This window comes from Lycium barbarum, chromosome 9, assembly GCF_019175385.1.
Source record: "Lycium barbarum isolate Lr01 chromosome 9, ASM1917538v2, whole genome shotgun sequence".
Classification (NCBI taxonomy): domain Eukaryota; kingdom Viridiplantae; phylum Streptophyta; class Magnoliopsida; order Solanales; family Solanaceae; genus Lycium; species Lycium barbarum.
The window spans coordinates 80952054-81024142 of NC_083345.1; the positions used below are offsets into that span (position 1 = coordinate 80952054).

Consider the following 72089-nt stretch of genomic DNA (forward strand, 5'->3'; position numbering starts at 1 on the left):
CATGAACGCAGCGTCCACAAGAAGGGACGTCAGTACGAATAATGTACCGAGTATGTAAGGCATGGAAAACAATGCAAGCAGTAACATAAAGTACGATCAATAATAATATCACGGAGCCATAGGGCGTATCACGAGGCAAGAACGTAACCTGTACATAAGAAGGCCCCTCTTTAGGACGGCTGTCATGTAGGCTTGTCTTTTCATCTTTGAAATGTTTCTTTTCATAGGCATAGGAATCAACATTTTTATATTACTTATTCTCGTGTACAGAAAATAGTACATTTCAGTATCGGTATCTTTTGCTCACATTTACAGACACCGAATACAATCGGCTCTCCCAACCCCCTCGGTGTCCCTTATTCATGTATATAGAAAACAGTACAATTCAGTAGACAGTATCTTTCATTTACATTTACAGACGCTGAATACAATCGGCTCTCCCAACCCCCTCCCCAACGATGACCCAACATATTACATCACATATGTATCACACAATATATATATATATATATATACAGACGCCGCGTACGGCTCATCCCATATCCCGCGTCCGGGCATCCCGCGTCCAGGATGGAATCCAGCTGATCAGGTGGTGATATCACAGTGGCCCTTCCCTTTTCCCCATATACACATATATATATTTACCCATCTTTTATACATATACCTATCTCATATACAATTACTTTATCTTATATATGTACATATCCATACACGTATACCCGTTTTATATACATATATCATATAGGCACACAAGAGAGCCAAGGAAAATCATATATCCATCGGAGTGACATAAGGTCGGTGATCTCCGATTACTTTACGGAATGCTAGTGATAGCTTTGTCTCACCTTGAAGGAACAAGTATTTTAAGGTGAGACTATCAACGGAGAGTAATGTTACAGTAACCAAAAATGAAATCGTAGGCATTTTAGATGACAGTCATAGGTTTTGGGAGTATTAGAAAATAAAGTTATAACTAGGAAATATAAATACGATTTAGAAATTAGTTTATCAATTTCATATAACATTAGATCCTTAGCTTAGAGATTTCGGACGTAGGATCATTCCGGTCGTACTTATCATAGCTACCTTCTCTTATCTGACATTACCGTTATCATTATCGTCATAGAAACACTCTCGTTGGAGTAGCCATAGTACTTATCACTTGGTGACGAAATCGGGATCAGAGGCCCCCTTTGGATTCACTTCAAGTACGTCAACCAAGGCTATAGAAAGATTCGAGAGTAACGGGCCCACCTCGGGCCGGATGAGGTAGCGTATACAATTTACCCATATTACGTGTCATAATGTTACTTGTATGAGTCTTAGGGTAATCGGGTCCCACTTAGGCAAGTTATAGGGGTCTAGAAGGTCTTTTCATCATTTTGCACACTTTTTACTTCAATTCAATTGAACGAAAAGTTGAAAACTTTAGGTGCGGATTCTGGGGATTAGGGTTGTCCCCGAGACTCATACCCGACTTCGTTTAGTTAAGACATGCCATAGAAAGAAAGGTGAAGCCTTACATACCTCTTTCCGCTCCTTTAGCTACTCCAAATTCGAGTCACAATCTGGTCAAAATCTGCGATTTGGTCATTTTTACCAAAACTCTCATTAGCATACTTAGAGTTAACACCTTAAGGAAACAATTTTTGCTACCGAAATTTCGGCAGCATTTCCTCTGTAAATATACCATCCTCGACATTCAATTTAGTCAAATTCTCATCAAACACAATCCGGGAATTCAAACCCGGCCAAACTATTATCATAGCTCAATAATCACACTAGTGATTCACACATTTAATTCAAGACACGTGATATCAATTTGCTACTTTCTTCAAAACTTTCCAACTTCAATAAACACGATAGCAACCTTGTAATATATATTTCCTCAACATCATACTAATACCATTACTTACTATCCATGCAAGAACATTGTCCTCCCATATACATAATCTCCCACTTACCAATACTTCACCAAGGTCACCAAACCTTTATTTGCGATATGGAATCTACGACACAACAACTACAACATCGAATATAACTTGCTCATTATTCTTCATTCTTCAACACATATACATTGCCATACATACAATATACACGGCTATGTACACATAATAAAATTAATATACCTCACGGCCATACACAACATCAATATTCTCCAACTCATTCAACTTTCATTTTCTACATATCATTTACAAACATAACAACCAAATACTAGTTAAAACAATTGAAGCATGGCTTCTACACATACATATAGGTACACGGCCACATATCATATTTCTCTCCTTCATGAATTTCATCCATTGTTTTGCATACTACAACACATATAAACCATGTATAACACATAAAACAAGGTTAGAATTTTACCTTTATCCTTCAACTTCTCACTTGCTTATCTCTTGGAAACTTATATGATTTTGAATCTTTCTTGCTCCAACAACAACTCTACCTTGATAAGCACCCTTTTCTTGGTAGGAAATGATTTTTGGAAAAAATTTATCAATTTTTCCTTGGAATTTCTACTATGGCCGAATGGCCTTGGGGTTTTTCCCTTCTTTCTTTTGTTCTTGCTTCTCCTTGAATTCTCTAGAAGTTAATAAGATAAAGATGACTAAGTCATCTTATTTATTGACCAAGTTGAATCCCTTATGGGCTTGGACCCTATATGGCCGGTTGGGCCCTTAATTTTTGTCCAAAAAGGACTTTCAAGCCCACTTATATTTTTGGCTAGTTTATGTAATTCATGAAATATTTTTCCAACTTCCAAATTTGCCCTTCGTCTCCCTCCATCTTTCCACGAGTCATATTGCGAATTTCCTTTTATGCCCTTGACCTTTCTCATTATTTTCACTTCTAAATTTTTATAAACAACTTGTACACCAAACAAAATCAAAATTATAATCTTGCTCTTAATCTCCCGCAATTACCTTAAATTATCCAAATGCAAAAAATGCGGGATATAACAGATAGTATACCTGTAACCACATCAGGGGAGAACTCAAGATCCTATCATCCGGCTAAAGCATAAGTACGGGGCTGGGACCTACCTGAACTGGATGCTACCCCCCTGCCTATACCACGGCCTGCTGAAGCCTGAGAAGTCCGCCCTACAGGGCGCATGGACAAAGAAGAGCCTGCTACTAATCCTGTAGGATGAGCCCCAACTCTACCACCCATGGAGGGGCAATCACGCATCATATGCCCAACTTGACCACAGGCATAGCAAGTATTTGAGCCTTGGTGACACGGACCCGAATGTAATCTCCTACACTGACTGCATCGTGGGACCGGTGGTATCCTCTGACTAGGATCTCCTCCAAACTGGGAACCTGAAATTCTCGAGCTCTGACCCTGTCCTGAATAAATGAGGCGATCAAATCTCCTACCCGCAAATCGAGGAGGTGCACTAGTCGCAGACTGGCCTGAATATCTGGAATATGGCTGCCTCTAACCCCCTCTATACTCGCTACTAGCACCAACAGATCTGACCCTCTTACTCTACCCTCTGTCAACATCACGCTCACCTCGATACGGTTACTGCTGCTCTTCTAAATTCTGGGCATAGGCCTGGATACGGGAGATGTCCATCCCCTCCTACAATGAAGTTGTCAAGCAATCTTTGAACAAATGTGGCCCTAAGCCACTCACAAATCGATATACTTTGTCTCCCATATCGGCTACCATAGTTGGAGCATACCGAGCCAATGAATTAAAATGGAGACTATACTCCCGAGCACTCATATTTCTTTACTTTAGATTCAAAAACCTGTCAGCTCAGGCCCTTCGAACCTCGAGTGGCAAATAGTGACGAAGGAAAGCATCTATGAATTCCTGCCAGATCGGGGGAGGAGCATTTTCCTTCCTCGAAGATATCCAGTTATTATACCATAGAACGGCCACATCCCGCAGTCTATAGGACGCTAACTCCACTAACTTAGTATCAGAAGCATATATAATCCTCAGCGTCCTTAACATCTCGTCTATAAAACCCTGCGGGTCTTCATCCGGCTTGGACCCGAAAAATTCTAGCGGGTTCGAACTCATAAAATCACGTGCTCTGGCACTAGTGGCTCTATCACCCGGACCTGCACTCTGCCGCTAGCCTGAGCAGCAACTAGCTGAGTCAATAGCTGAATAGCCTCGGTCATCTGCTAACCCGAAGCGCCCGGTGGAGGAACTGGAGGCACTGGAGCTGGAGTTAAGGCCCCTTTATGCTCCTCCGAAACAGGCGGAGTGTCAGAGGTATGAGATGGAGCCTCATTATGGGACTCACCCTCTTCTATATTTGCCGGTGGCTCCTGTTCAACCCGCCTTCCTGCCGCAGTTTTGCCCTTCTAGGTGGCTGTTGCTTTTCTCTTTACTGGCATCGCTGAAATCATAACATTCAATTAGGGAAAAGGAAATCTTATAACATAGCTCTACCGCACGATCTATAAAGAAGAAAGACGACCATTATTCCTAAATTCCCCGCAACCTCTTGTTTATAAGTGTGGCGCGCTTCACACCCATAAACAAGACGCTACTGGACACGGCTCATAGGGACACCGTAGGACGGAACTGCTCTGATACCATTTTTGTCACGACCCAACTAGGGGCCATAACGGGTACCCGGAGCTGATTACCGAGCACTACTTATTATGATGACTATCATACTCAACCTGGGCATATATAATTCTCAGTACAAACTTATCATGAAACAATCTCCAAACATCTCCCAAAACACATATAAGCATAAGCCCATAAGGCTACAAAAATGATGTACAAAATCTACAATGAAAGGGTCACATAGCATCTACAACCCACACGTATTCATCTACGAGCCTCTAACTGGAATACTGGAATCATAGTGACGGGACAAGACCCCGCCATGCCCCATATCTGTACCCAAAAGAATATACCAATGGGCTGCACCTCCGGATTAGTGGGGTGCTCTTGTGATCTGCTGAATAAGCTCCTAAGTGTCTGCACCTAATCTAGTAGGGTCGGACGGCTTTCTTTGCCCCAGCTTGGCGAATCGTCTCCCTGTCTAAATCGTCTCCATGTCTACCTGTGGGCATGAACACAGCGTTCATAAAAGAAAAGGACGTCAGTACGAACAATGTACTGAGTATGCAAGGCATATATGATAACATAACAAGGAAATATAGAAAGCACGGGAAGAACAGATAATTATAACTGCTTGCCTCTTACGGCGGAATCATACATCCTCACTTTTACCTTTAAAATATCTCACATATACATGCATAAACTGTCTGAATCAAATACATCATTAGCCCGCTTCCGGGGTAATCATGTCACGCCGCCCACTAGTGGTGTCTGCCTATGCCATATAGACATGGTGTAGTAAGCTGCCCGCCTTAGCGGTGCTGTCCGGCCATCTAGGCCCGGTGTAATCATCATAATATACCTAACATGAAGCATGTATAGGAGCTTAAGTAAAAATTGTAACTCTATCGGAGTGAGGTCGGTAACCTCCGATTGTATTTTGGAACATCATGATCGTCATGTCTCACCTTGAAGGAACTAGCATTATGAGGTGAGACTATCAATAATGAATAACATCAAGGGAAAACATAGAATAAGATCATAAATCTCATAAAGTGTCAATTCATAAACCTTGGAATATTTAGAAATAGAGTCATCATCATTATTATTATCATAAAACACATCTCATTTCTATCTCATACGGAGCTCTTAATAATCTTGAGCTTTCAACTCTTGGGACGTAAGAAGGTCATGGAAATATAAGGAAGACAATAATATAAGAATCATGCCTTTAAAGGAAAGGGGACTAGCCTTACATAACTTTACGTCTCTCTAATTTTTCCGACTAAACGCTTCCCTCGAAGTTCATGATTCTACATTCAAGAGAATTCGTACTAAGATTAGATAACCGGAAACATACTTGGAGCTAAGCTAAGGCGACTAAGGGCTAACGAAAATTGGGCAGCACTTCCTTTGTTTCTACAACTCTCTCCATATAATATAACAACTCCCAAACATCCATAACAACATCCATAATATCATAATCAATAAACTTTGTTAAGCTAGACATTATTAAATTCTCCTAATTCCCTCTGAAAGTCATCCATCGCCATAGTTACCACCTAACGCTGTATTCATTCACATATAATGCATCTTTAACATCCCTAATATCATTCATGACAAGATTATACCCATAAGATGTCAAGAACTATCATTCAAGTCAAGTCACTATTCAAGGGTACCACTATTTCATATTTGAACTCCATATTCTACCTTCTTCCTCAATCCAAGTCATTCAACCATTCAATACTCTTATTAGCATAAAATAAATACAAAACTCACCTTTGATTATGTAGGAATGGGCTTTGGATGAAAACACTTCACTTGGAGAAAACCCAACTTCAACACCAAAGAGATTCTTAGCTTCCCTTAACCCTAGTTAGCATCCTTGCACTTGATTCCGTTAATTTTTGGTATTTGATCTTTGATCCCTCTTGAATTTATGTTGGTAGAGGTGTGGAGAAGATGGCAAATGAAAAATATGAACTAGGGACTTATATTTATAAAAAGTACAAAGCTGCCCATCAAGAATCAGACGGACACTTATACGGTCCGTATAATTTTATATGGTCCGAATAAGTGACTGTATAATGCTTCCAACGATCACCCCTCACTGTGACTATTATACGGACCATTATACGGACCGTATAAAGTTATACAGACCGTATAAATGGTCGTATAACTCACCTTTTTTCGAAGTCATTCTAGTTGATTCGTTTGATCTCCAATCCTTATGGAACCTTCTTAACATTTGTGTAACACTTCATTAACAATCTAAGGAGCATTATAACTCTTCCTCAAGACATTATAAAATCAACATTAGCTCGGTACTCTGCAAAACCTTTCCAAAACACGACTTATACTTCGCCTTCCTCAACGAACTTTCTTCTCTTGCCTCAAATGTCTTTGGAATCTTAATTAGAATCCTTAAGTACCCCTTCTTACTTGTAAGGACACCATATGAATCTTACCCTGCGTTAATCTATTTACCGCACAATGACATGGAATTTTTCGAGGTGTAACAAAAGTAATAACGGGTATGCACAATATTAGTATACTACTCAACATATCTAAGAACTAAAATAATTACAAAACCAAAAAATTAATTACATTGACTTGGGCCAAGCCATATTAATAACCAAAGCTGTGAACAATACTATAAAAGAACAGCCCAAGGTAGAGCCCAAAACTGAGTGCAGAAACACATACGGAGGTCTAGAGGACCAAAAGAGATGAGGCCCAGAATCAGAGGCCCAAATTACAACTTTCCCAAATTTCCAATTAAGTGTAAGACCCATGTTATACACCAGATATACCTCAAATATACACACTTAGGAGAGAAAACCAGTGTTGCATACCCTTCATATACTTGATATACACTTCATTTATCTAACCAAGTTTTATTCCCAAGGCTGTAACTACACCAAAGCTTCCAAACACTTCAATTTTAAGCTTGATCCTAGATTTTTAGTTGGTTTTAAAGATAAACAAGTCTTCAGAATCTCATTAATGCTACTGAGTGATATAGTCAATAATTGTAAGGACTTCAAAGAATCCTTTAACTCAAACTAAAACTCGAAAGCCATCCTTAAGAACAAGTTGCTAAAGATTTGACTCAAATAATTCAGAGAAAGAAGAAAACAATAGTTAAATGTTATAGATATCCCAATAGGGCTAAAGAATGTGACTTAAGCTATATGGTCATATGAGTGTCAAGATGGCATACAAGCAAGTAGCAGTAATGAATAGGTAGGAAATGCATAGCAATCTGGTTATTCAGGGCAAAGGTGATGTACAAGTGATCAACAACGCACAACACTAGGTCCTACTTAGCTTCCAACAGAATCTATGGCCAACACCAGGCAAGATAAGGGATTGGCCTGGCTAACGAATTAATTTTTAAACCAAGAGGGAGCCAAATCAGTTTCTTGAGGTCATTTTTTAGCCATATTTCTCACTTAGGCAGGTTACAGAATCAATCAACAAGGTTCTAAGTCATTTCAGTCTAGTTTCAGCTTCAAGCAAGTTCAAATATCCAAAGGATAAGTATGCAGGTTCATCAACCCTAGTTGAGCCTAAACATGGTCAAAGGGAAAGGTTCAGACAAAGGCACTTAGTAGTTCAGGAATTCCAAAGATATTAAAGAAGGGACATGATGCTACCTTAGGTCTTTCAACAATGTATCAGTCATGGTTCAGTTTCAAAACAAGTAAATAGGGGATAAGAATACATATGAAGCAATCTCAGACTACATAAGCAAATGACAGGAGGGAGGTATATCACAAAACAAATAGGGAACAAGAACACATATGTGGCAATCTCAGACTACTCAAGCAAATGACAGGCGGGAGGTATATCACAAAATAAATATCAGACTCAATGCTTTACAACAGCTTTAGCATTAGGTTAAAATCCCCATACTTAGACCATTATGTGATCATATTAGGTAAAGAGAACCAAGCAAACTGTAAGCAACACAAGTATCAAATTCAAGTTGCTAATGACACACCAACGTGAACATTACAAACAAGCAGCCAATGTGAGACAGGGCAGTGATCCACAAGTCACAAGCAAGGTTAAACCAACATGCTAGCCACCCCCAGACCCCATTATTCCAGTTTCAAGTCAAGAAAACAAACTCTCTCACACCTCCTATTCTTTATTCCTCTTAACAAGTTCCCATAAAAAAAATAGATCAGCAATCACACAATGTTCAGCCATCTAGACTCTTTAAAATAAACTAACAAGACCATTTACAAGTATTTTAGACCCTTACTTTAAACAAGTATTTGACTTAACAATCTCATAATACAACTATGCAAGTTCAAGGGAGTCAACCTTAGGTTTCAAATAGCTAACAGGGTTCAAAAGGAAAATCACAGTGTAAGTCAAGCAAATAGTAGCCATAAAACAATAAGTTCCTCTTTCAAATCTTTTAAAGTCACAGAGTCAGGAACAAGGACGTTAAAGTCTATTTTAGAGATTCTCAGAACTAGCAAAGTTCTCATATCAACACCTAAAGTTCAAACAAACAGCTTTTAGGAAAAGAGAAGTCTTCAACATACCAGTTAAAAAAGCCATTTTTACAAGTTCATATGACAAATATTGAGAGCAACAACTTTAGATTATGAAGATGGGTGCAAGATGAACATGACAAACAAAGTTTTAGATCTCCTCTAGTTCAAAATGGACAAGTCAACACAGAATCACACAAGACATATTTCCAGGTTTTAAAATCCTTTTCAAGTTTTCAACAGTCTTTAAAGGGATACTTGAAGATAAAGAATACATCAAGCTCCAAGCCTAGTCTTAAAACCAACAAGAGATTCACAGGAATACACAAACAGCACAGGAAACAGCCTACCAACATTTTTTACCCACCTTCTTTCTAAAGACTCCCAAATCTTTTCAAGACATCTCATGCCATTTTAAGACAACTTTAACCATCAGTAATAAGTAGAAAATAAAACCACTCTTCTTTTAAACCCTAAAATAGTTTTAAGCTAAGATGATCACCCTTTAGTTACAAAACAGTCTCAGTCCAGACCAAAGGTCTTCATAACTCAATAAAACCATGACAACATAACAAAAATCAAAGAAAAGTAACTCCATAATCTTTAACACAACACTAAACTCCACAAAAATCACATGGCAGGCCTAATGATCAAGTCAAACATCTTAAGCCAAGATAAAATCAATGGAACAGTAGATTCAGGACACAAGCAGACCCTTCTATTCATGTCTCAAACTTTTCAAGGCCTCACATCCTTCAAATAACATCAGGATATCACTTATTGAATATCTTAAGACTCGGGACCAAACTTGAGCACCTCAAAATCAAAGGAAAAGTCCAATGAAACAGTAACCATAGACACAAAATAGATCACTTTTCAATCAAACAAACATATTAGGGCTTCAACACACTTATTAAGCAAGATTAAGATACATCTAAACAGCTCTATTCCATATATCAAAACAGTTTTACAAGCCAAATAGCATATTATGATTCAAGCAACATAAATAGCAATATAAACCAAAATAACAGAATAAAATAGGCTTATAATAGTGATATTACCTTTTTAGAGGGCAACCTAATGATCAAATGAGGGGGATTAGATCAACACTTCTACAAGCACTTGCAAACCCTTTAAAAGATGATCTTTTGTTTTCAAATTCTTCTTGTATATTGTAGTATATGCTATAGTTTTTTTGGTTTTTTTAGTAGATAATAGTGTGTTGTAGTATCTAGGTCGTATATTGTAGGGTATATTTCATGTATATAAGCTAGAAGGCTTTTGATATTTTCAAACTTTAGGAGATTTTTTCATAAAAACGAGAGAGCCTCCAATGGCCAAGTGACCCCCTACTTATAGCAACTCAAATAGCGTTTTAAGGACAGAAATCGAAATAATCCAATTCCCCCCCCCCCCCCCCCCCCCCATTCTTACCCTAATTTTAAAATTCTACCAATTCAAATTCAGTAAAAGCCAATAGGATTTCTCACCATTTCCCCCTCATTCGTACTATATGCAATCACAATTAAACACTAAATCACATAATACAACAAACTGTACCCTAAATTCTAATAAATCAGCCAAAAAATAGAATAATACACCTAGTCACATAACAAAACAAAAATGCAATGTTTTAATGGTACAAATTGTACCCAAACAGATAAAAACCCCCAAACCTAGTACCAGATTTTGGAAGGGACCTATGGGAAATTACCCTAGGTCCTTCACACTTCGTGAGTAGTGCACAAGTTGGCTAGAAGCTCAAGGCCTCGCCCATGGCTACTACACACGTGAAGGACCTGAGCCACATCTCAACCCCTATTCGGGTAAAATCAAAGATCTAAACAGGCAAAATATGCTAAAATAAATTCAACCCCCCCCCCTTTTATTTTAATAGATTCTCTCCCCCCCCCCCCCCCCTAATTTTTTAAAAATTAAATTCAACCCCCCCCCATAATATAAATCAAATAATAACGAAGTGATATAAACAAAATAAAATAATTATTTTAGGCTAACTTATATTATAAAACTCGCAAATTTAGAAAATTAGTTTCAAAACGAGCCTAATATTGATATAGCTCCGGATAATTTTTAAGGAGGGAAAAAATGCGGTAAAAAATGAAACCGTAATTCGTACGTCATTTCAATTGTTCAATTTCCCAAATTTAGACAGAGCGAGATACGCATTTTCTTTTTAACTTACATTTATGAAAATAAATAACTTGTAATTTATTGTAATTGTCAATTTTCATAGAATAATAATTAAACATCAATTTTTACAATTTTCTCGGGATTTTTTAAAATTTTTAAAATTTTTAAAGACATCCTTACTCCGTCTTGGACTTGGAAAATTTGAAAATATGAATACGCATTTTATGAGGTGAAAATTAAGTGCCAACAGATGCCTTGTTGACTGACTATTTTCCCAGATTTGAGACCATCTTCTATGGCCTCTCCCATTTTGACCAACTCAGCAAATGACCTCCCAGCCATGGATAATATTCTATCGTAGAAGTGAGGCTCCTGGGATCTAATGAACACGGAGACTAGTTCTCCCTCACAGATTCACCCGGGCTGCCTCGGCCCTCCACTTACTGGCAAACTCTCTATAGTTTTCTGTTGACTTCTGTTTAACCTTTTCAAGGTAGTAGCGGTCGGGTATTGTTTTGATATTAAAGCGAAATCTCTCCATGAAGGATTCTGCCATGTCCTCCCAAGTGAACCGCTGGCGCATGTCATGAGTTGCGAACCACTCAACGGCTTCCCCAGTCAAACTACGACTGAATAGTCGCATAATCAGAGGTTCATTTTTTTAACTCCGTCCAATTGGTCACAATAGGACCCGAAATGTGCCATGGGATTCCCTGTTCCATTAAACTTTTTGAATTTTGAGATTTTAATCCCTTCTGGTAAGTCCAAATCTGGATGCATGCACAGGTCATCATATCTTAGGCCCATAGCCTTTCTTGCGGACCTGTTGGATCTCTCTAGTAACTCCTCATTCTTCCATATATCTCTCACGCTTATTCTGTTCGACCCTTCAGGCCTTCTCCATTTCTTCGTAATGATCTTACTCTTTATGCCCTGGGGAGAATTCATTTGGGAAGTTCGGAGTGAAGAAAGATACTTGGTGGGTGGTATGGTTGAGCGGGGCAGCAGTGGTCTGCCCAGTTGGTGGGGCTGGAACACGTACTTGGTTTGCCGGATTGATGAAAATCTCTTGAGGAACTTGATAAGAAGGGACCGAGTGCGTTGTCCCTGGGATTTGAGTGCATTTTATTGGTAGTGGGGTACGGTAAAAGGACCATCATGGTTTGGGTTAGTGGAGGTGGGATGGTCCCTGGTGGGTATATAGGAAAGTGATCAGGCATTGGGGAGCTTAGTGAAGGGAAGGGAGGAGGAGGCCTCCTTTCCTCGGCCAAGGCATCCTTGTCTGCATTGGTTGCCTCATTCCTAGCCACCTTTTCTTGGAGGGTCGTGAAGGCAGTTAGTAATGCTGCGATCACATCTTCTTGAGACGATACTTTTTGTGGGTCTTGGGTATCTCCATCGTGGAGAATGAGCTCATTTCCATTATCAGGTGTACCAGTCATCTTTTCTTTTCTTTTGTCTGATAGGGATGCTAACGCGACTTTGGATCTTGGTAAGTATGCCAGCTTTTGGTACGATGCTAATCGGTCTCGTGCCAGCTTTTGGTACTATGCTAATCGGTCTCGTTCTATAAGATAATAATAACTCAATGGTAGACAAAGTTAGTTGCTTGGATATAAATGTAAAAACAAGATATCACACATTGGTATTTAAAGCACACGTATCATATAGAATCATATATTAATAGCTTGAATATTTTTTGATCCTTTGCTCCAAAGTTTTTGACATCATGGGCCTTTTATGTTTGGGTGGATCTTGGTCTGATGGGCTTTATGGCTTACTTACTTTGGAAAATCCTTTCCCGTTGAAAAAAAAAACACAAATATGGGGGGATAGGGGGATTATAATTTATATTATATAGGGGCCGAGTCTTACATAGACTGCCTATCGTAGTTCATTTATAAAGGAAGTATATACACTTTCCCTAAATATCCTTTAGGCTAAACCTAGCTAAACATATCCTAGACCAGCCCCGGCTAGGGTTTCCTGCGTATCCCTCCATAGGGACGTCAGGTCGGCACGGTTCCTTACAATATTTATGGGGGTAGGGGGAACCTTTTATATGCAAAAATAGGGGATACCTAATTCTATCCAAAAATATAGTTTCACGAGTCGTTGTCCTTACGGACTCGCTCTCTCATTTTCCCTTCTCCTCAGTACTATGGTGGGAGGATGACTAAGATCTCTCCTGTACTGATCTTGTGCTCGAGCTCGAGCTTGAATGTGTAACACTCTTCTATGTCATGCCCTATGGCTCCAGTATGATACAAGAAAATTTTGTTCGTGTTGGGCCCTAATGGCGTTGGCTCATGGGCAGGTTCCATGGGTCTGATTTTTCTTAAAGTAGAAAAAACTGAGAAGATGCGGGCGTACGATTCCTCGAAGACTGTGAAATCATATTGCTAGATCTGAGTACTCGCCGTGACCCTTTCGCCAGAAATAATAGGGTTATGGACTAATAGGGTGTGTGGTCCCCATAAAGTCCCAATGATCTTATCATCAATCAAGCTGCAAATCCTCTTCCTTAATCCTAGGCACTCATTCAAGGTATGACCCGCCTGGTTGCGGTGAAACTAGCACCTTTTGTAGGCACACACCAACTCGGGCGGTGGCCACCTAGCCCAAGTGGTGCAATACACTCTTGTGGAAACCATCGTTTCAAATACTTCCTTACAGGTGACAGGCCATGGGGCCACTCTAAATGGGAATAAATGGGCTTTGAAGGCTATGCCCCATCAGTCGGATTCAGAAGGGCCTGCCCTCCCAAAATTCTCTGACGCCATAGTAGAGGCCACATGTACCAGCATGGGTGAGGGTGCATAGAAGTCAGATCCTTCGTTGGTTGGTGCATAAGTAGCTAGATTCATCATTCATATCATTCTCTTCTTCTTGAAACTCTGGAAACATCTCAAATGGTTCCTCTTCGCCCGCAACCTCTATGTCGACAGGCTCCAATTCTTCTTCCTCTATATCTTGGGGCTCCTCTTCTTCCTCTTCTAGTTCTTCTTTCTCAATAGGTTCGGAGGCTTCCTGTTGAGGCTCCGACTCCTCTTACGGGTCTGATTCGATCACCCATGGGTCTAACCTAGCTCCTTGGTTTTCATTCACTCCTTCTGGAGTCCCTTCTCTAGGTGTCACAAGCCTTCTCTCTAAGGGTATATAATTCAGCACTAATTCTCTCACTTCTTCCGGGACATTCCCATAATATTGCTCTTGGGGTATGCCTTCTGGCGGGTTCCCAGCCATTTCCAGTAATCTGTCTACCTCTTCAATTTTCTTTCCTATTTCCTGGAGGTGCTTTTCTATTTATGGCACCTGATCCGTCAGTATCTTGGTTGTCTCTCCCAAAGTCCATGCTTCCTGCTCTCCTTGATTCACCATTTGTAAGTCAACCTTTAGTGGAAATAAATTCGAGTAAGTTTTAAGCTTTGTGGTTTTTCTTTTGGGTATGTGGTTTAGATCATCGGACCAATTGTACTCAAGCTTTAATATATGACAACACACACAGTAAGTAAGCATGTGAAGCACGTAGCAATTAACCATGTAATTTGTAGATATTTATACTACTCGCGTTCCTAAGGCCTTTTTGAGTTAAGGCTCCCTTAATCGATCGAAACATGTAAGTGCCATTTGTAAAGACGAACCACTGCCCCGAAAAATCATCATTAGTTAATAAATAATAAAAATATCTTCCCCGAAGGGATTACAAAGATGATGAAGCCGAAATGGGGCTTGATATAAAGCAGTAAATCAGCAGGGTCCTCCTCCAGCGGCTGACGTCGAGGATTGGCTTGTCTTCGCCTTCTTGACCCTCCAAATGGTGGTCTGAATTTGAAGTCACACTTGATACATCTCCATCCTGACTATCACCGGGTCTGTCTCTTCTAAAATCTTGGCCAAATGCTCACCGGTGCTTTCCAAACATTCCTTCAAACGTTCTTCTTCTCGGGCATCATAAGAAAGTGTGGGCCCTGGGATGGATGCACGGACCAAGTGCCCCTGTACCCACTCATGATACCCTGGTTCGCACACTGCCTCGAATCTGTCTGGAGCTAAAGTGTCTGGACCCCAACTCATACGACCATTCTATTCCCAGAGAATTACACCGGCGTTCTTGATTTTCTGCTCAGTATGCTCTATAATAAATTGCTCGAGGTTCCCCATGTAGGGTATCACTTGTCTTCTACCGAATTCCCTTAAAACTCGAGCTAAATAATAAGGATGGGTTCTTCGAATCCCAACTAATGGCACAAATGGGCAATTTTTGCCCCGAACTACTTTGATTTCAGAAATGAAGTCAGGGAACATCCACTGGATTCTATCTTCAGTCAACTCTACAAAGAAACGGGACCACACCCCTTTGGACATGTAACCAAGGTTCAGACAGTAATTTGTAAGGCGGCCTATCTTGTTGTTGTTGCTCAAATACTGGACCCCTTCAGCCATGTTGATGTGTTTGATAATCCACCATTGTAGAAACATGTTACACCGTTGGAAGTATCGAAAATGATTTTGGCATTTGTCTAAAGCCCAAAAAATGTCCGCCGGGATGATGGGTGCCAGGTTGAAGTACTTGGCTTCCTGATCCTTGGTTATACCATAGAAGATAGCATAGGCCAAGTAGATAACTCGGGTGTCTACGGCTAGTGACTCATTCTTCGAGATTACTATAATGTCTAGTAGGGCTATGGCAAATGCCAAAGGTCTGACAGCTTCCCATTCTTCTCTACTCTTGAATTCCCTCTGATATAGATTATACCCGGTGACATCCCCGAACCTCCGGTACATATCCCTAAAGGCTACAGTAGGTCCTTGTGCCCAGGGTGCCTCAGATAATGCAAGAAACTTCATGATTTGGCCGACAGTAGGCTTTTGTGGGAATAATATATTGTGGTCTGGCTTGTGTCGCCTCCTTATATAGGTTCCATTGCTGTCTATGGCATCCCTAATTTCTTCTAGGGTCGAAGTCATCTCGATATCACCAAAATGAAACAACATTTCCTCGTCGTCCCAATGCCTGGCTAATACCTCTATTAGTTTCGGATGACCCTTCATTGTCATGATAGAGGGTAGATGACCTAGAGTGCAGCTAACTGTCCTTCGATGAGCATCACCCAACCATTCCCACCAATCTCTCAATAAATATGGAGCCTCGGTAACTACGTCAAAATGGATTCTGCATTCCATCTACAAAACAAAACACGGTTAAGATTCCCCTATCCCCATAGGATTAATGGTTCATCACATAGGCACAAACATGCTTCCACATAACACATAAATGAAATGCGGTGTTCTTCGGGTCATAGACCGTCCGAATACAAGGTAGTCTCTCCTAATGAGCTTTATGTAGGTCTGAGATACCCAAAGCTCGTATAAGTATGAATGCTCTAGTTCTGTAGGGATTTAGCTTAGCTCTATCCGAGTTTTTACTAGAGTGGGCTTTTCACAAAAGACCGGGAATTCGATCGGACAATTGAGGTTGAACTGTTAGAGCTGTTAGACGACCGCAAACCAACCCCGCCACATAATGGTTCCAAAAGAAATATTTTGGTTTTATACTGAAGGAACGACCGCGTGCTCCACGAAATCTCCTTTGGAACAAAGTGTAAAATATATGCCAGGAGTGGCGGAATTATGATATGCATGCAATGACAGTTAATAATTGTGGGAAAGTAAACACATAAACAGCTAAAGCAAATATACTCATATTATATTGGAATCCTTATGGTCAGAACCTTTAAGTCCTCAGCAGAGTCTCCATCTGTAAAGGTTCGCATTTCACAGGCGGGTTTAGCGCTCGGAAAGCTACTTCGAACTCGTTGGTTCTCTTTCGGACTTTGTTTTAAAAGAGTCGCCACCTATTTTTTAGAAAATTAGGAAAACCAACTTTGAAGGGTTTATTCATTCATTGTGAAACATCTTTCGTAATTGAAAGTTTTAGGTAAGGGTTCTGGTGATCCCCTAGGGAAGGTGTTAGGCACACTATTATTAAGGATCCGTACTATACGGTTGACCTTCGAATTCTAACGTATGAGTATTTGCATGAACTTTTTATTTGGTGTTTATTCTCCATATTATAATGTCTGTCATTTTTTACATATCATTTTTTGAAATAAATTGAGTATATCCCCTTTACATATAGGGTATTTAGGTTCAGATTGATAATATCCGGATACAACTAGTTCCTTTTATATACAAGGATAGTGGTAATTTGGTAAAAATAAAAAGTTTTGTTCATGCCTAACTCATACATGGTCTGAGTTTATTCGTTTAACACATTTTCAGAATGTCCTTATCTAAAACTTTTATGTCTACAAATGACTTATACGAATTTCAATTTATATATAAAAAGTTTTGCTTTTATATAACAAAAAATAACTTTTCTTGGTCCTTGAATTTAAACTTAAGGCCCAATATTTGTAATAAAAAGGTTGTATTTTCACGTGGGCTTGGCCCAAATTTATTTCTGAAAATTGATTAAGTGTCTAGATGTATTGATTTTTTGTTGGGTTTTAGCCCAAAATTTCCGTTTCTTTTCCGCTACTGGGCTCAGCCCAAAAAACAGCCATTCCCTTTTTCTGAAAAACGTTTTGTTAAGTGTGGTTCCAAAAAATGTGATTTCAATTGGACCGTAGCCTCGAAATTCTTATCTTTTCCAACTGGGTTTGGTAAAAAAATCTTTCTATTTTTTTTTGAAAAAACTGAGTTTTTGAAAAATGGAAAAACTGAGTTTTTAAAAAATGGTTCTTGTGATTTAAAACATCTATTTGGTTTTTTATTTTTAAGAAGACAGTGGCCATATTCCTTAATAACGCAATTCCTTTTTATCCTCTTTATCGATTTATTTGCTTAACCATTTTTTCTTTCAACATCATTTATTAAGTTCGGGTTTGAAAAGATCGTGTGGGGACCTAAAGTCAAACTAAACGGCGTAGGCACCATTGTCCTAAGACGACTAGTTCATAATAATAATGATTCCAATAATATACATGAGTTTTACAACTTTACAAATACAGGATACAATCAACTTCATACAAAGGAAATATGAATAATGCATGAGTAAAGAGGAAGGGAAGAGTAGGGGCGTACGAAGCCCCTAGTTGGCCATTTTCACCCATGGCTGGGCCTTCTTGGTGTCTTTAACAATATTAGCTTCCATTTCTCTTCTTGAATTCAATAATCTTCGAAAGAATTCTTCTACTGGGCCATAAGGTGGCTGGACTCAGCCCAAGTGGCCATGCAGTGAAGGAGAGGAAAAGAAAAAGGACCCGGTTAGTTTATATTTACTGAACTTATCACATGTATAACTATGCACATATATATCAAATTTTTACCAGTTACACATTTAAGGTATTCAATTATGTGCAATGGACCTTATTGGTCGAGACTTATACAACAAAAAGGGGAAAAGTCGTCACCATCCATATTCCTAACGGCGCACAAGATCCAAGGGGTGTCATGAACCCCAAGCATGGCTGGACATCAGGGAATGGCTATGACCAGACCCCAAATCACGTCAAGCTCCCCAAAGCAGTAAAGCCATAGGACAAATTAGAATCCCATAATGGTGCAAAAATATGGTATAAATCAACATATGTGGAAATAATTTAATTACAAGCAACACTGGAAAAAAAAACTCAATGTCACAGTTGTTATACCCCATTTTAACCGGGTTGAAGCGAAGTACAACATATTGGTGATTCCTATTTGTTTTATTTTTAGGAGTCGCCACCTAATTGATTTTAAGGTGAATTAGGGCACCTAATTACTAACTAAGGTAAAGCTAACTGAACCTCCATTAATAGTCTGCTTAATCAGTATGATTCTAGGTAAGGGTTTTATATTATCCTAAAGGGAAGGGGTTAGGCATCCTTTAGAATCCGTTAACTACGGTTATCCAGCCAATCTTAGGTTAATTAATTGAGGTTTAAATTTAAGAAAATAGCTTTGAGAAAAGAAAAAAGAAAAAGAAAAAAAAAAGATAACTTATATCTAACAAAGTTTAAAATATTATCATATGAATGATGCACTCTATACGGTGAAAAGAAGTACTTAATGTTCAGAGTCATAATCCTAAATGATAGAAGCTACCCCTTTCTAATCCTATATGAATCATAGGCTCTCCACCTAATTTTAAAACACACACAATCCAAAACGCAGACAAATCGGCAATCATAAAATGGATGAAAGAAAAAGAATGATAAGAAAAAAAAAGAATAAAATGCTACAGGCGGCCTCTAACGAGTTTCGCCTGCCCGATGTGATCTAAGAATTGCGGCACGAGATGACTCTATGGATGGGTGTGCTGAGTCTCCTCTTGAGACTTTGTTTTGATAAAGTCCCAAATTAAGACTCCGTTTGCTCCGATGTGTACATGTAAAAGAAACGGGAAAAGAGATAAAGATTAGCATCCAACTGTGACAAAACTATTATTGTTCTGAGAAAAGGTAACAGATTAATTAGTTCCTTCTTTACTTTAACCCAAGTATAGAAAACAACAAAAAGAAGCTAAAAACATGAGCGACATTATTTTCAAAGCGAACCACATAGAAGAACAGGATTGTAAAATGAAAAGGAAGAAGCAAAATCACTTAAACAGATTCTGAAAGAAAAGGGGAAACTAATTAATTGAAAACACCACAGTGAGGGAAAGCTAAGGCGGAACCAAACTTGAAATTAACAAAATATTCATAACTAGTGACTCTGTTCCGTTGGCAAACCGCTAACATTTAGTTACGTTTGGCATGGTATGATTATTCTTGGATCATGAACAAAATTAGCTCAATGTTTAATCGAAATCCAGAGCCAGAAAAGGTAACGTATTGGTTATGCTTAGTTCTATCTCCGTTAAAAATAACAAGTTGTTGAGTTTTAACTAGTTGCTCTTAACATTGACCTTCACCATATACTAAGGGAGAAAACGCAAAGAAAACATAGTAAAACTTCATATTTTCATACAGTAGCAAGGAAAACTAATTTTCTTAGCTAGATAAAACAAACTTAAACTAATCTTATACGAAACAGACACATAGAGTTAAAAGTAGAAGAATTCTAAAATAAAGAAGGAAATTACTGACACTACTAATCTAATCTACTTCTAATAAAGCTAATAAATCAACTAATCTCTAAACTAATATAAAATTATAATCGGCAGAATTAAAATAGAAATGCTAAGATAATGAGAGAATTACCTTCTTCGGGTGCAGCGAAGTGGGTACGGGGTTTCGATATCCGCTCGAACACTTTTAACACTCAATATCCAGAAGTAAACAAGACTGCTAAAATTAAAATTTTTGCTTAAGGGATTTTTAGTGACAAAACGAAAGCTTTCAATTTCTATGGAATTCAGGCTAAAGGACTCAATTTTTTAGGGGATTTTGTGCGGCTGAGAACTTAGTTCTTGGGGAATTTCATGAAAAAATCTCCAGGTTTTTGGGGGGGTTTCACTTATCCGAAAAAATCCTCCCCTTAAACGGGCTTGAACAGGTACTTATAGGAGGTGGGAACTGCTAGGGTTTCGCTTGCAGCAAAGGGAGAGGGGAGCGGGGAGCAGGATGTGGTGGAGAGGAGATGACGATGACGATGAAAGAGACAGGGAACAAGAGAGGATGGGGGATGGCAGCGAGCGTGGGGGGGACAAGAGGGAGTGGAAGAGACAGAGGAGACCAGAGAAGATGGGGGAGATAAGGGAGAGAGAGAGAACAACGAGCGGGGGGAGGCGGCGATGAAGAGGAAAAGGGAAAAAAAAGAAAAGGGGGAGGGGTTTAGGTTTAGGAAGGGAATGGGTCGGGTAATATTTTAGGCAATGGGCTGGTTGGGTAGAAAAAATATGGGTTGAGTTGAATTAAAATGTTGGGCTGGTCCGTTTGGGCCGGTGATTAAAATGTGGATTAGGCATTAAAATGGGCTGGGATGAATTAAAATGGCTGGTAAATTAAAATGTGGATTGGGCATTAAAATGGGCTGGGATGAATTAAAATGGCTGGTAAATTAAAATGTGGACTGGTTTTGTGAATTGATCCGAAAATAGTGTGAGTTGGTTGGGCTACTACATTTTAAATAAAAGACCTATTTAAATAACTTGTGTTAAAATATTACTCGATATAAAATACGCAATTATTAGTACTCAGATAATAAAAAATGACGTTGTAATAGCCGTGCAATAATATTTCGAAAATCCACAGTAAATAAAAATTATTATTTAATTAGGCGAAGATAAATGCGATGTGAGTGCGTAAACCGGTAAAATGTGCTAAATGATAGAAAATTGTGAATTATAATAATAGTAATAAATAATAGTAATAAATAATAATAATAATAATAATAATAATAATAATAATAATAATAATAAGTGATAAATGATAAATGATGATGAGGATAGCTAGTAACTGTAATAGAATAATGCAATGCCGATATTGATAAAAGGCTAATAATTATAGTAAAACATAATGTATATTTTTTTATTTTCCAAAAATATTAGAAGCATGAATAGGTATTTCGGAGGAGATGCGGGACAAAATTGGGTGTCAACAACTTGTCCCTCTTTGCCCGGTAATGATGAAAAGAGTTGGCGGGCAAAGACGTTGACTGATTAGCCTATTTTGTCCCGGCTAGAGGAAACTTGAGAGGATTATGACCGAACTCCGGTCTCTGAGTTGCCTACATATCTCGGGTAGCACGAGAATCAGGTCGAGTGTAGTTCTGGGATGACTACGACACCTATGACCGACAAATCACGATTGGTGCGAATCTTTGCAAAAATATTGTCCTAGTGTCGAGTTATGATGACACTGGGTATTGTGATAGAACCCTGAAAATTGAGTGTGTTGGAACGCGAGTGGGATATTTGGAATTGGAGCCGAGTGTTCGAGGTAGATCTTTGACCCTTGTCGGGAAGTCTGCTTATCCTTCCCGACGTATTGCCCCAGTTCGCTGCCGAAGAAAAAGTTCCACGATGCGCTAAAGCTCCTGCGAAACTTTAAACTAGATAAAAATGGTCAGTAAAAAATAAATATTGAAGTAAAGCGATGCAAGTGTGGTGCAATGCGGCTACGAGCGCACGCAGGGGCATTTGAAAATAATAATAAAACAAGGCAGGTGCGGTGCGACGTCTTATCCAGAAATTTTTCAAAGGGCGGTGCGCAGCCCATGCGACATGAAAGGCGATGCACAGCCTTATGCAGAAAATTTAAAGGGCGGTGCATGGCCCAGGCAGTATATGATAGCGATGCAAAGGGCGGTGCGCAGCCTTATGCGGAAATTTAAAAGGGCGGTGCATGGCCCAGGCAATATATGAAAGCGATGCAAAGGGCGGTGCGCAGTCCATGCATCATATGAAAGGCGGTGCGCAGCCTTATGCGAAAATTTTAAAGGGCGGTGCATGGCCCAAGCAATATATGAAAGCGATGCAAAGGGCCGGTGCCCAGCCCATGCATCATATGAAAGGCGGTGCACAGCCTTATGCAGAAATTTAAAAGGGCGGTGCATGGCCCAGGCAATATATGAAAGCGATGAAAAGGGTGGTGCGCAGCCCATGCCTCATATGAAAGGCGGTGCGCAGCCTTATGCGAAAATTTTAAAGGGCGGTGCATGGCCCAAGCAATATATGAAAGCGATGCAAAGGGCGGTGCGCAGCCCATGCATCATATGAAAGGCGGTGCACAGCCTTATGCAGAAATTTAAAAGGGCGGTGCATGGCCCAGGCAATATATGAAAGCGATGGAAAGGGCGGTGCGCAGCCCATGCCTCATATGAAAGGCGGTACACAGCTTTATGCAGAAATTTAAAAGGGCGGTTGAGCACGAAATGTCCTATTAAAGGCGGACTAGCCTAAAAAATGTTCAATTGAAGGCGAACAAGCCTATATGTTCAATTAAAGGCGAACAAGCCTAAAATGTCCTATTAAAGGCGGACAAGCCTAAAATGTCCTATTAAAGGCGGACGAGCCTAAATGTCCTATTAAAGGCGGACGGGCCTAAAATGTCCTATTAAACGCGGACGAGCCTAAATGTCCTATTAAAGGCGGACGGGCCTAAAATGTCCTATTAAAGGCGGACGAGCCTAAAATGTCCTATTAAAGGCGGACGAGCCTAAATGTCCTATTAAAGGCGGACGGGCCTAAATGCGGTGCTTTTGCGAACAATGATGATGTGCCTTTGCAGGGCATTTGAAAGTAATAATGTAATGCAGGTGCGGTTGCTTTTGCAGTGCGGGGCATTTGAAAACAGTAGTGCAGTGCGGGGCATTTAAAGCAATAGTGCATGCGCATTGTATTTGAAAGCATTTATGCAAGGCATTTGAAAGCAATAGGAAATGTTTGTGCATCGACACGTTTGAAAAATCATTTGCAAGACTCAGGCATTAATTCGTTGCGAATCTCGTAAATTATTGATACTCGAGAGGCATAATTGTTATAAGCAAGATCAAACCGTTCGACGTGCAATCCTTGCAAGGCTGCGAACATTATATATTTCAGCCGAATTTGGAACTGTGACATATTGCGAAACAAAACGAGCGTCCTTTCCCCAAAGTCTTCCCTTTGCCTGATGACTTTGTTGGCCATATGCTCTTTCATGTTTCTCGATATCGCCCTTAAAATTTTGTCCCAGTTTCTAGCATAGGAGGACATTGAGTTTTACGATGACGCCCTTAAAATCTGCCCCAGTTTCTGGCATAGCGGAAGGTTGAGCTTTTACAAATGACGAAACCGAGCCTGACATAGGCTTATGCAGAACATCAAGAAGGCGGTGCTCAGCCTTTTGCGGAAATTACAAAGGGGCGGTGCACAGCCCATGCAACATATAAAAGGCGGTCAAGCCCAAAATGTCCTATTAAAGGCGGACGAGCCTAAAATGTCCTATTAAAGGCGGACGAGCCTAAAATGTCCTATTAAAGCCGGACGAGCCTAAATGTAGTGCTTGATTTATGTTTAATAAAATTAGTGCGGTGAGATGAGTTTGACGCAGTACGTAATTTGCAGCAGTAAATATTCATGATGTAGTGCCGAAGATTTGGGGACCTTCTACCCTGCCAAGATTTACATCTAAAACGTTCCTGCACTCAAAGAAAATTTGTGAGTTTCAAGTTTAATTAGTATTAAGTTGGCTTTGCCCTTTGCTTTATCTGAATCTTGCAATGGTCGACTTGATACTGTGCGATATCCTTCAAGAATAGCTAAAATATGCCCCTGCGTTACTCAAAGAAAATTTGTTAGTGTAAAATAGCATGGTTGCCTTGCATTGAACACCAAAGCTTTGGCGTTGAACCTGCATTTCTCGTGGTGATGGCATTGCAACAATCTGGTGACGCTAATATATTGCTCGAGATTTCGATTCATGTTTTTTGTCGAATAATGATAGGCCATTTGCAAAGCTGCCCCAGTGTTGCTTCGTGGGAAAAATGGAATTTTCCACTATATTAAAACCGAACCCAACATGGGCGCCTACGTATCCCGCTACTAACAGGAATCAGGTCGAACGTAGTTCACGTTACAAAGCTTTAGCAAAAATTACAAGAAGGAAAGCTGATTACGAGGCAAGTGGGTGGAGAATGCTAGTGACGGTAGATCCTTTCAATCATCTTACTTAGTTCCACGCTTCCTTTTCAAATGTCTCGGTGCCAATTTTGATGGATCACCGGTAACAATAATTGCATTTGCAACTGGAGGGTCATCATTGTCGCACAATTTATTTTGTTGCACGCTTATCTTATCCTTTTCGATCATGTTCTGAATCTTATGCTTAAGTGCTGGGCAGTTTTCTGTGTCATGACCTGGAACATTAGAGTGGTAAGCACAACTCTTGGACTAATCAAAATCTGGCGGTAGGCTTTTAGGGATCCATCCTTTCTTTGGTTTCAGGAGTCCCTTGACTTTTATTCTCTCAAATATGCTGGTTAATGACTCTTCAAGAGGAGTAAAAGTGCGGAATTTTACGTGCTCTGACTGTCGTAAGCTAGACTGTGCTTGATCGGGTTGATATTGGAAGCCTCATTGGTGAAGAGATATATGATCACGCGAAACTTGATAGTTCTGTCGTGATTGCGGCTGATATGTAGACCTGACAGCTGAGTCGGTTTCTCTCTTTTTGCCTTGCAAGTTGTTGAAGATTTCAGCTTGAAAAGTTTCTTGTACTGATGAAGGGTCAATGATTCTTCCTGCTCGAACGCCCGCTTCTACTTGCTTTCCAACTTGAATTAGATCAGAAAAGTCACGTAACCGCGCACATAACAACTTTTCATAATATATGCCCTTTTGTATTTGGATGAAAGTTGAAATCAACTCATTCTCGGGCAATGGAGGGCGTATTTTTGAAGCTTCCAATCTCCATCGGATGGCGTATTCCTGAAAAGACTCATGTGGCATTCTTTCTACCTCAAGCATATCATAAAGATTTGGACTAACCCCGATGTTAAACTTGAATTGTTCTACAAAGTCGCGGGCCATGTCCTCCCACGTGTACCATTTGCGAAAGTCTTGTTCTGTGTACCATCTAATGCCAACCCTGATAGGCTCTGAATGAACAATTTCATTCGTATGGCTTCATTTTGTCCAATTCCCATTAATCTGCTACAATAGTCCTTCAAGTGCGTAACAGGATTTCCTCTGCCATTGAAAGTGTTGAATTTTGGCACTTTGACTCCCGGCGGCAACTCAACATTTGGAAGCATGCACAAGCTTTCATATCTTAAACTTTGGACATTTCTTGCCCGCATCTCTTCTTCGACAATTCTCCTTAAATTGTGAAGCTCTCTATCCGAGTCATCCCAATTGATTGCATTCGTTTCATTTCTCAATCTCTTGTATTGGCATACCGCTAGCTGATTTTGCTGGTTTTCTGTGAAGGGTGCTGCAAGTGCAGGCTTTTGGACATTAGGTATCAACGTGACTTGCAAAGCTTCTGGTTTAGTAGAGAATCTTGGTGGTATATATGTAGGAGCTGGGTGGGGAGAAATAGTGAAAGAAATGTTTTGGGTCGAGCTGGAAGCTGAACTTGTGTTAGGAAGAAGGCTGAAGGTATTTCCCAAATTGACCAACACGCTTCTTTGTACTACATTCTCCTCACTATCCTCATTTTGCGCTTGCACCAATCCCACACCGATATTGAATGATTCATATCTTTTTGCCATTGTATCTTGTCCTTAATGCAGATTCGCAGCCAACGCAATGTTCAATGCTAGGCAACCTCTAAAGGATTAAAACTTAACAAGTAGAAAATAAATTCAAATAATTCTCTTATCATCAAGTAATCACAAATAAATTCAAGAGCGAGCATATTACAAATAAATTCCAGTAAATCACTTAGCAAGTAAGCAAGCAAATGACTTACAAAGTTTATAACACAAACATTAATAACACGTCCTAATATGCAGGGACCTCTTTATGCCAGAGGTAAGCCTAACGCCACATATTCGAGAATATGATAGAGGGATCCAAGCCATTTAATTGAGACACTTGAGTTTGGAAATAAAAGGCCAAGTTCCGTTGAAATAACAAAAGCGAGTACATTGATGAGACAGTAAACCAAAATACATCAAAGATGGTATAATGTAAGACAATCCTAAAACTTGGCTTAAATCTTTCGCACTTGATCATGCCGAAAGCACTTTTCCTTCGCAAGAATTTCAATCCGAAAGCACTTTGTTTTCTCCATTAATTCTCACTGGATTGGGAATTTGAATCGAAACGTCAATCGAACACGCAACACAACTTTCTGATTTGGAGCCAAACGTGCTACTATTACGCCACGAAACCTTATGGTGTCTTTATAGAATTGAAAGTGTATATATATATATATATATATATATATATATATATATATATATATATATATATATATATATATATATATATATATATGGACGAAATCAGTATTTAGTTAGCAATGTGTCCCGCTGAGGATAACCGAGTAAAGGGATTTTCTTCTAAGGGTGGTTGCTCCTCTCGGTTGTGCCAATGATTTTCTTTAGCTACTAAACCAGCAATGTTTTTTATTTTTTTTTTACCGGAAGCTATATATCTTAGTGTGTGCGTGTGTTTTGGTCCGGAATGTTCATTTTCATGGTCTCTTTAAAGACGAGGATTACAATCACAAACAGTTCGATCGGACTTTTGACCGCGAAGCATATAAGAGTGAGAGTAGAAGCAACGATTCTGATGGAATTGGAAAATAACAGGAAAAGAAGGCTCGCAGCAAATGCTCTGAATAACAGCGAAGGTCCGGACATAAACGTAGGCTTTTTTTTTTTTTCCTTTTTTTTTCAGAATTAAGACCATATATGAAGCTCCTGAATTTTCTAATTTTGAGAAGGTTTATCATACGAAGATCAATCTATCTTGTTGCCTTCCTGCTATGCTGGTACATACATGCTTATATATATATATATATATATATATATATATATATATATATTCATTCTCCTTTTCTATGTAAATGAATTTGAAGTCTATTTTCGAGCATGCTAAAGAGTGATATCGTGAAATGTAGCTCTTTTTATACAAAAGTGAAATTCATTAACAATCCTAACCATCTTTTTTTTTTTCATCAGATGCAACATCTATTCTCTAAGGGAAGCGACTGAATTTCAGCAAATTGCAACAAGCTGCTTAGTAGCTAAGAACATAAAAAACGCAACAGCTAGGAGGTCTATAATACAGTGCAAATGTTTGGCCAGATACGCCAGGCATTTGCCTTAAAGAACTGGAACATTTCCTCCCAAAATGTAACAGAAAACTCAGCTCAAACATATAGCAAAAACTCAGCCTTTTATGTGTGGCAATTACAGGTCAAATACATGGCATCAGGGACTTTAAAATAACAGCAACAAACCAAGCAACAGCCATTCTTGTAACAAATGGGGGAACTGCACTACTGTGGCGAGCCACAACTGCTATCACTGCTCATGGAGCGTCCAAGCTTGTGACATCCAGATGTCATATATTCTTGGTGTTTCACTCCATTGGCCTCAGACCACACAAAGAAAGAAAGTGAGTGAAGAATGAGTATCGAGAAGTAAAGACATAGGCTGGATACTTACAAGAGATTATAAAGTGTTTCAACTGTTGAAGCATTACCACAACTTAGTCATCAAATAAACACTAAAGTTTAGATTTTAAGCGTGGCCGAGCACATACACACATACTTATTCAGATAACAGAATCTTAAGCAACAGGTTTAGTTATTGAAACTTTCTTGTCATTCAAAGTTGGGTCCTACTCTTAAATTAACCAATCAGCTCACAAACAAACACTTGAAGTTACAAACATTGTCCAAGAACCGGCACAAAAGAGAACATTAAATCTTTAAAAGGCAAAACCATTACATGAGTTAGGATTGTCCTGAGGTTAAACCAAACATCTCAGAATACATAATTTGCTGCAGAAATTTATACTAATTACTTGGGAGGATATGGGGCTGCTCAAACTTGGCATTCACAGTCAAATTTCCTTTACTCTATCATTAACTTGGTTCAATTCAAACAAACAGTAAGGGATCGGCAAAGACAACTTATACATATTCAAAGAGTTGAAAGAGATGATCATGCAGAGTTCCAAGTTAAAATCCTTTTCTTCATTCTCTTTTTATAGTGTTGTATTCCTACTTATTCCTTTTATCTTCTCCACGAAACTGAACAAATAGTTGAGCTTAATATCTGTGATCCATTCACATAAACATAGGGCTTATTTATAAAATGCACAGCAAACAACCTTCTCAAGCCATGAAACAGAATTGAACACAGAGCTACATTTCCCAAAGTTCAAATCACACACACCCATATTAGGACTGCAGGATGTACAGATACAATCTGTGTATCTTAAGCTAACAAAATGATTTTAATGATACACATATTGTACTTCTAATGCAAACACATCATCAATAGTATTCTACTCCATTTTTACCTAAGCTAATCCTAATTGAAGGAACCTAGGCAGAGAATTACAAACACATCTACCAACACTTTCCTCATGGAAAATCAACTTGTAAAATGACACGGCTACCTACAGCACCACAAAGACTCAGGATAGCATATTGAATTGAATTTCATACTCACAAAGTAAAGGATTTAATCATCTAAGCTTTCAGAACTAAAAGGACTCACATACTCAACACTCAGTCTAACAGCCCAGAAGAAACAACAAGAGGCAGTGTGTCTCAAGCCATACCAACATTTGAATCCAACCCACATAAAACAGAGCTATCGAGAACTCAAGTATACAGCCAGATTAACAATGTTGATATTTAAAGCAATGGTTACTTTCAAAGAGAAAAGAGACTAATTCTGAGAACAGTTTCAAGATGGAGATATGAACTGCATCATTTTCATCAGGATATTGGCTTAAATTAAGCTACTCCCAGAGCAGCGATCAGCAATAAAAGCACCTTAAAACCGTTTGAGATTTGAAACTCCCCCAAGTCATGCATAGAAGAAAAGTGTGAAGGATGAGTATTTGTGCATAGAGAAACTGTAACAAGATAATATCACATCTTGGTTTAAAATGTTTGAAGAAGGATCCATGCAACAACTTCCATATTCGATGTTGTACAAGATCCGAAGGCTATCGAAGAGACTAAACCAAACCCAAACTTGCCTTAGCTTACAACCAACCAGATGACAATAGTAGCAGAGGAATCACTTAATAGAGATTTTTACACCTTTTTGAAACTGCAGCTTTTCATCCAAGAAACCAATAAATTAGCCTAAAGAGTTGCAACAATTCCCACCCTTATTTAGGATACTAAGGAAACATCAATAGGCTAGATGTTTAATATCTCAACAAGATAACCATTAGTTTATTCAAGGTGCAACACTTCAAACCTCAAATTATCCAAGATGCAACAACAAGCAGTCAAGTTTTCTCAGAAAATACAACTTATGTAAACAGTTTCAACCCCATATGTAGTAGGGTAATCAAGTGTAGTGATCTGTTCTGCTTGTTTTTTTGTATGACAAGAACAATAATTCTTAAGGGCAGGGATCGATAGGATGTGGCAGTAATTGATTAATAGCAGCACCAAGGCATTACATTGAAGCATAGCAGGGAATTTAACAACCAAACAACCTTTAAGAAGGAACCATATTTGCCTCAAAGATGTAGGGTTAACCTAATCAATTTGCAGCATAGCAGTAGCAGTTCAATCACTTTTTGGCCTCATTACAATCAAGAGTTCATGCCAGGACATGGTAACAAATAGCCTTACAACGGATGATTCTTATACCTCACAATACCATTTCAAGGAGTGAAGCAGAGTGCTGAAAAGCAACCTCTTGACACAGCAGACAGTTTATGGACTTGCAACAAGAATCATGGTGTATTTATTCACATGAGTAGCAGTGATAGCAGAAACTTGCCTCTCAATAAGTCATGATAGCAATCAATATAAAGGACTAAAGGGATTAGCAAACTTATCTGATAGTACAACAAGCTCCAAGGAACTCTAGTATAGGCTCAATAAAATGCAGCAAAGCCCCAGATGTGCAGCAGCTTACGAGCAGTTGGGGATTTGCAAATTTCCCCAAGTCATGCAAAGAAAACAAAAGGGGGAAAGGAGAGTATCCAACAACAGTTTTCACAACGAACGATAGCCAAATGAAATAAATATTCTTCTCTTAGTTTAATAAATATCACCACTTAATCTAGGTTTGAAAAAAAAACAGCTCAAGGAGACAAAGGATTCAAGTTTTAAGGCTTTTTAAAATAGTTTCATCAACACAATCTCATAACTTAATCAAGAGTTTACATGAATCGTCACATGCTAGTCCTTAAGGTAGATTTCTTATTGAAATGAGATACATGCTATTGAGAGGGCACATACTCAAACTTAATTGTTTGCAAAGCACATAATGAGATAACCTTGAAACATATCCTAACCTCAGAAGGCCAAAACAAAACCTAAACAGCGATGAACTTTTTATGACTTCAAACACCTAAACTTGACTCAAAATATTAGCTGAGGGAGGGAACTCATGTAACAAATATTCGAGCTGCTTTGCCCTCAAAACTAGTAGGCTAAAATTTGAATCTAAATACAGCACACAAGTCAATAAGATTAGTGAATCCTTATCCAATGTGAAAGATCATTTACCATACACCAGATTTATGCTTAGCATGGTCAAGCCCTTAATTCATTTAAAGAAAATGTTTAATAATTGATTAAGCCTAGGATAGCCTCCTAATCATCTTGATTTAACTAAATCAATCTTTGGTTTCAAGTGAGAATACACAAACATGATATACATCAAATAATGATCCATTTTGTAAGCTAATTCTTAACTAAATAGCCAGACAACTTCAAAAGTCTAGACGTGGTGAACACTCAAAACTTCATAGATAGACACTTAAACTAAGGCACTCAAACGAAATGCAAACGGAATGAACAGACGTTTACTGGACTGAACAGCTGAACTAAGCATATATGTGACAAAAACTGACATAGACTGACTGACAAAGCCAATGAGCACACCAATTCGAGTCTGGTTTATACTAGACAGGTCTGTTACGATTGGAAAAAATGAACTAAACAATCCCTATCAGCTGAGTACTCATCTAGACAGATCAAATGTTTCAATTGTAACAGCTGAGTACTCATTAAGATATTGCTAATCTTCACAGCTTTAAAACTAAAGAAGCCTCGATACTATGTTGAATATTGTTTCAGACATATAAATCTAATCTAATCAAAAATATTTTAAACAAAGCACATAAAGAACACATAATGCAACATTATGGTAGAACTATCCTACAAAAAGAAATGATTCCCAAATTTGGCATGTCGTGGTTAGACTTGGATCCTTCTATCATTATCACGTTACATATAATATGCTTGTTGGTCGTTGGGTTATGAAACCCGTCGACAATTTGGTAGGTTTCCTAATTGTGGAGTCAATACCTAGGATCGACCCACCTAAGGTTTATGCATGCATGACTTAATAAAATTGGTGGCAAAGCTCTATCTTAAGTTTTGTAAGTTTTGGTTTACTAGACACAAGGTTCCCGAGCGGACTACTCGAGTGAGAAGGCTACGCGGTCCCCGTTATTCGGGCACCCCGCGCATATGCCAACTCTCCTAAAATTTGGATTCTACGAAGAAATTTGCGGGTGCGCAAAACACACCTCGCGTGTACGTGTGATAGTGTGAGTTCTCCAGGAGTGGAGGAAATATGACCGGAATGCCAATTTAAGGAAAGCAGTAACATATTATTACATAGAAAATTTCACATAATAAAGCAATCACTTAAAAGAACATAAAAGAAAAACAAATGAAGCAACAATAAAGGCAAAAATAAAGAAAAACAACCAAACATCCAACAAATTAATTATTAACCTAAGTTGTTATGGTCAAGAACCTAAAAATCCCCAGCGAAGTCGCCAAGCTATTATACCCCATTTTAACCGGGTTGAAGCGGAGTACAACATATTGGTGATTCCTATTTGTTTTATTTTTAGGAGTCGCCACCTAATTGATTTTAAGGTGAATTAGGGCACCTAATTACTAACTAAGGTAAAGCTAACTGAACCTCCGTTAATAGTCTGCTTAATCAGTATGATTCTAGGTAAGGGTTCTATATTATCCTAAAGGGAAGGGGTTAGGCATCCTTTAGAATCCGTTAACTACGGTTATCCGGCCAATCTTAGGTTAATTAATTGAGGTTTAAATTTAAGAAAATAGCTTTGAGAAAAGAAAAAAGAAAAAGAAAAAGAAAGAAGAAAAAAAAAAGATAACTTATATCTAACAAAGTTTAAAATATTATCATATGAATGATGCACTCTATACGGTGAAAATAAGTACTTAATGTTCAGAGTCATAATCCTAAATGATAGAAGCTACCCCTTTCTAATCCTATATGAATCATAGGCTCTCCACCTAATTTTAAAACACACACAATCCAAAACGCAGACAAATCGGCAATCATAAAATGGATGAAAGAAAAAGAATGATAAGAAAAAAAAAGAATAAAATGCTACAGGCGGCCTCTAACGAGTTTCGCCTACCCGATGTGATCTACGAATTGCGGCACGAGATGACTCTATGGATGGGTGTGCTGAGTCTCCTCTTGAGACTTTGTTTTGATAAAGTCCCAAATTAAGACTCCGTTTGCTCCGATGTGTACATGTAAAAGAAACGGGAAAAGAGATAAAGATTAGCATCCAACTGTGACAAAGCTATTATTGTTCTGAGAAAAGGTAACAGATTAATTAGTTCCTTCTTTACTTTAACCCAAGTATAGAAAACAACAAAAAGAAGCTAAAAACATGAGCGACATTATTTTCAAAGCGAACCACATAGAAGAACAGGATTGTAAAATGAAAAGGAAGAAGGAAAATCACTTAAACAGATTCTGAAAGAAAAGGGGAAACTAATTAATTGAAAACACCACAGTGAGGGAAAGCTAAGGCGGAACCAAACTTGAAATTAACAAAATATTCATAACTAGTGACTCTGTTCCGTTGGCAAACCGCTAACATTTAGTTACGTTTGGCATGGTATGATTATTCTTGGATCATGAACAAAATTAGCTCAATGTTTAATCGAAATCCAGAGCCAGAAAAGGTAACGTATTGGTTATGCTTAGTTCTATCTCCGTTAAAAATAACAAGTTGTTGAGTTTTAACTAGTTGCTCTTAACATTGACCTTCACCATATACTAAGGGAGAAAACGCAAAGAAAACACAGTAAAACTTCATATTTTCATACAGTAGCAAGGAAAACTAATTTTCTTAGCTAGATAAAACAAACTTAAACTAATCTTATACGAAACAGACACATAGAGTTAAAAGTAGAAGAATTCTAAAATAAAGAAGGAAATTACTGACACTACTAATCTAATCTACTTCTAATAAAGCTAATAAATCAACTAATCTCTAAACTAATATAAAATTATAATCGGCAGAATTAAAATAGAAATGCTAAGATAATGAGAGAATTACCTTCTTCGGGTGCAGCGAAGTGGGTACGGGGTTTCGATATCCGCTCGAACACTTTTAACACTCAATATCCAGAAGTAAACAAGACTGCTAAAATTAAAATTTTTGCTTAAGGGATTTTTAGTGACAAAACGAAAGCTTTCAATTTCTATGGAATTCAGGCTAAAGGACTCAATTTTTTAGGGGATTTTGTGCGGCTGAGAACTTAGTTCTTGGGGAATTTCATGAAAAAATCTCCAGGTTTTTGGGGGGGTTTCACTTATCCGAAAAAATCCTCCCCTTAAACGGGCTTGAACAGGTACTTATAGGAGGTGGGAACTGCTAGGGTTTCGCTTGCAGCAAAGGGAGAGGGGAGCGGGGAGCAGGATGTGGTGGAGAGGAGATGACGATGACGATGAAAGAGACAGGGAACAAGAGAGGATGGGGGATGGCAGCGAGCGTGGGGGGGACAAGAGGGAGTGGAAGAGACAGAGGAGACCAGAGAAGATGGGGGAGATGAGGGAGAGAGAGAGAACAACGAGCGGGGGGAGGCGGCGATGAAGAGGAAAAGGGAAAAAAAAGAAAAGGGGGAGGGGTTTAGGTTTAGGAAGGGAATGGGTCGGGTAATATTTTAGGCAATGGGCTGGTTGGGTAGAAAAAATATGGGTTGAGTTGAATTAAAATGTTGGGCTGGTCCGTTTGGGCCGGTGATTAAAATGTGGATTAGGCATTAAAATGGGCTGGGATGAATTAAAATGGCTGGTAAATTAAAATGTGGATTGGGCATTAAAATGGGCTGGGATGAATTAAAATGGCTGGTAAATTAAAATGTGGACTGGTTTTGTGAATTGATCCGAAAATAGGGTGAGTTGGTTGGGCTACTACATTTTAAATAAAAGACCTATTTAAATAACTTGTGTTAAAATATTACTCGATATAAAATACGCAATTATTAGTACTCAGATAATAAAAAATGACGTTGTAATAGCCGTGCAATAATATTTCGAAAATCCACAGTAAATAAAAATTATTATTTAATTAGGCGAAGATAAATGCGATGTGAGTGCGTAAACCGGTAAAATGTGCTAAATGATAGAAAATTGTGAATTATAATAATAGTAATAAATAATAGTAATAAATAATAATAATAATAATAATAATAATAATAATAATAATAATATTAATAATAAGTGATAAATGATAAATGATGATGAGGATAGCTAGTAACTGTAATAGAATAATGCAATGCCGATATTGATAAAAGGCTAATAATTATAGTAAAACATAATGTATATTTTTTTATTTTCCAAAAATATTAGAAGCATGAATAGGTATTTCGGAGGAGATGCGGGACAAAATTGGGTGTCAACAAGAGTAATGGAGCCAAAACAGATACTGCAATATGATGATATAAAAATAACATAGGAACTCCAAAACACTTAATCAATAGATGAACCAAACAAAATCATCCTCTTTTTCTCTTACCTGTGGGGCTTAATGAAATCTGGTCCATTTTTAATTAAGTCGGAATTGGGCTTGGCCCACCTGCTTTCTAAAGGGAGATTCATTTGAAAGTTTAAGGTTTAAATGAGGTTTCTATCCCCTTTACTCATTTATATACACCCTATTTATGACTAACTTATTCATTTATATACACATAGTACACTATGGTATACACATATGATGTGTATATCAAGTGTATACTATATATATACGTCTACCTCTTTTCACTAACCTGTACATGCTTTGTGTATCTCTAGTCTCTAAGTCCTATCCGTAAGGTCTATAGCGCAATAAATCACTTAGTTCAACCATGTATTTTTTAGCGAAAATCTATCCTAGACTAAGGCCAGGGTGCACTTAATTCAAGTAGACATCTATTAGGCAGAATTTTCTTCTACTCAACCCTTACAATCTCTACTAGTCAATAACTCTTATGGCTCTCATGTAGGATCAGACCAAACAAATGTGCATATTTCATGGAACTAGACAATAACAGCACACAGTAGAACTTCACAAGCTTGGAAGGTTGAGTATTTTGCAATCATGATCATAAAGAAGATTTGAGCACCAAGAATCAACACATAAGACAGTTCTAATCTTTCTTAGCTCAAATGGATAAAAAAAACACATATGGAGATTGAGTTTAATAGATTCAGACTGCTAGAATGATGCAGGAGTGCTAACAGAAATAAGGACATGTACAAAGAAAAAGGTGCAGGACTCCTATGCATCATAGTTTAGATGAGGTAGAATATATGCCTCTCTGAACTTCTGTATAGGTCTAAAGGAAAGACACTGACACAAAGGACCCAAATAACTCTTTGTGATTTAGCCTTTCTTCATTTTGTAAATGAACACTTATTACTAATAGCTTCAAATTAATCCACCTCCCTCAGAAAGAAAAAATAGTCAACTTATTTAAACAACCAGTTTATTTTCTTAGTTTCCGAAGTTCCTTTAGACATACATCCAGGCAAGTTAATTTCCCCCTTTCTATTTCAAAACATTTATAAAATGGTGAAGTTTAAGGAGATCAATGCACTCTCAGGACAGGGATGCCCCCCATGGGTTCATAGAATGTGCCATGACACCCCTCATTAGGAGGGGAGGTACTATGAACCAAGCTAAGCTTGGCTCTTCCCTACCCTTTCTTTGAGGTATCTTTGAAAAGTCCATTCTATGCCAAGTGGTTCATAAGCTGCTTAAGAACACTCACAACATCCTTAAATAACAACGTTAGACCAACTCTAATTTATCACTTATTCACCATTTGACACAGAATCAGTGTTTAGCTATTTCATAATACAGTTCTAATCATGATAAGCCTTTAAATACACCAACATTATAGAGAAAAACCTCATTAAACAGAGTACACCCTCATCTTCCCAATCCAAGTTATACAACAGTGCATAGTAAGGTCTAAATGTAACAATTCAAGTTCGAAGGCAAGAATTCCTACCAATCTTACCTTAACTAAAATTTTCTCTTCCCAGATTCAAGTTATGGCCATGATAATAACACAGACAACTCATCATAGAAGACTTTCACAAATAAAACCACAGATTTACCATTTTTTATTTCCCATCTTACCCTTTTTATCTCTCAGAATTAAGGAACTACTCTCATGAAGCAGTTAAGACAAGGTAGAGGTCCCTAGTTTTAATGTTTACATCAAATAAAGGACAGATTAGACCAAACCTTCCCTCTATGAGAATTGCACACCATGATTTTACCACATTATTCAATATACAAATAGCCTACAGGAACAAGGATCAAACCTCTCATTTATGTACCAGTTCAGTACCATCAGACATAAAGAAACAGACAACACATTTCATGGGTAGACTTTCACACTCAGACTTCATATGTTTTTTCTAAATAAGGGTATAACTTAAGATATCACAACATGGCAATTCAAAGGAAAGAAATAACACAAGCCAAATAGATGGATCTGCAAGCATACCCAGAATCTAGAATAAGTTCATTGCAACTAACACTCAGAGATTTGTATAAGTTTTCAGACAATTCAAGCAGATCGAGAGGGTAGTTGATTAAGCAGTGTTCTCATAATGTGCCATACTAGTACTTGGAACTTAATAATCTCATTAATAGATCCTATTATTCAAAACTGGTGTTTAAACAGTCATGTAAAGACCTCTGATAGATCCCATGGTTATAGAAAATAAGATTTAGAAGGGAGAGTTTCCAGGTCCTGAAGAAAAGACAGTGCAGGGTGAGGCCATTACCCCTCACCCTTTCCTGATCCTTCCTTTCAGTAAAAAGGGAACAAAGACTTCACTGGTCATCACTTCCAGTTCATAGCATAGCTCACCCTTTACTCCCCAGAAGCAAATTCCCCCTCTCCGCCCCATCCTAAACCAAGTGACACACCATCAAGGGTTCCCCTAAAGATTTGGTAGTTAATCCTTTGTTTTATGCAGCATCCCAACATGTGACTCTTCATTTTTATGGACTACGTGATGTACAAACAAACAGAAGATAGAAGAAACAATACACGTGTGCTTTAAACATCAAAGGGCCAAAACAGCTCCTCTTTTATACCTATTTTTAGTCATGGCCACTTGTTTGTCTAAGATTGTACTCATCACACTTTCTAAAAAAAGAAGACTCAAAAGAAGGAACATAATAGACTCAATACCCAACTATCCCTTCTCATGATCTTCATCATCTTACAACTACAACATGGATTTGACTCAAACGTAGCTCATTAATCCAAGTCAATTCACTAGGGTCACACACTCAAGACAGAGAAAGAAAGCAACATTACTGCACACTTCAGAATTTCAAACTAACTGAATGAACCTCTGTTTTAAGTAGCAAGCATCTTAGTTTGAAGATACCTACGTATCTAGATTGTCTAACCTAGTTTCTCTCTTGACTAGGTGATACTTAGCGAATTTCTTATTTGAAAAAATTGAGTCATCTTATTTTCAGACTTACTTTCAGGAAGAAGAAACAAAAGAATCCCAAAAAAAAAAAAAAACAGTCGACCAGGTCACTTTAAACCATATTCAATCAATAAAAACCAAGCTTAAATTCAAAATCATTTTGGTTTTCCTTTCTTTTTTATATCATCTCTATATAATCAACCCCTCAGAGATTAGCCTAAATAAAAAACAAGTTGATTGCCCCATATTTTACCTAATCTCAGTCTTCAGGGCTAAAACACCACATACATATAAGTCAAGCTGATCAATCTAAGCAGTTCACAACTAGCAGCGCATTACAAGCACATAAATTAGTTTAAGCACATTACTAATGAACACTTAAGCCTAAAACAGCTTGTCCCTCATCATAATACTTAAGCAATAAGTAGAACATCATTAACCATGATTTAAGTTAAACAATATTAAAAAAAAAAACAATAACAAGAATAGTGGTTACCTTTTTAATGCGCAGCCGAGAAAAGAATAGACTTGAAGCCTATGTGCTTCCAAATCTTCAACTCAAATCACACAGAAAATAAAGAACAAACACAAATGTTTTAGAACTAAGGACGGCTCGAACCCTAGAAAAGGCTAAATCTATAAAAAAAAAAAAATACTGTAAGCCTAAATTTTGAGTTTAAATACTCAAATTAAGGCTCTGGGGTTGTCCAAACTTATTAAACTTTGAGGGTTGGGGTTCTATTTATAGAACCCCAAAACTATGAGAAATCCTAAGACTAACGATGTGGGACAAACATATTTTCAGATGCAAAATACTCAATTTGTGAAATTAACGACTAGGATTCAAAGCAAACATGCGTATATGGTCAGATTTGTCTTGTTTTAGGTCGATCCGAGCCACTATTCAAGAACCAATAGGAATAAAGCTTTTAAAATTCGAAATCAACAATATCGACGTTATAATTTGCAAGTTTTGACTAAGAAAAGTTAAAAAGGAGGTGTATTATACCTTGTAGGCGTAGTTTGCCAGAAATGAGAAGAAAGAGACAATGAAACTTTAAGTGTTGCACCGATTTGGTTGAGCTAAAGCTGATACGGGTCTGACCCCCCTGTATTAATACCATTTCTGGTAATCCAACGAGGAGAGAGAGAAAGGGAGGAAGGGGCGGTGCGTCTAGGGTTTGGGGTAAAGGGGAAGGGAGAGGGGAGAGAGGAGAGATAAGGGATGGGTCATTTGGTATGAATGAAAATTGTTTAAAGGGGGGGTGTTACCCCCTTATCTGATGTGAGACTGGGCCGGGTCATGCCCTTTTATGGTGGACACGGTCCATTGTAAAAAGAATGAATATGGGCCCTTTGTGTAGACTACACATGTATATTTGTGTATATTAAGTGTATATATACTCATAAAGAGTAAAATATGTAAATTAAATAGAGTGAACAAAATGTTGAAATGTCAATTATGACCATATTATAAGAATTAGGACATGATTAGTATTTTAAATTAATTTAAATATACGACTAATTGTGTAAGTAGGCTCAATTTGCAACTATAGTCTTAATTGATTTCAATCTTAATTGATTGTTGCAATTATGGCCATTTTTTAGCTTAATTAGTCAACTAAAGTTCAATTACATTAATGACCTTAATTAATTTGGGCCAAATGAATGTGGCCATTTCAATTAAGGCCATAAAAGGCCTAATTTTTGCAAAATTGACCCCAATTGCTTTAACCATAAATTGAGTAATTCAATTGTGGTCATAACTAAAACAATCAAATAATTAAAAATCAATTTTCGATAATGGCCCACTGATTGACTAATTATCCTAATTACATACTAGAAACAATTATAATTAATTTTAACAAATTACGCCAATACACAAAATTAAGGATTAAGGGGCCAAATGGTCAATTCCTTTAATTACTCAAACTCCTTGGATTAAAGGGAGTAATCTATTTGCTAATTAAATAAATGATTATTTTAAAATTTCTTTTCTTTCATTATATCTAACAAATATCTCATAAATATCATAAAATGTACCAATTAATTCCTAAATGATTTATAATATCATAGAAATTATTTTATAAATTTAAAGGAGTAAAAATATTGACCTAAGCAATTCTGTAATCATTTGAACCTCTAAAAAATGCATGCACTACAACACAAGGCATATATTGCTATAAAATACGTTGTAGCTAAATATGAAATTTTTCGTGGCTAAACATTTTAGCCACAATATTTTTTCCTGTAGCATTCGTAGCAAAATGTAGCGTAGCTAAAAGTTAGCTACAGACTTTACATGGTTCGTGGCTAAGGACTTATACCTATTGCTATGGAATATTTTTGTTTGTAGCTATGATGGTAAAAGAAATTTGCCACGAAAAATATACTTATAGCAAGTGATTTTATTTTTTTGTCACGACAAATAAAATTTATAGCTATCTTCATATTGTGGCCACAGAGTGTTGTATTGTAGCAAAAGATTCAATCTGTTTGCCACACAAACTCAAATTTTATAGCTATTTCTATAACTTAATCTCGTAGCAATAGTACTCAGATTTAGTTATGAATTAAAAATTCCATAGCTATGAATTAATGTATTAGCCACAAATACTTTTATATGTAGCTAAAAGTTCATACCTTTAACCATGAAATATATAGCATTATAGCTAAAAAATCTTCATTAGCTACGGAAAGTGAACATTTATAGCCATGTTCTTGATGTGTGGCAATTATAAAAGTATATGTCTAGCTACGAATTCAAAACTCATAGCTAGGATTTCACAACTTATTTTGTTAGGAGGGATAAAATTATAGAAAAAGATTTTTTTTTATTTGCTATGGAAATGAAATCATTTTCTTATTTGCGTAGCTATAATATGCATGTGTTACCAATTCAAAACAATTTTAGCTGCAACATATTTAGCAAAAATAATGTTAGCCACAATAAGAATTTATTTTTTACTTGAATCTAATAGACAACTGTAATAGAATATCTTCAATTGTGTAATAGATAAAATATATTAGAAAAATGACTTAACAAAGGCTCAACAATATCATTCAAAATAATGAAATATCATTTTATTCATGCATATCAATATATTTTTACAAGAGAAAAAATAATTATTCATGTCCCCTTCGATTTTGATGCTTTCATCACTCTCCACAAGCTGCAATAACAAATAAAAACAAATAAGAAAATGATACAATAAAGTATTCTTATATAAATTGAAGATCAAATAGATAACGTCAAGTAAAAATATTGATAGAAGTAAAAAAAAATCAATAAAAAATAAAGAGTACTTGTGGAATACGCAAATTCGTGTACTCCCATAACTGCTTTGTTCACCTCTTCTGACAGGTTATTCCTATCACTTTTTTCTCAAAGAAAAATACTCATAAAAATATCACAATCTTTCGGTGGAATAAGTTTTATCAAGCCATAATTATTTATAAAAAAAAAATTATGAAAACATAAGCATTATAAATAAATAGCATACAGTTCGTGAACAAAATTCTGTTGTTGTAAATGACATTTTAATAATTGAATAAAAGTTTTCGTTAAACAAAATTGTAAATAAGAGAAGAAGTAAAATAAAAAATTTACAAGAACGTGGATGTTTTATGCATCTAACAAGGCAAAAAGAAACTTTGTTTAATTTAAATAATAATGGGAAAAGCAAGCAACAAAAGAAAAAGGATATAAAATTTACCTTAGCTATGGCTTGAGAACAAAAATTGAAACTAGGGATTGAGATGACGACACCTTTTTTTTTTGCTTTCTCTTGAGTGCTCAGTCTTTTAGGGTTTTGGCTCTCTATTCTCTTTAATAGGAATATAAAGTTGTGATTTGGGGGAGAAAAAATAGTGGGAAATAAATTGGAGGAAACTTTTTTGTTTTTGTTTTTTGTGTTATTAATTAGGTCTACTCTTCAAATTTAAGCACAACTTTTACTTTTATATTGATTTCGTAATTAGAGGAACTATTATGAAGTCATCACGTTACCCTCCTACGTTCTAATAATCAAACAAAAAAAAAGTTAGGTAGATTTTTCTTAATTACATTGTAATTAGGTGTAAAGTAATTAATTTTATCCATTTTAGTTTATAACTTGTTAATTATTGAACATTGTTTGTGGTAAGTACTTCTTTTAGGTATGTTCATGGTCGGTTGGGTCAGTTTTTGGTTTAGATCAAAATTAAATCAATAAGTCGGTTTTTTAATTATTAAAACCAAACCAAATATAATTCACATCCATTGGTTTGGTTTGATTTTTATAGTTTTAAAAACCAAATGGTATTTCTCACTTTCATTTTTTTTTTCCTACCATTAAAAAAAATCATCCTTTTCCAACTTATAATCCGTTTTTAACATTTATTGTGGTGGCTACATATTTTCTTGAATTATAAAGAAAAATGTCTTAAATCTATATATAAGATTTAATCAAGTTCATAAGAAATACAAAGAGATATAGGTATATATCATAGTTGTTTCTTTGAATAATTGAGTTTGGATTTACGATTTTCTTTGAATAATTGAGTTTGGAATTATGATTTTCTTTTTTAAAATGAGCTTAAAGTGTAAAGCCCATTAATCTAGTAGAGATAGGTAATATTTTCTTGAAAAATTATACAAAGTATTTAAAGTTTTTTATAAAAGTTAATATATTTTGGATGTGTATATATAAAACAAAATATCAATAAAACCAAACTGAAACTTTACAAAAAATTGATTTGCTTCGCTTTTCGATTTGAATTGGTTTTTAACCAAACATTGAATACCTCTGAATTATTTGATCTAAATTATGATAAATATTCACTTCTATATTAGCTATATTAAATTATTAATCCTGAATATTACTAATTATAATTAAAATTTCAATACTCATTAAGTAATTGAAATAGTAGAAATTAATAAAGTTATTGTCCCAATAGGTTTGTTATTTGTTAGTATTAAATTGTGCGAGTTTGCATATGCACGATTCTTGAAGCACTAGATCAGGACGAAGCTTGTATTGGGCTTAGATATTTAGACATTATTACTTATTTATATAAATTATATTTAAACTTAGATCCCGTAAAATTAAATTAAATCGAATTATTATGAACATATAATTATATTAAATCGGTGTAAGGTATTGTCTAAATAATAGAGGCCTGAGTCTAAATAACAATTTTTTAAGCACTAGTTCAGAGTGAAGCTTGAGCGACCCTTAATGAAGTTCTGTTTAAATCCAATATAAGAAGTCAATTTAATCTAATTAGATATAATCTAACTATTTATTTAAATTATATCTGAAACTTACAATAAGGCCATGTGAAATTAAATCAAAAAGAACGATCAACACCTAATTATCAGAGGCAGAGCCAGGATTCTAAATTTATGTGTTGGACTAGTCCTTCAAAGTTATTGGATTCTAAATTAATAATTTATACATATTAAATAATTTTTTAATACAAAAATAGAATTTGGACCAAAGCTACTGGATTTAGCCGAACCTGCAAGCGATAAGCTAGCTTCGCCCCTGCTAATTACACTAGATCGATAAATGAATTGTCCAATTGAATAGGTTCGATTCAAATAATAATTCTCGAAGCACTTGATCAAGATGAACTTGAGTGAGATTTAGTGAAGTTTGAACTTTAAATTCAATATAATTACTTAATCAAAAAATTCGCTATAATTACATAATCAAAGGTTATTAGATATAATTACTATTTATTCAAATTATATTTGAAACTTACAAGTATGTTTGTAAAACATTCATCAAGTATGTTTATGTAAGCATTTATACCTATCAGAATGTAGAAATCTCTTAGAAAGCACATCTAAATACATATTTCTGTAACTCTTTATCTCCGTATAAAAATTTGTTAGAACTAATTATTGTGAGTAGTACTGCTTTATGGTAACTTCAACTGTACGAAAATTATTTAATGTGGCTAAAAGATTATTATTGCTAGACCAAATTTCTACTACCGATTAAAAATAATTATTAGGTATATTTATATAGCTATAATATTTTTTTTAATAAGTTTTTGTGGCTAAAAGGATAATACTGATACAGTAAGTTTCAAGTCATGGAAAAAATTGCTGCAATATAATTAGCTACTGATTTTTGTTATAGCAAAAACTATGTGGCTATATCATTTAATTATTGCCACAATATTTAGAACTTGAAGCAAAATATGCATTTAGCTATAATATTTTATTTCAAATAATTTATTGTGGCTAAAAGATTACTATTGCTACAGTTAGTTTCAACTCGTAGCAAAAATTAATAGTTAGCTACGAAATTTTGTTATAGCAAAACATTTGTGGCTATATCATTTAACTATTGCCACAAATTTTAAAAACTTGAAGCAAATGTATTTATTTAGCTACAACATTTTGTTTCAAATAATTTGTTGTGGCTAAAAGGTGAGTATTGTTACAATAAGTTTTACCTCGTGGCAAAAATTAATAATTAGCCATGCAATTTTGTTATAGCAAAAATTTTGTGGCTATATCATTTAACTATTGCCTCAATTTTTGATAATTTGAAGCAAAAGTATTTATTTAGCTACAACATTGTGTTTCAAATAATTTATTGTGGCTAAAAGGTAACTATTGCTACAGTTAGTTTCAACTCGTGGCAAAAGTTAATAATTAGCTACGAAATTTTGTTACACCAATAACGTTGTAGCTATTTAAGTAATAATTGCCCTGATTTTTAGCAATTGTGGCAAAAATGAAGAATTAGCTTTGTCAATTTAATTTTCGTGGCTAAGAAATTTTACGAATTTGTAAATAGCCATAGAATTTAAATTTTTGTGGCTATTACTAAGTACTAGCCATGCTTTATAAATTCATAGCTAAGATTTCGTAGCTATATATGCCTTTTGTTGTAGTGATGATTCATTTTGTTTGTCATCCAAGGACTCTGAGTAATTAAAATAAATTACGGGAGGTCAAAAATTAGGTGTCAACAATGACATCCATCTAGGCTTTGGAAGTCTTCATTTCAGGAGCCGTGGACACTTCCGAGCCCAGGAGAGGAGCCCACGGTCAGTTTATGATAGCCCATAGTCTAGCCTTAAGTGGCCATGCGTGTGGCTTATACTTAGGCTAAGTTTCATTTGCTTTAAAAGCCATGTAGGCTATTTCTTAAAAGTCTTACGTGGCTATGTTTTAAAGACCAGTGTGTGGCTTTTATATAAGCTACACTTAGGCCTCATTTGTTTGCACTTAATGGAGGTCTGAATCTGAATAGTTCAAAACTTAGGCCATTAAGTGCATTTGTTAACATTAAGATCTAAGCACTTATTAGGTTTGAATAGGTCTTAATCATTAGTCTTAATTCCATTAAGAGGTATTTTGTCTAGATAATTTATACCACTAGCTCCACCCAAACCATACCCACCGCCACTCCGCACCACCCACCCTACACCCCACCACCCCACGTTCACCCCAACCACCAACCCCCACCGCACCGCACCCCACACTCCAACCCTCCATCACCACCCACCTCAATCCCACCCACCACCACTCCCCACTACCCCACCTCCAACCCTTCCCCCTCCAAGAAATCACTCACTCATCCCCATCCACCATCACTACAACACATCTCCACCATTGTTAGAGCAAATAAATGCTTCATTTTTTTATCAAATAATATTTCATTTTATTAAATTATTAGTTAGTTTTATATTTGAATTATATATTTATTGTGTACAAATAAATACATTATGCACATTCAGATGTTGAAAAACAAACAGTCTTAATCATTCAGTGTTCAGACCTAGAGACGACATCCTAATCATTCAGACGTGCATTCAGATTCAGACGTTTTAATCTTAATGAAAACAAATGAGGCCTTAGACTCATTTTAGAAAAAGGTTGCTTATGATATATGAATTAAACCCTTGTCTTGTTTAAGACTGATTTTTAGCTATTTGGTGGAATCCAAATTGTACAACCCCCATTTGATCATTCAATTTGCAAGGAATTTTATTCTTTTGAGGATTGTTGCATAAGATAGGTGTCTTTGATCCTTTTGAAAGGTAACTAAGACTAGTTCTTCTAGTTATTGTCCAATTGCTTATCAATTGTGTCTTCTTTTCTATCTTGTCTTTATTTTCTTGCATCATTTGGTATCAGAGGCGGTCATAGATTTGTCCCTACAAATCTAGTCCTTGTTTTGTATCAAACTTTATATAAATAAATAAAACACTATTTTGGATGAAATTTCCTAGTGTTCTTAGGGTTTCAACTTCTTGATCGTTGTTGTTTTGGATGAAATTTGTGTTACTTGACGTATTTGGGTGTTCTTGATCTATTGGTGAATCTGATTTTGGTGTTTGAAGACTTGTGTTCTTGGATATTCATAAGTTCAAAAATAAGTTCATGAACTAATGTTTTAAAAGTCTCCAATCGTGCCATTAGTTTTGGGTGTTTGGGTGATCCGTGATGATATTTGGAAACTAGACATAAAGATGGTCGTTTTGGTATATCATTTGAAGTGTTTTGGATACTTGTGTTCTTGAGTGTTCATAAAGATTTTGTGAATGTTCATGTGTGTTTTTGATAATTTCAACTTTACTACCTTTGTTCGATCTAATTTGGTGATAAGTTAAGCTTTTAAGGTGTTAGGGAGTTTGAAAGCTGTTTTGGAAGTCAAAGGGCCTAGTCAAGAGTTAATTTCCTAGGAGTTGGTGCATTGAACCCCTCTAAAATGTGGAGAAGGGGGCTTCACTCATTAGGGGAAGTCAAAAATCAGATTGGGGTGTGTGAAAGGGTGTAGAGGCAAATGAATAGTCAAACCATTAATTGACACAAGTTCCCAAGTCAATTATTGGGAAGACTAAAGGCCATCTTGAGAAAAGAGTGTCCAAGTTCCTAATCACCTCTTGGGAAAATGAGAAGTCAACTGTGCAAGTCCCTAGTCATCTTTTGGGAAGACGAGAAGTATCATTGAAACTTGTAGTAATTAAATTCCAAGACAAGTTTGTCAAAGAAGATTAACTAGTGAGACTTAGAGGGCTGCCTAGCACGTCTTTGGAAGGGGGGGGGGGGGGGTCTTCTTAATCCTTTCTTTGCGATATAACTTCTAGCTAGTACACATTGAGTAATTACCTACTCAAAGCTTCCTAGTTCTTGAGCTATAACTTTTTTGTCGTGCTAATTCTTTTCAAGCTTTTCTCGTTTTAACTTGTCGTGAATTGTTTGACTTAAGTGTGCCAAAATTAAGAGAGTCGTCCGACTATAGAGTGCATAATCTCACTGTAATCCCGAAGAGATAGCATCTTTTGTATAATTTGGGAGATTGAATAGGAGCTGGTCAATTCCGAGGAAGCCAAATACTACAAGATGAGTGAACCAAACCTATTGCATCATTGAGTGAACCAAGCGCCAACCAAATAAAATAAGGGAGTGAGTAAGGTGATTTCTAACTCATAACCTTTTATTTGAGCTTTGTTATGCAGGTAAAACAACCCAAGGTGCAATGAGAACTAAGCCCATTCAATCGGAAGTAAGAACTAGATGGCTTACACAAAAGAGAGGACCACTATTTCCAAGAAAGGGAGATTGCCTAAGCCAAGGTTTCAAAAATAGAAGGTGAATGTTTGTGGGTATAGTGGATTTTATCTAGAGATTCACGATTTGTGTGACTCCACATTCATTTCTCCTTATGTGGCTGATTGGTTGAATTTGACATGGGTTAAAAAGAGATATCCATATGACTATAACGGGTATCAAGTTGAGTGGATGGTCAAGGTGGTAATATCTCATGAAGATTATCTTGAAATGGTCCAATGTGATGTGTTTCCCCTAAAAATAAGTCACTTATGCTTTGGACAGCCCTGGTTTTGAAAACACGGCGTTCCAAATGAACGAGATTGGATAAGGTATGTCATGGACGAGCAAGGATAGCCTCTCTTTCCATTCCCACTTCCGAAAGAACATCATAATAGTGCATATGTATCTTCTATGCCTATAGGGGAGTGTAATGCCTTACAAAATGGCAATTTTAGGTTGACTGGAGTAAGTGGGATGCCACAAAAGAAACAACAGATTGGAATTGAAAAGAACATGAGAGAAAAGAAAGAAGAAAAGAAAAATAATGAGGGTGATCAAATTCTTCACTCTAACACTCACAATGTTTCTTTTTACTCTAGTTGTTTGAATTCTTTTGTAGTTACCATCGGAAACAATCTTGAGAATAAGCCTCATACAATGGAAACTCATGAAAAGGATGGAACAATTTCGGAAGAGCAGAATTGTCCTGAAGAAGGACTTAGAGGTAAAGAAGATCAATCTCGTGAGCCTAAAGGTAGGTCGACTAAACTCATTACTCTAGAAGTTAATGATGAGCATGTTGAGGGTGTGAATATGATGATTAATGACATATCTTGTGTGGATCTTAAATCTTCTTTGTCATGTGATGAAATTGTGAATAAAGTTTGTGAAGATGCACTAGTTGTCATTGATTGTGCTTCTAAAGTTGAAACTACTTGTGAGTATAACTTACTTCCAACTTGTTTTGGAACTTATGATAAGAATCTTAAAGCTAAAGACACCATTTCCATGATTGATAAGGAAGAAAGCAATTTAATTGTTGATCATGTTTATTCCTTTGATAACAATTTTGAGTTTAGTGGTCGTGAGTATTGTGATTTGAATTGTGATTCCAATGAATGTGAAATTGAGCCACTAATTGAGGGAAAATGTGAATTGGTTGGTAATATGAACTTTGTGTTTTGTGAGCATCAACCTAGTGTCGATGAAATAGGTTGTGAAGTTAGTGTGCATGGTCATACCCCTAATTGTACACCATTTGTGAGTCAAGACTTCAAGGCCCTTGACAAATATTTATGTGGTCATCCGTTGTTTGACCCGGGCTTTGAAAGTGTGAATTAATCTTTGCGTTTTCCTAATGTTGAGTCCGAGGATGATAATAAAATTGACTTTCGTGATGAACTTGATCATGTGAAACTCATGGATGATGTGATCTTGAGTGAGACCTTTCTTGTGAATTTATTATTACTTAGAGATGCTTGTTTGTTTAGAGATGAGTTTGAGAATCTTAAAACTCTTCCTTGTGATGAAGCTAACTCCTAGTTGGAAAATAGTTCACTTGATAAAGGGCCTTATCTTGAAAAAAAAGGTGTAGGATGTTGCTTGAGTGTTATTTCTTACTTGTTGTCTATATTCGAAAATTGTGCTTGATTGTATTCATGGTTCTAAACGTGAGCTTGTTTTTTAGGACCCCGTTGATGAAGTGAACTTAAGTATCACTTTTCTATACTATTTGTTTGCATATGATGAGTACTATGATTGTGTTGAGACCCTATGTAGAGTTGAGGACATAATTTGTGATCTTGAGTGTGCTAGATATGTACAACATATCCTTGGTGAGGATTTAGGAGCTAGTGAGAGGCTGTTTGATAGTAAAGCAGAATTTGGGGATGATTTCTCACTAAGGGCAGAATTTGAGTGGGAATCTCTAGGTGTGAGTAGGCTTGAAGTGTAAAAGGAAGGTAGAATGGTGGATACTAGTCCTAGTGTCTATTACTTCACTTACTTGGACCCTTACATGGAGCACGCACTCGAGATAAGATTATACATTTGGGTTAGGCAACAATACCCAGTTTCGTAGCTTGAAATGAAAAAGATGCATTTGAACTTTGGGGTAGTATTTGACTTCGGTTTGAGTTCTTGTCAAGGGAAAAGATGTGAGGGAATAGAAAATTATGGTTGTTGCACATGGTTTTGTCACGACCCGACTAGGAGGCCATGACGGGTACCCAGAGCTGACTATCGAGCATCATTCATTACGCTAGTCTTCATACTCATCCTGAACACATATAAATCTCCAAGACAAAACATAAATATCCATAAGCCCTCACGGCTACCAAAAATGATATACAAATGTACGATGTAGTCATCATGGGACATCTACTACCCACACATACGCATCTATGAGCCTCTACTAGAGTACTATGACATAAGGACGGGACAGGACCCCGTTGTGCCCAAATATATACACAAACTAATATATCAAAATGGCACCTCCGAAGTAATGGAGTGCTCATGTAAGTCTGCTTATAAACTCCTATGAATCTGGGCCACCTCCCTGTCTACCTGTGGCATGAACACATCGTCCAAAAAGAAAGGACGTCAGTATGAACATTGTACCGAGTATGTAAGGCATAAATAATAATAACATATCAAAGAAATAAGGGAACAACCTGGAACTGAATGTCACTTACGACAGAGTAATGCATGCTAACTTACATCATAACCATCATCATATTAAATATGCGCATATATATATATATAAGTTGCCCGACCATATAGGTACGCTGTGATCATTATTAGCCCGCGTCCGGGGTAACCATCTCATATATGCCGCCCGCCTTAGCGGTGTCTGCCCGGCCATCTAGGCACGGTGTAATCTCATCATCATATACTTATCATAATGCATGCATAAGAACTCAAGGATAAGATATAACTCGATCGGGGTGACGTAAGGTCGAGAACCCCTGATTCCATTATGGAGTAGCCATGATCATCATGCCTCACCTTAAAAGAACTAGCAATATAAGGTGAGTGTAACAACAATGAGCAACACCAAGGAATCGTATAAGGGTCATTATCCTCGTAACAATATCATATCGTAAGCTTTAGAATCCTTAGACTTAGACTCATCATCATCATTGTCATACTCATAACATATCTCTTATTTTTACCTCATGGGAAGCTCTTTATAAACATAGACTCATAGTTTCCGGAATGTAAGAAGGTCATGGAAAAATAAAGAAAGTAATGTCATAGGGATCATGCCATATAAAAAGAAGGGACTAGACTTACATACCTTGGTGTCGCTCTAACTTATCAATTTAAGCGCTTTCCTCCAATTTTCGCAATTCCACCTTCAAGAGAATTCGTACTAGAATTAGATAATCGAAAACATACTTAAGCTTAAGCTAAAGCTAACGAAAATTGGGCAGCATCTCCTTTGTTTCTACAACTTCCTCCACATGATATAACAACTCTCAAACATCAATAACAACATTCCTAATATTATAATCCATATCTAGAGAAGTTCAACATTATTAAATTCCCAAAATTCCCCTTAAAGTCACTCATAACCATAGCCATATTATAACACCACATTCATCCTCATATAATGTTTCTCCAATATTCTTTATACCATTTATAACAAGATTGGACTCACAACATCTCAAGAATTATGGCTCATGTCACACTATTATTCAAGAACACCATTTCTTCGCATATGAGCTCTATATTCAACCTTCTTTCACAATCCAAGTCTTTCAACCACTCAATATTCCAAATAACATGAAATGATCATAAACCTTACCTTTGATTATGTAGGGACGGGCTTTGGATGGAAATGCTTCACTTGAAGAAAAACCCTAGCTTCAATCCAAAGAGATTTCTTGACTTCAAGCAACTCTAGCTACCATTCTTACACTTGATTCCCTTGAATTTATGATATTGATCTTTGATTTCCCTAGAATTCTTATGGATAAAGGGTGTAGAATGTTCTAGAGACTTGGACAGAAGTGGAGAAGTGAGAAAATGAAAATACTAACGTGGGGTCTTGTATTTATAATTGGAAAAATCTGACCCATCGTGCATTCTACGAACACTTATACGGTCCGTATAAACTTATACGGTCCGTATAAGTGACCGTGAAATTTCCCCAACAGCATCTCGTTTCTATAACCATTATACGGCACATTATACGGTCTGTATAAGTGACTGTATAACTCCATTAGTGATGGACCTTCACTGTAATGGTTATATGGACCATTATACGAACCGTATAAATGGTCGTATAATACACCTTTCCTCCTATCTCGTTTTCGTCACTTCGTTTGATCTCCAATCCTTATGGAACCTTCTTAGCACTTGTTTAACACTTTGTTAGCAATCTAAGGGCATCATAACTCTTCCTCAAGACATTACTAAGTCGACATTAGCTCAGTACTTTGCAAAACCTTTCCAAAACACAACATATACTTCTCCTTCCTTAACGACTCCCTTATCTTGCTTCAAACGTCTTTGGAATCTTAATTAGAACCGTTAAGTACTACTTCTTACTTGTAGGGACCTCACCTACGTCTCACCCTGCGTTAGTCTATCTACCATACGATGACATGAATTTTCCGAGCTGTAACACTCTTCCCCCCTTTAAAAACATTCATCCTCGAATGTTAAGCTCTCAGGAATTCTACAAAAATTTCGCCAGAGTTTCCCTTGTAATATGGCATTATCATCCTGTCACAACAGCCCACAATATCAATGCCTCATAGGGCTACAACACAATAGCAAGAAATTATGTCCATGCACGACCAAAAGCATGAAAAGAAAGCATACGTACCTCATAATATTGATGTTTCATCTTGGATCTCTTCCGGGGTTTGAAATAAGTGTTGGTACATGGACTTCATGTTTTATTCCGCTTCCCAAGTCATTTCTTCTCGGTTATTGTTTCGCCACAAGACTTTGACCGAAGCTACCTCTTTATTTCTAACCCTCCATATTTGCCTATCTAGTATAGCAATGGGTACCTCCTCATAAGTTAACTTTTCCATAACTTGAAAATCATCTACCGACACAATTCTAGTAGGATCCCCAACACATTTGCGAAGCATTGATACATGAAAAATTGGATGGACTGATTCAAGTTCTGGAGGTAAATCCAATTCATAAGCTACTTGGCCAATCTTGCGGACAATCTTATAAGGCCCAATGTAGCGAGGACTCAATTTTCCCTTCTTACCAAATCTCATCACGCCTTTAATCGGTGATATCTTCAGGAATACCCAATCATCAACTTGGAATTCTAAGTCTCGCCGACGGTTGTCCACATAAGATTTCTGGCGACTTTGGGCTGTTAGTAGTAGATCTCGGATAACCTTGACCTTTTCCACTGCTTGTTGAATCAACTCCGGACCTATTAGCAGTATCTCTCCTACTTCAAACCACCCAATTGGGATCTACACTTTCTTCCATATAGAGCTTCATACGGGGCCATCTGAATACTGGAATGATAGTTGTTGTTGTATGCGAACTCAATAAGAAGTAAGTGGTCGTCCCAATTACCACTGAAATCTAGTACACAAGCTCGCAACATATCTTCCAAGGTCTGAATAGTGCGTTCGGCTTGCCCATCGGTTTGTGGATGAAACGCTGTGCTAAGCCTTACCTGAGTACCCAAACCCTCTTGGAAAGACTTCCAAAATTTACCTGTAAATTGTGCTCCTCTATCAGTAATAATGGACACCGGGACACCATGAAGTTGTACAATCTCTTTAAGATACAACCTCGCATAATCTTCCGCCTAATATGTGGTTCTGACTGGGAGAAAATGAGCTGATTTCGTGAGTTTGTCCGCGATCACCTATATGGAGTCATACTTGCTTCGGGAATGAGGTAACCCTACAATGAAATCCATGTTAATCACTTCCCATTTCCAAGTTGGAATTTCCATTGCTTGCAATAACCCTCCTGGCCTTTGATGCTCAATTTTCATTCGTTGGCAATTTAGACATTGATCTACAAATTCCGCTATGTCTTTCTTCATTCCATCCCACCAATACATTAATTTGAGATCGTGATACATCTTTGTCGCTCCTGGATGAATGGAATACCGAGTGTACTAAGCTTCTTCTAGAATCTGATGACGTAATCCTGCAACATTTGGAACACATAGCCTGTCTCGGTATCTGAGAACTCCATCTACAGAAATTTCAAACGGCGACTTCTCTTTCTCAGGGAGTGTATCTCTATAATGACCCGACTGAGGGTATTCATATTGGTGCTCCCTCACCTCCATATCTAAGGACGAAACAGCTGGGTGGTGAATACCAATTCTTGCATCGCCTGAATCAATTAAATGAACTCCGAGGCTAGCTAGCTGGTGGAGCTCACGGATTAATTCTGTCTTCTCCAATGGGACATCACATAAATTACCCATTCATTTGCGGCTAAGTGAATCAACTAATATATTCGCCTTTCCGGGGTGGTATAAGATACTTACATTATAATCTTTCAGTAGTTCTAACCATCGCCTTTGTCGTAGATTTAACTCCTTCTGCTTGAAAATATATTGGAGACTCTTGTAATCTGTATAAATATCGATATGAACGCCATACAAATAATGTCTCCACATCTTTAATGCGTGAATAACCGCGGCCAATTCAAGATCATGGGTCGGATAGTTCTTCTCATGTGTTCCACAACTGCTGGGAAGCATAGGAAATGACCTTACCGTGTTGCATCAACACACAGCCTAACCTAACACCAGAGGCATCACAATACACAACATAATCATCCGGCCTTTCTGGGAGTGTCAGGACTAGGGCTAAGGTCAATCTGTCTTTCAATTCTTCTAAACTACGTTCACAGGAATCATTCCATTGAAATTTTGTTGATTTTTGAGTTAGCTTCGTTAATGGTGCTGAAATAGAAGAGAATCCTTCCACAAATCTTCTATAGTAACCTGCCAATCCCAGAAAACTACGGACTTCTATAGGTGTTGTAGGCCTTGGCCAAGTCTTCACAACCTTAATCTTTTGAACATCTACTCGAATGCCATCAGCTGAGATAATATGGCCCAGAAAAGTCACAAAATTAAGCCAAAATTCACATTTCGAAAACTTTGCATAAAATTCTCGAGTCCGAAGAATCCCAAGGACAATACGTAAATGGTCTGCATGCTCTGATTCTGTCCGAGAGTATACTAGAATATCGTCAATGAACATGATCACGAGCAGATCTAAGAGAGGTCTGAATACATTATTCATCAGGTTCATAAATACCGTCAGAGCATTAGTCAACCCAAATGACATCACCCGAAATTCATAGTGGCCATATCTCGTTCTGAAAGCTATCTTGGGAATATCTTCTTCTCTAACTCTCACCTGATGATATCCCGATCTCAGATCAATTTTGGAAAACCATTTGGCACCCTATAATTCGTCAAACAAATCATCAATTCTTGGAAGCGGATATTTATTCTTTATCGTCACCTTGTTCAGATGTATATAATCAATGCAGATCCGTAGGGAACCATCTTTCTTTCTCACAAATAGGACGGGTGCTCCCCATGGTGATGAACTAGGCCTAATGAATCCCTTCTCGAGCAAATCTTTCAGTTGTGCCTTTAGCTCTTTCAATTCTGCAGGAGCTATTCTATAAGGAGGGATAGAGATTGGTTTAGTATTCGGTAACATGTCAATAGCAAAGTCAATCTCTCTTTCTGGAGGAAGGCTTGGAAGTTCATCTGTAAATACATCCGAAAATTCATTTACTACCGGGACGGATTGAAAAGTTGGTGGCTTTGCTTCGGTGTCATGAACTCGGACTAGGTGATAAATATAGCCCTTAGCTATCATCTTCCTTGCTTTGAGGTAAGAAATAAACCTACCTCTTGGAGACGCTGTATTACCTTTCCATTCAAGAACGGGTTCTCCCGGAAATTGAAATCGAACTACTTTCATTCTGCAATCAACATTCGCATAACAAGAGGCCAACCAATCCATGCCCATAATCACATCAAAATCTAACATTTCCAGTTCAACTAAATCAACTTTAGTCTGACGATCACATGCCACAATTACACAATTCTTGTATACTTGTCTAGCTATTACGGGATCACCGACCGGAGTGGATACCTTAAAAGGTTTGATTGGCTCGGGTTTCACCCCAATGCCGCCAGCAATGTAAGGAGTAATATAAGACAATGTAGAACCCGGATCTATCAATGCATAGACGTCATGAGAGAATATGGATAATATACCTGTAACAACATCCTGGGAGGACTCAAGATCCTGGCGTCCTGCTAAAGCATAAATACGGGGATGGGTGCCACCTGAGCTGGATGCTCCCCCTCTGCCCCTACCACGACCTGCTGGAACCTGGGGAGTCTGCACTATCGGGTGCACAGACGAAAAAGAACCAGCGGCTGATCCTTTAGGATAAACCCCAACTCTGCCACTCATCGATGGATAATCTCGCATCATATGCCCAACCTGACCACAGGCATAGCAAGCATCTGAACCTCGGTGACACTGACCGAAATATAATTTACCGCACTGGCTACATCGCGACACCGGTGGTCGCCGCTGGCTAGGATCACCCCCAAACGGGGAACCTGAAACTGTTGAACTCTGACTCGGACCAGAATGAATAGGGCGATCAAATCTCCTACCCGCAAACTGAGGAGGTGCACTAGTCGCGGAATGGCCCGAATATCTGGATTACTGTTGCTGACCCCCTCTATACTCACCACTAGCAGATCTGGCCCTCTTGCTCTGCCCTCTATCAATATCGCGCTCGCCTCGGCGCGGCTACTATTGCTCTTCTAAGTTCTGGGTGTGGACCTGAATACGGGAAAGGTCCATCCCCTCTTGCAATGAGTCTGTCAAACAATTTTTGAACAAATGTGGCCCTAAGCCACTCACAAATCTGTGTACCCTATCTCCTATGTCAGCCACCATAGTCGGAGCATATCTAGCCAAAGAATTAAAGTGAAGGCTATACTCACGAGCACTCATATTCCCTTGCTTTAGATTCAGAAAACTGTCAGCTCGGGCCCTTCGAACCTCGGGTGGCAAATAGTGGCAGATGAAAGTGTCTACAAATTCTTGCCAAACTGGGGGAGGTGCATTTTACCTCCTCGAAGATATCCAGTTATTATACCAAAGAACCGCCATATCCCGGAGTCTATAAGATACCAACTCCACAGATTCAGTATCGGAGGCATGAATAATTCTCAACGTTCTCGGCATCTCATCAATAAAACCTTGCGGGTCTTCATCTGGCTTTGACTGAAAAACTCTGGAGGATTCAAACTCATGAAATCACGGGCTCTAGCACTAGTCGCCCTGTCACCTGGACCCATACTTTGCCGTTGTGCCTGAGCAGCAACTAACTGTGTCAATAGCTGAATAACTTCGGTCATTTATTGACCCGAAGTACCCGGTGGAGGAACTGGAGGCATAGGAGTCGGAGCTGAAGCCCCCTCTGGCTCTTCTAGATTAAGTGGAGTGTGGGAGGTATCGGATGGAGCCTCATCATGAGATTCAGCTTCTTCTATATTTGTTACAGGTGCCCTTTCTACCCGCCTTTCTGTCGTAGCCCTGCCCTTCCGGGCGGCTGTACCTTTTCTCTTTACCGGTGTCGCGACCCAACCCCATGGGCCATGACAAGTGCCCGACCTGGACACTCATATACGTACCTATTGGGCATAGTCAAACGGAATCTAAGAATAATATGGAAACTTGCAAAAGAACTCCAAGGTTCTTAACGTCGTCAAATATATATATCCAGATAAAATGTCTCCTGAGGAGTCACAACTAATCAAATCATAAAATGATACGCAAGCCGACGAGGCCGCCACTGTATATCATTATAATACGCAAGCCGACAAGGCTGCCACTACGTATCGATAACATATGCAAGCCGGCGAGGCTGTCACAACCAACAGAAACATCCACAACAACTATATAGACACAACTAACCATAATCAATATACAACCCACGCACATGTCTACAGACCTCTAAGAGTACTAATAGTGAAATATGACGGGACAGGGCCCCGTCGTACCCCTGGACAACCATATATAAATATATCAGAAGATCTGTACAAAAAGTATAGGCTCCGGAACAACAGAGCTCTCCAAGATAGCTGACTGGAAATCTTAAGCTGGGGGATCACCCAAGCGTCTGTACCTGCGGGCATGAAAAGCAGCCCCCCCCCCCCTTCCCCCGAAGAAAAGGGGTCAGTACGGAATATGTACTGAGTATATAAAGCATAAGAACATCAAGTACAGATGAATCATGAAAACCAGCCTCAATAATAGAATGCATCTGTGGCTAACATCTGAGAATATCTGCATAAATCTATATGACAGAAACTGACTCTACGGTGTATGATAGGCATAGATTATAATATAACTGATAGTGTTGTGGAACGTACAGCCTGATCCATATATAATATAATAGTGCCGAGGAACGTACGGCCCGATCCATAAATATAATATGTTAGTGCCGAGGAACGTACGGCCCGATCCATAAATATAATATGTTAGTGCCGAGGAATGTACGGCCCGATCCATAAATATAATATGTTAGTGCCGAGGAACGTACGGCCCGATCCATAAATATAATATGTTAGTGCCGAGGAACGTACGGCCCGATCCATATATAATATAATATTTATATAAATGCATGTAAAACTCGGAAAAGGATACTCTGAACCCCTCTGGTGACATAAGAAGCTAATATGAAAAGTCTCTGGGAGTTATGGACATAAAACATAGGAGGCCAACGATTCAAATATCTCTAAGAACTGAGTCTTTGGAACTTGCTTGCTCACTGTGTTCGTTCATATGATAAGGATCATGCCAAAAAGAAAGAAAGGATAACTTTACATACCTGTTATAGGTTAACCGTAGTCAAGTTCACTTCGCCGCCCCTTTAGCCTATTCGATATGAAAGTAACACTATCGTTAGTAAACTATACTTTCTAGCTTATAAACCTACAATCACTCACTTATAGGAATCATTCTTTAGTTCACACTTTCTTGATTAGGATTTTCATTAGTTAAGAACTTAACGGAAATCGGGCAGCATTTCCCCTATATACTCGCCTAACCCGAACTTCCAATTTACCTCCTGTTATCACAGCAATACCAACAATGACCGTAATAGAGATATGCATATAAAACCCTTACGATTCAGCCCATAAACAACTCAAACAATCCAACAACCCTTCTTGATCCTTTTCCAATCCAAATCATTAACGTTTTAAGATTATACACCAAACAAACCAACATACGCTTTGTATGCGATACTTTATACACTTCTTTCTTCCAAATTTAGAATCCACATCAACGACAACACCACCACAACACGAATAACGACATATGAACATAAATTATACTTCAACCCACAATTTCATATAACAACCATTTCATGCAATTTCTTACTTCCAATTTTACCCAGTCCAATTTTAATCCTTCCATTACAATACCATTAATACAATTATACCACAAAATAAGAAAATCTTACCTTAATTTACTCGGAGGAATTTCTACACTTATTTGCTCCAATTTCACTATTTATTCTTCCTCAATTCAATATCCAATGTTGCTATCACCTCCTTGAAATTTCAAATCACTTGAAACTTAATCCAAAATAGCAACAAAATATTTTTTTCCTCCATCCATGGCTGGCCGAGAGCAGCCATGGAAATGTTGCTCTTTCTTTTCTTTTTCTTGAATTGAATTTTTTTGCAAAGTGAAATATGATAGCATGATTCATCATATATATATGCTCCATCACCATAGGACACGTTTCCACTTGCTTGACATGTGTCCCACCAATGAGTCATCATTCTTTTTTTTTTTTTTTTAAACGGGTGGGGCCCACAAACATAATTAAATTAATTAATTTTAATTAATCACTAATCCCTACTTAATAATCTAATCACAGTTAATTAGTCCCTAATTTGCAATGATATTTTTATACTAATTGAAATTTATAAACAAATCGTGTACTAATTAACATTGAGAATTACAAATTCCTATTTCATATCCAAAAATAATCCCGTCCTTAACTTATGTCGATTAGCTTGCGAATAATTCGACGTATCAAAATACGGGATATAACATCCTTCCCCCCTTTAGAACATTCGTCCTCGAATGTTAAACTAGTCCTGGGCTCCCAATATTTCCTTAAATGTTCTCTTACTGAATTATACTCCTCACATGCCTCTTTCATTGGTCGATCCCTTCACTTTATAATAACGCATTCCAGCATTCTTAGTAATCATTTTCATAATATTTGTTCTTGATCTTGCCTCTCGAAGTGGTAATCCCAAGTCATTGTCTTTACTCTCCTTTTCATTTCGCAGTTGGTTGACGATTGTATTGTGAGCTCTTCCGCTGAACTCTTACTCTCTCCCTGGTGCACTTAGTCTTAACTTGACTCCCCTTTTTTTTCTTCTTACAGTTACTCCTTGAAGACGGATCGTTCACTTCATCTTACCTCTTAGTCTTTAAATAAGATTTTTATAACGCGCAGACATCCCTCGTCGATTTACTAGACTTTACTATTCTTAGAGTATTTCATACCTCCGGTAACTTGTAGACCCTTCACAGACTCTACGGATAAACGACCTTTTCCAGGGTGTAATATTATTTTACTCCAATAACCTTGCTTTGTCCTACTATTACAGTCTGTATTTTGGAACCTTCCGCATCATGTGTCACATTTCGACTTTTCTTTTTTTTTTTTAAAGATTTTAACTGTCACCTTGCTTCTGGCTCTTGATCGCAATCTTTAGAGTTGGCTATCAAGTAACGCTGGAGCTTCCTCTTATAATAACTCTACATAGTCGCTCTGTGATCTGACTATCATTAACTGGTATAATTCTGAAAGAATTTCTCTTGATTGGACATATAAAGTCACTGCCATCCAGTAACTCGCTTGTTCTGATTGTCTCGATTAAATCATTTCGTAATTTCCCTTAACCTACTTGTAACATCTTAGGCATATTATCTCGTGTCATTCCTTTGTCTTTAATCAAAACGCTTTTCTTGTCTCTTTACTCAAACTTTTGCTCTTAGTTTTTCTGTCACAAATTATATTGCAATTTTACATGAATATACGAAGGCGTTCAAATCAGCCCGAGAAATACCTTAGCGTCGTCTCACTAGTCTTTATGCAGACCTTGCATTCTTCTATTATATCTTTCAATTGATATCAGAGCTCAACTATGGCTTTTGCCCTTAGTACTAATCCCATCTCGGTACTTTGGTTCAAACCATCTTACACCTTTGCTTAATGTATCCAACATATTGCAACCGCATTGTTATTACTGAATCCTTACTTTTCCTATCAAATACTCACTCGATCTCATCCTTAGCTTGCAATTATTCATAGGTTGCATAGCTATTCTGGTACCATTCGTATAAAATTAGATCCAATCTTAGTCACAGTCTTTCCTTCTCCTGGTTCATTCTACTTTACATAACTCATCCATACTAAAACTCGCTCGTAGCCTATCTTGTCATACTCCTTTCCCTTGATTCACCCTTTTGATTTTTCTCATATCCTATTATAGGAAATTTTCTGTCTCCTCTCCTTTGCTACTTATAAGTTACAGTATCATTAGCTAAAAACCTCGTTGCCAACGTCTTAACCTCTAATCCGGTATAGCGTTGCTATCCTTTATAATATCACTTAAGTTACTCGTTTCTATTCTGTTGTTATACTCTTTCTTTTTATAATCACCCACTTTGTAATGCCATATCATTTAAGATCTTTACCGACGCTTCTCTGCACCATCTTAAATACCATCCTGTCTTCTATCCATTCATTGCTGGCTATCAGACCTTATTAACTTGTTCCAGCAAGGGTTCTCAGCGTCTATTGTTTCCATCTTGCGTCTGCATTTCTCTCGCTCGCTTCCCCCCTTTAGGGTGTACTTATACCATATCCATGTCTTTTCTTTATCATTTATAACTTTGATTACCCATGTACGAAACCTTAACACAATCACGAGGCGATGAGAACTTTTCTATGTACAGTACAAAATCTCATCTAACCATCTATACTCGAGTAATGCAACCCATGTAGGAACTCATCTAAAGCCACATTCCACTTACTCCAATTCGTAATTATTCAGTACTTATAGTCGTTCCAAATGCTCAATTGGTTAGCACTTATATTCCGATGATAAGTGTCCAAAGTTCTCTTGTAGTGTTATCTTTATCCCAACAGATATCATCTGTTTCCTCTAATAAATTTACAATACATTATTTGTTCCTTAGGCCTACAGTCCTTGTCCTTTAAGGATTTCACTATTTCCGAGGTGAAGTCATATACACGCAATACTCCTTTATGCCTTATGCTCTTACACCCTTATGGCGTACCCAAACCTGACTTCTAACTTACTCAAATTCCTATTGAGTTCATCTCAATGACGATCTCATCCTATAACCTCACCGTTGTGCTATACTCTTAAGCTCGTAGTTACATATTTCCCTTTCGTTCTATACCCATATTCAATTAATTGCATCTACCTTGGGTGCTTCCTTTAGAATTTTCTTATCATTTCTCCAGTCTATACCATCTTTTATTCTATGCACAAGAAATCTTATGCTACCATTATATCCTTCGGAAAACACTACTTCTGCATAACCCCTTCCTCATTCTCAAAATATATTTTGTTCATCCCTATTTGTTCTTACCATCCGAGTCATTTCTGGCACTCATTCTACCTCGTTGCTCATCTTTCTTTAGTTTGGTCTTTCACAATTCTGTCTCTTATATTACTAGTTTTCTTAGTTATACATGTCATAACACATCTCTACACTGTAATCCCACTCGCTTTCTTCTTATCTTCTTCTTTCAATTAACTCCTTCTCTTCCTGTGCTCGCTTTCACTTTCGTTACCACTTGATCTCTATTCTGAACTTTTCCTATAGAACTTTGTAAGTCCCCTTTTTTTTTATTCGTTCTATAATTTCTTTTCCGTTTCACACTGATCACATCATATCGTTTAGTTACTTCCTTGCTAGGCTTTACTCATTTCTATAACAATCCTTATGGTATTCAGATTACATCCTATTTGTAATCAATCTTATAACGTAACACTTCTTAACCTTATTCACGATTCTTACTATGTTTTAATTACACTCTGTGGACTAGGCGTACTTAACGCTTCACCATTTTTGATCAATCTTATCCTTAATATCTCACAAGCTGTCTTATCAATACCTTCATAATTTGTCATAATTCTTCCTCCTTCGTACTTTTATCTCAATCATACTATTACTCCTTTTAACTGTAAACTCGTCGTAATTTATCCCTACTTATCAGTTCACTCGATACCTCCATAAAAGATTTGCCACCTTTTTCTAAATCATCCCTTAGTATCACAAGCCCTTCCAAATTATCCCAGCATTTCATCAACAACATATGAAACACATGATCCTAGACAGCCCACAAGTTTGAGTTTTCCTTCCACAAATTCCATCTCCAATTAGTTGATTAAGAACTAATAAAATGTCACCATGAAACATTCTCCAACCACCACCAGAAGAAAAACTAGGATCCGACAAGCACCACAGGACTTCTAGTGCTTGATTCACATGGTTTACCTCCAAATTTATTCTTGAGTCGTGAACGAATTTTTTAGTTCATAAGCTACTTGCTGTATGCTTTGTACTTTTCAATAAAAGTGAAACTTAATCGCTGGACGTTTTTGCTCTTCAACATGAGCTTTTCTAAGGTAAAAATGTGGCTGGAAAGTATTCTGGTCCGTTCAAATGAATTCCAAACTTTGCTGCTCATATATGCTTCTTCAAAATAAAATTTCGCAAATAAGAATGGTGCCTCTTACGGATGACATGGAGGGTATCTCTTAAAGCTTTAATCCGACATAATAAATTTACCCTATCGGTATCGACTTTCAAGACATATTATGAACTTATATCTCATTCTCTTTTTTCTATTTCTGGGAAAATTTGGGCAGTGTTTCCTCTATACTTCTTATTATCCCAAAACCTGCACGCAGGAAATACCAACAATGCCTCACAGGGCCAACATATATACATATATGTCATATCGTATCATAGCCACACAGCGCTCCTAATTTCCAAAAAAAAATATAAAGGTGTCGGAACTTACCTCACATATCGTACCTCGAGGCGTACCTGATCCTTTAACGATTTGTCCTGTTATACCTTCCTATCTACCTCCCCTTTCATTCTTCAACTTTACATGTCAATCATAACTCAATATTCTTACCTTATCTGACATGCCTCTTTCCCACCGTTGCTTAACTGTGTACTTTGTAACTTCCTGTTATATCCCGCATCTTTGCGCATTTGGAAAATTTGAAACAATATTGCTTTGTAGGAAATGAGGACTATATTTTATTTTATTTCATATATGTGTGTTGTTCATGCAAAATATTGCTGCGGAAATATGGAAGAAGGCCAAGGGCAAAATTAGAATTTTAGAAATTAGTTCCGTGAGTTACAAAAGAAGAGCTTAATGAATTGGGCTAAAAAAATATATAAAATTGAGGCCCAATTAAGGAGGGTGGCCGGCCATGGGATAATAAAATGCCAAAGCCCATTAATTAAAATCATGTGACTAATATATATTAAGGAGGGGATTATTCTTCCACCTCATTCAAGAATCTTCAAGAAAGAAAAATTGAAGAGCACCACAAAATAGCCATTCGACCAAGCATAAAGAAAAGAAAATAAAAACAAATTCCAAGTCCATCAACTTTGATCCTAAAATCTTGTTCTTCTTGAATTCTTAGCAAGTGCAAGATGCTCTCGGACGTGGTATAATTAGTTTAGCGAGAGGACTACGTTTGCGGCAAGAGAGAATTGGAAGAGAAATGTAATAATTTCATCCTTTATGTTGTGGAAAAGGTATATATGTGGTGATGATTAAAATTGCATAAAATCATGAAAATGGTGATGTGTGTGTGCATGGCCGTGTGGGTGTGCGGAGAGTATGTGGCCGTGTGGTAGGGTGGTAGTGAAGGGAAGATGAAATGAAATTCATGTAGTGTGTTAATTGTGTCGTTATGGCATTTATGACGTAAATAAAGGTTTAACGACTTAAGTCGGCATTGAAATTGATTGTATGTTGTTATGGGAAATTATATGCTTTTAATATAGTTTTTATGTAACTATGAAAGTAGAATTCTAAAATGTGGATCATGGTTGCCATTCATGAATTTGGAAGAAAACAATGCGACTTTGTTGTTTCGTCGCATTTGTAGAAGTTTTGGATAGAATATGGAATTGTCGGATTGTTTGAATCCTTGAGTATTGCTTGAAATGTTCTTGAATTATGTTTGAATAACTTTGAATTAGTAAATGAATATGAGAACGTTGATATTGGGTTGGAAGTGTGAAGTTAGAATGGGAGTTGTTGCATAAGGTAGAAAAGAAGAGCAATTATTTTAGAATGTGTTCTATTGTGATTCTTGATGTTGTTGGTATTGTTGTGGGTGTTTTCGTTGATATTATGGCCGAGTTAATTCTCGGGGATGTTGAATTTATAGGGGAGGTGCTGCCCAAATTTTCGTAGACAAGTATGGTTTAAGATTGAGTCACTAAAGCTTATGATTTGCATTTGGTAATTGTGACCATTTGTAGATTCAGGAGTAAACGGGATTTGAGCTTAAGCGAGCGTAAGACGCACATAAGGTATGTAAAGCTATCCCTTTCCTTCTTTTAGCATATCCTAGACATACTAGGTTGAGATTTGAGCCCCGGGGGAAATTCTGTTCATAGAAATCCGAGTCTGATTTTAGGAACTATTCATTCAATGTAATTGAATTATAATTCTTATGTTTTGTTGGAAAACTATTCGAACATCCATAATTTGTGCAAATGCGATAGAATCGTTTTGAAACTTACATGGACGACTCCATAGAGTCTAATGTTCGTAATTTATGTCTGCCACCTCGATTTGACCCGAGGTGGGCCCGCTAGTCCCGAGATTTTCTTCGTTTGCCTTACTTGAGCTATTTTGGTATGATATAAAAAGAGGACTTTTGTCTATGAATTTAAGGCTCCGTTTTATTTTCTCCATAAGTTATCTGAAAGCTCCTTAATGTGAATGACACTAAATTTTCAGAAAATGGCTTATGAGGTATTTTTCGCAAGTTTTGTAAATTTAAAGGCTTATATCTTTTGTATACTAATTCCGACAGACTCGATACTTACTTTGAGCTTTCTGATCTCAATATATATAAGTATATGTATTTATTTGTCGAGTCTTGGAATTTAATTGTGTATATGCATATGGTTTCCGCACTACTCTGCTCGTGCCTATTACTATGATATCGTTCGCCGGTTCCCGGGCCGGTTTTGTAATCGTGCGTACTATGATATATTCGGCAATATGATGTGTTACGGTTCCCGAGACCTCGCCATAGGGCTGGGTTCCGTTTATGGAGTTATGCTGTGATATGGCCTATGATATGCTTTGATGATATGATATACTGTGATGATATGTTATGTTGGGGGTTGTACAGAGATTTGAAACCTTCTGGAGTATGCTGTGTTGTGGCACCAGCGTCGGAGTGGTGACCACGTTCCTGAGCTTTATGCATGATTTTCTGTTTGCATTATGTACATATGCCTTCAGTACAGATTTTGATATATTGATCTGGTATTCTCCCTCTGTACCCTTCATTTCAGTTATGGTTTGGATTTCTGTACTCTATGCTTTACATACTCAGTACATCTTTCGTACTGAACCCCTTTCTTCGGGGGCTGCGTTTCATGCCCGCAGGTACAGAGGTTCGTGATCTGCCAGTGTAGGCCACACATTCTGCTATTACAGAGTGCTCCTTTTGATCCGGAGCCCATATGTTGGTACATATCTTTTGTGATGTATATGCTTCTGTCCATTTGACTATTGGGGTACGGCGGGGCCCTGTCCCGTCATATGATTTCGTTATGATTTGTAGAGACCTATAGTCATATATGTGGGTAATGGGTCGTGTGTGTGTTCATTTGTTTATGATCTGAGTCTTAATGCGGTCCCGTCTGTTATGGCGACCATAATGGCCCGTATGTTTGTATATGTGTATATCTGTTCGGCGATGTGTATTCCGCCGCCCCTTCTGACTATGATATGATAATATTTGCTTTCAATCTCTTTTGAGATGATTAATATGAAATTCTAAGTTAGATAAAAATATGACGAGTCAGTATGTAAGACTGTTTGGGGTGTCCAGATAGGACATCAGTTGCGGCCCACGGAGCTGGGTCGTGACAAAAGTGGTATCAGAGCGGTTTGTCCTCGGAATGTCTAAAGGTCGTGTCTCGTAGAGTCTTGTTTATCGGTGTGTTGTGCACCACATCTATAAACAAGAGGCTACAGGACATTTAGGGTGTTACCTTTCTTTCGATCTTTGATCGTACGATAGAGCCAGCCGTAGGAAATGAATTCCTTTTACTAACCCTTGATTTCAGCCGAAGAACGGCATCGACAAAAGACAGTGACTGATGATATTGGAAGCTACACAGCACACAGGTAAGTAATGGTATGAAAGATGTATGTTGGGGAAGTTATTTGAAGTATGATTGAAATATAAAGTTGAAAAATTGAAAAGGCAAGTAAATAGGAAAGTGCCACCGGTGCCGTCTGAGTTATGTATGTGAGGTAAGTCTTGATATATTCATACTTTTACTTGAAATTATTAGCCTTGTGTGGCTATGATACGATATGATACGTACGTATATATGTTGGCCCTGTGAGGCATTGTTGGTATTTCTGCGTGCAGGTGTTGGGATAGTAAGAAGTACAGAGGAACCTCTGCCCAAAGTTTTCCAGAATTATAAAAAGGAAAATGAGATGTAAGTTCTTAATATGTCTTGAAATTCGATACCGATAGGGTAAATCTATTATGTTGGATTAAAGTTTAAGAGATACCCTTCATGCCATTCGTAAGAAGCACCATCTTTATTTGGAAAAATTTGTTTCGAGAAAGCATATATGAACAGCAAATTCGTAATCCGTTTAAACGGACCAAAATACGTTCCGACCACACTTTGCCTTAGAAAAGACTATGTCCAGCAATTAAGTTTTACCTTATTAGAAAAATACAAAGCGTATGACAAGTAGTCGGGAATTAAATGGTTTGCTCACAACTCATATATATATGGAGGTAATTATGTGAATTAAGTACTAAGAAGTTCTGCGATGTTTGTCGGACTCTAGTTTCCCTTCCGTTGACAATTGGAGAGGGCCTTACAGTAACATTTTATCGGTTCTTATCGACTAATTGGAGATGGAATTTGTGGAATAAAAATTTAAACTTGTGGGTTGTTTAGAATTAGATATATAGACGAAGGTAAATATTGAGGATTTAAAAAGGGGGCGACACAGTAATTATATAGTCAAAAAAGTAAATGAATCCTCTCTAGATCGGGGTGGGACCCGCTACGAGAACGTTTTGGAAGTTGTTAAGACCCCGACTTGCCTAAAATTACGTGATAAAGGTCGTGCGGGGCAGTTGATGTGATTATACCAGCCTTAACGCACCTAAATGCATTAAAGTTTTAAGGTTAAGCGTGCTAGGGCCAGAGTAATTTTGGGATGGGTGACCCCCTGGGAAATGTACTAAAATTTTCAGAAATATAGATATAAGAGACAAGTAGGAAATTTGGGGCAACCTAAAGGGAATTAGAGTACGTGGAATGGTTAGAAACTTTATAGGGGACGCGTGAGCTGAGACGGATTAGATTGGTGAAAAGGAAGAAAGAGCAACGCAGCTCTGGAATTAGAGTAAGTTTGAACAAGTGCTTGAAGATGTTTTGTAAAAGAAATGACAGTGATACATATATGTATGTATAGGACCCCCCTTTTTATGACTATGTTGATCGATAGGTGAACCCTAACAGCTAGCGTTGTAATTTATGAAAGACATCAAGTGGACAGATTTATGAGACAAAGTGAAAGGTATGGCACAAATGTTACGAAATAAATTGATATTGACTTTGCTATAGGCTGAGATTGGAAGCTTTTAACAAAACGATATTTGGAAAGTAAAGAGAGTAAGTGAGTAGAATATAAGGAGACCAGAACGTCAGAAAAGTTAAAGGTAAGAAACGTAATTAAGCAGAGCCGACGGCAAAGCACGAAATTAGTTGCAAAAAGGAACTGGAATGTAATAGTGCAGGGCAAAAGGAAAACCTATGGTATGGAACAATGAATCATGTGAATATCAAGTGATTCGATTATCGAGAAAGCAGAACGACAGATGAGGAACGGGTGTGAAAGAAGGGATAATTTGGCCGCATCTTCCAATGAGGAAGAATAGGATTACTAAAAGATAAATTGCTACATTAATTACATTATTTGAGAACCAGCTATCAGATAAGATTTTGTAATATGTGATCGAGAGTTCTCATCGCCTCGTGATTTTATTGAGTTCTCGTACGAGGCTAATCAAGTTGTAGATTGTAAAGAAAAGGCATGGATATGGTATAAGTACAACCCCTTAAAAAAAGGGGGGGGGGGGGGGAACGTATTACGTTGGACTTAAAACAACATTTCAATATCTTTAGGTGTTAAGAAAGGAAATCTATTGGCCTGAGGCCAGAGCTTAAATGTATCTACATACCAAGAGAATAAAGGGAAGGAATGAAAGATGCCTTAAGAAAATGCTTCTTGCCAATATGAATTGTGATATGTTTATGTCATGATTTGAATCCCCTTTATCGGGTAAACTGATGTTGTACCTAAGTACGCAATAATATGTTTTAAAGAATAGTAATAAAGGCAAGAACATGGCTGCGAGTTAGGTTCCTAAAGAGTAATGGAAAGGATTATCAGGCTCAAAGGATATTTCGGGTAATAACAATTATCGTAATAGGAATACCAGTGCTTGGTAGTTTGGAAATCTTTGAAGGAAAGAAAGGGGTTCGTTAGATACTAGAAAATAGTTCATGGACCACTAATCACATGAAACATGAGAAGACACGCCATGAAATCATGTGGATTATCGGTACGAAGTGGTGTTTAATCATATTTGTAAAGAATCCGCACTAGAGAAATTATTCCACTCATGATCTCGAATTAGCCGCGGTGATTCATGTTTTTGAAAATATGGCAGCATAATTATATGGAGTCCACGCTGATATTTGTACAGACCATTAGAGTCTCCAGTATATTTTAAGCAAAGAAGAGCTGAATTTGCGACAGAGAAGATGGTTTGAATTATTGAAAGATTATGACGACGATATTCTGTATCACCCTAGAAAAGCTAAAGTTGTGGCAGACGCACTTGGTCGCAAACCCATGGGCAATTTGACCGGCGTGCAGCCAGAAAGGAGAAATTGGTTCGTGAAATCTGTCAGTTAGCTAGCCTTAGAGTCCGTTTGGACGATTCTGGGAATATTGGGGGTTTCTGTCCGAGAAGTTGTTGAATCATCGATTATGGAAAAGGTAAATTAGCGTCAGTTCAAGGATACCATTCTAATACGGTGCAGAGATATACTCCTTATAAGAAAAAGACCCAGTTCGAGGCTCCACCTGATGGGGTATTGTTATACAGAGGTAGATTATATGTGCCTGACGCTGCAGGGTTGCAGCGACCAATTATGGGCGAAGCGATACTCAGTATTTTGTGCATCTTGGATTCACTAGAATATATTACGATCTCAAATGCTTATACTGGTGGAACGGTACGAAAAGAGACATTGCCGAGTTCGTTGGCCAATGCCCAAATTGCCAGTAAGCCAAGATCAAGCATCAAAAGCCCGGCGGATTGCTACAGGAAATGGAAATTTCAGTTTGGAAATGAGAAACGATTAACATGGACTTCATTATAGGTTTACCGCGCACTCTACGCAGGTACGATTTTATTTGGGTCATTGTTGATAGATTAACGAAATCGGCCCATTTTCTTCCGGTCAGAATTACTTATTCGGCTGAGGAGTATGCCAGATTGTATCTTAAAGAGATAATAAGAGCTCACGGGAATTCTGTATCTATTATAACCGACAGAAATGCTCAGTTTACGGCTAACTTCTGGAGATCATCCCAGGATGGACTGGTAACTCAGGTGAGTCATAGCACAATATTTCATCCTCAATCCGACGGACAGGCCGAGCGTACTATTCAGACACTGGAAGGTATGCTACGGGCCTGTGTTATTGATTTCAAGGATAGTTGAGGTGATCATTTACTGCTAACTGAATTTGCTTATAATAATAATAGTTATCATTCCAGCATTCAGATGGCACCGTACGAAGCCCTATATAGTAGAAAATGCAGATTTCCGATTGGTTGGTTCGACCTGGGCGAAACTAAACTAATTGGGCCGGATGTGATTCAGCAAGTAGTTGATAAAGTGAAACTTATTCGGGAACGGTTATTGGCTGCCCAGAGTCGACAGAAACCATATGCAGATAAACGACGTCGACCATTAGAGTTCCAGATTGGCGACTGGGTATTTCTGAAGGTACCGCCTATGAAGGGTGTAATGAGATTCGGTAAAAAGGGTAAGCTTAGTCCGCAGTACTTCGGGTCGTATCAGATTATTTGGAAGATAGGCGAGGTTGCCTATGAGATAGAATTACCATCCGATCTGGAGGCAGTACATCCGGTACTCCATGTATCCATGCTCCGTAAATGTGTTGGTGATATTTCCAGGATATATTACCAGCGGATAATATTCAGGTGACGGAGGAATTGTCTTATGAAGAGCAACCTGTAGCTATTTTGGATCATTAGGTGAGGAGGCTGCGTACCAGGGACATACCCTCTACTAAGGTTTTATGGAGAAACAATAATAGAGAAGAAATGACCTGGGAAGCAGAGGACGAAATGAAGAAGAAATATCCTCACTTGTTCCCTATACTTACAGGTAATTTAAATTTCTAAATTTGTTATATTGATTGACAAATAGTTTATATGTGCTACTCATAAAAAGAAACTCCCCCGCCATGCTTATAAGATAATATGAGGCCAATTTAACATTCGAGGAC

General features: G+C 37.6%; 1 long non-coding RNA gene across 1 annotated transcript; it reads right to left on the reverse strand.

The window, feature by feature from the left end:
- Window positions 1-18169: 18169 nt before the first annotated feature.
- LOC132611031 (uncharacterized) lies at window positions 18170-39743 on the reverse strand. Its single transcript, XR_009571437.1, has 2 exons — window positions 39532-39743; window positions 18170-18426 (listed from the first exon to the last, which is right to left on the reverse strand). It is a non-coding gene; the product is annotated as an uncharacterized LOC132611031 (long non-coding RNA).
- Between the last annotated feature and the right edge of the window lie 32346 nt (window positions 39744-72089).